The sequence below is a fragment of the Monodelphis domestica genome, chromosome 4 (genome assembly GCF_027887165.1).
Source record: "Monodelphis domestica isolate mMonDom1 chromosome 4, mMonDom1.pri, whole genome shotgun sequence".
Lineage (NCBI taxonomy): Eukaryota > Metazoa > Chordata > Mammalia > Didelphimorphia > Didelphidae > Monodelphis > Monodelphis domestica.
Window position 1 is genome coordinate 379,190,724 of NC_077230.1, and position 70,933 is coordinate 379,261,656.

At 45.2% G+C, this 70,933-nt stretch overlaps 3 protein-coding genes across 3 annotated transcripts; 2 read left to right on the forward strand and 1 right to left on the reverse strand.

Moving 5' to 3' along the window:
- The first annotated feature begins 10,818 nt into the window (after positions 1–10,818).
- Positions 10,819–26,752, forward strand: KDF1 (keratinocyte differentiation factor 1). The gene is made up of 7 exons (XM_056795465.1): positions 10,819–10,951; positions 19,775–19,906; positions 20,203–20,276; positions 21,460–21,678; positions 21,981–23,091; positions 25,079–25,153; positions 25,916–26,752. Exons 5-7 carry the CDS (start codon positions 22,002–22,004, stop codon positions 25,996–25,998), a joined length of 1,248 nt encoding a protein of 415 aa, XP_056651443.1. The 5' UTR covers positions 10,819–10,951; positions 19,775–19,906; positions 20,203–20,276; positions 21,460–21,678; positions 21,981–22,001; the 3' UTR covers positions 25,999–26,752.
- A 725-nt stretch (positions 26,753–27,477) lies between these two features.
- On the reverse strand, positions 27,478–42,189 carry NUDC (nuclear distribution C, dynein complex regulator). Its single transcript, XM_056795466.1, has 9 exons — positions 41,809–42,189; positions 40,308–40,385; positions 29,826–30,029; positions 29,656–29,736; positions 28,826–28,945; positions 28,549–28,743; positions 28,300–28,383; positions 28,075–28,193; positions 27,478–27,783 (listed from the first exon to the last, which is right to left on the reverse strand). The coding sequence occupies exons 1-9, from the start codon at positions 41,887–41,889 to the stop codon at positions 27,732–27,734; spliced, it is 1,014 nt and encodes a 337-aa protein (XP_056651444.1). The 5' UTR covers positions 41,890–42,189; the 3' UTR covers positions 27,478–27,731.
- A 9,745-nt stretch (positions 42,190–51,934) lies between these two features.
- NR0B2 (nuclear receptor subfamily 0 group B member 2) lies at positions 51,935–55,790 on the forward strand. Its single transcript, XM_001370432.5, has 2 exons — positions 51,935–52,712; positions 54,207–55,790. The coding sequence occupies exons 1-2, from the start codon at positions 52,073–52,075 to the stop codon at positions 54,446–54,448; spliced, it is 882 nt and encodes a 293-aa protein (XP_001370469.4). The 5' UTR covers positions 51,935–52,072; the 3' UTR covers positions 54,449–55,790.
- Positions 55,791–70,933: the final 15,143 nt, after the last annotated feature.

Here is a 70,933-nt window from a genome sequence, read left to right on the forward strand (position 1 = left end):
ATAGGCAACCACAATATGACTTTATTGAGTCAAAACCCCAGTTTTAATGCTTAACACACACACACACACACACACACACACACACACACACATCACCTAGGTGGTGCAGTGGATAGAGTGCCTTATGTGACCCTGGGCAAGTGACTTAACCCTGTTTACCTAAATTTCCACATCAGTAAAATGAACCAGAGAAGGCAATGGCAAATCACTTCACTATTTTTGCCAAGAAAACTCCAAATGGTATCATAAGGAATCAAACATGATTGAAATAACTGCATAATAAAATATATATAAGATCACCATTCCAATGACAAAACCTTCCATTGTAATTATACTAAATACAATGAAGCAAAAGACTAAAATCAATAAATTAGACTTGTCTGACAAGGTATATCTTGTTCTGCACGTGTAGTTCATCCCTCTGCCTAGAGGAGAGGGACATATTTCATTATTAGTCCTTTGAAGGCATGACTAGTCATTAGAGTTCTGGGTCTTTCAGTATTCTTTTTCTTTATGTGATTATGGTTATTGTATAAATTGTTCACCAGGTTCTGCTTACTTTGACCTTCATTAATTTATACAAAACGTCCCAGTTTTCTTTGAATTCTTCATAGTCATCATTTCTCATCATTCAGTGATATTCTCCAATAATTTGTTCCACTATTACCTAAAAATAAGCCCCCTACTTTGCTTACCTTTCTTTGGTCCTGTAAAGGTGCTGCCATAAATAGTTTTCTACATATGAGTACTATCTTCAAACTTCTCAGGGGCTTTGCCTAGTAATAGTAAGACTCACTAGGTCTCAAAAGGTTTCTCATGTGGTTTTTTAATTTAAATCTTTTTAATTTTTTTTCCAAATTGTCTCCTTCCCTCTATCCAAAATGTGGATTAGTGTTGCTAGAGTTATAGTTTCAAGAGCTCCTCTAACTTTGGTTTTTAAAAATCTTGGAGATTTGCCACCTGGAAGATGGAGGCGTAGCAGCAGGAGCCTTCTGAGTCTCCTTCCAACTGATCATTACAAAGCATCTCAAAAGGACAGAATTCAAAATCGATCAATTAAAGGGGCTCTCCCACTGGATGCAGCCTTGAAGGTAGGCAGTTGGGGATTCCCACACTATAAGGGGGCAAAACATCACTTATCAAAGTGCAAACTGATCACACCCCACACACACCCCACCTACCTCACCAGAGTCAGAGCAAAGCCAGGGCAATCTCTAAATTCTTGGGGGCTGGCTGAAAGCACCATAGACTTATCCCTGAGGGCAGTACAAGGCCTTGGCAGTGAGACTTGAGACTCAAGGCTGAAGAGCTTGGAGCCTGGGCAGCAACAAGGCTGGCAGCAGGCAAGGCAGTAGGGGCTGGAAAGATAGCACATTACACAAAGAACATCACACATCTACCTGCCCTCACTCAGGCTTCTGACAAGGAAGAGAAGATACTACCAAGTCAAAGCCCTGGGAGACAGAAGCTAAGAAGGTAATCAACATGCAAGAACCCCAATCCACGGCAAAAGGAAGAAGCAGCAGCAAAAAAAGCTCTTGACCCTGGATAATTTCTATGGAGAAAAAGAGCAAAATACAGAAGCAACAGCAGAGAGTGACAAATAAGCAAACACATCCAAACTTTCCCAAAAAATGGAAATTTGTCACAAGCTCTAGAGGAACTCAAAAAAAAGTTCAAGAACCGAGTAAGAAAGAAATAAGAAGAATGGGAAGAAAAGTGGGAAAAAGAAATGAAAGTAATACAAAAAGAAAATAATAGCTTAAAAGACAAAATACACAGTATTGACTCCAAGTCGGAAGGTAAGGGTTTAAAAAAAAAATCTTGAATAGTGAGAGCCAAGCCTAGAGACAGTAGGTCCTGATCTCAGACATGTAATAGCTGTGTGATCCTGGGCAAGTCACTTAACCCCCATTGCCTGGTCCTTACTGCTCTTCTACTTTAGATCTAATACATAATTTTGATTCTAAGACAGCACACCCAACTTCTCAACCTCTCCAGTCACTTTGTCACCCAAAGTCAAAGCCAACCCCAGTGTTGGACTCCCCATTCCCATGGGCCACACTGCCACTCACTGGTCAAGAGCAGCACAGCAGTTAGCCAGGAGAAAGCTATCTCCCTGACTGAGGAGGCAGTTTCCCAACCCAGTTACTGCCACCCCAAGAAGAAAACAACCCAGAAACAGTTCTAGAAGTCATGTCAGGTCCCCTGCTGAGTGGAGTGTCCTCCCCAGATTCCTGAAATGATCATTAGGCAAGATGGAGTCTTCAGCAATCTCTTCCTTTGAACATTAGATGCTGGTGAAACTTTTGCCCTTTCCTGTCAGACATGTCAGTCTACAGAGCCCTGAGAAAGGGAAGTGAAGAAATTTTTAAACCTTAAAACCCAAAATGCCAGAACTGGGAGGGTGTTTAGAACAGAGAATGTCAGAGCTGAGGGACCATAGAACCCAGAATGTCAGAGCTGGGAGGGAACTTAGAACCCAGAATGTCAAAGCTGGGAGGGAACTTAGAACCCAGAATATCAGACACCAAGGATATACCTACAGGTCCATCCCAACACAACAGGGGATTCAACAGGCTTTTGTTGATGTGGGAGACAAACCAGCAACATTTATAGGGTCGTGCCAATGGTTGGTTCTACTGAGGTGCAGCTAGTTCTGAACCATTTGATGGGGATAACTTCAAAAAACTAATTTGTCAGTCAAAGTTCTGAATTAGCTTCTCAAGGAAGGGAAATTGCTGGTCATTTCCATAAGGAAGGAACTCTAATGATAATTGGTGGGGGAGTCTTGGCTCATATGATAGTAGGAATGGCATAGAATGAGATGACCGAGCAGATAAAATACCTTATTCTAGATCCACAATACATGGGAACAGAGGACTGCCAGTCATTTGGGGAAAGGATTGGTGTAGATGAAAGGCTCCAGAATTTTGGGAAAAAGGGTGCCTACTATAATATCTGACTTCCTCAACAACCATAAACTATTTGAATAATCTGAATAGAACCAGTATTTATAACCTTAGAATGCAGACTGTCAAGAGCTGGGAGGGTCCTTTAATTCTTTCAAAAAAGGGGGGAGGCACTACTTTCTCTCTCCCCTACCCAGCACACAATTTCCTTTGTAACAAATATGCATAGCCAAGCAAGACAAATTTCATATTGACCATGTTTCTGCTTCTTGACTTCATCACCACTCATTCAAGAAGGAGGTAGGCAACAATGGACCACTGGATTCCACTGGTTAGAGGTATTAAATCTCTATAAAATTATTGTTATTGTATAAATTTTCTGATTGTGTTTAGTTCTCTCTGCATCTGTTCATGCTAGTCTTCCTAATTTTCTCTGAGACAATCCATTTCATCATTTCTTATTGCATTATGTTATGTAATTAGTCCATTTCATTCATATGCTATAATTTGTTTAGCCATTGCCTAACAGACTAACATCCCTTTAGTTTCCAGGTCTTTGTCATCTCAAAAAGCACTGCTATAAATATTTCCAAACATATAGGTTCTTTTCCTCTTCTGGTCACCAAGTCAAAGATTATGTGTAGTTTAGTGACTGTTGGACATAATTCCAAAATGCCTTCTGGTTGATCATAATAGCTAGCATTTATTCAGTGCTTAAAGGTTTGCAAAACACTTTATAAATATCTTGTTTAATCTTCCAACTCCAGGAGGAGGACACTATTATTATCTCTTTGACAGATGAGGAAACAGACTACCCCAAAGTAATACAGTTAATAAATGCCTGAGGGTGAATTTGAACTCAGATCTTCCTGAATCTAGACCTAAGGCTTTGTCCACCATGCCACTAGCTACCAAAGTTACTGCCCTGCCAACAGTGATTCATATACTTATTTTCTGGAACAGACCTTTTAGAGGTAATCTAGTCAAACCCTCTCATTTTACAGATATGCAAATGTACTCCTTGACCCCTCAGAAATGAGTTGGGGATCCCTCACTTTTTGAGAATATTAGTTGTCACATGAGTGGATATTTTCTATCAGTGAACAATAGAGAAATGATCATAGATAACCATGTTTTCTTTCATCAAGCCTGAGCAACCTAGGGTAACCTGTCTATAGGAGAGAGCCTGGGATGGGAATGGGTATACAAGGAGAGAGAAGGTGGGGGCCCTATCCTGAGACAGTCTGGGATACTCTCTAGGAGAGCTGTGGCCTTGTAAGGGAAAGAGAAATCCTTAGACAAGCCCCTTCTTCCCAATTCTTACATGAACAAAGATCCAATCCCTCGGCCCAAGTTCCTCTTAAAGACAAGTGATTCCTCCAAATTCCCTTCCCTGGGACTCCTCCAAGAAACCTTCCCAGATAAGGCAGACTACAGTTTATTTTCTACAGTTCTCGAATCCCCATTCTGATCCCTCTCTTGCACATAAGAAGAAAAAATAATATTCTCCCCCCAAATTACTCATAACTAGAAAGGGATTCCAGGTGATGACCAGAGACATCCCTGTGGGTCAGCAGAGTTTTGGACCACTCCAGCAGTGGCAGAGTGAGTGGAGAAATCAATCAACTATTGAATATATATTTCTTAGGCACCTACTATATGCTAGGAGCTGGAGATATAAAGATACAAAGTAAAGGACCAGGCCCTGTCCTCAAGATGCTTACATTCTGTCAGGGGCAACAACATTACATATATTTTATATATATTAAAGGAAATTGACAACAGTTCCAACAGAGAGAACTTCCATGTTCCCTGGAGAAGGACATGCCTGTGACTGTGCCAGAAGTGAGCAGGTGTGCTATGAGAGTCTTGAGGCTGGGAAGAATGAAAATACTGCACTTAAAGACAAGAAGCAGAGGCTGAAATCCCAGCTCTACTTTTGGTTACCTGTCTGACCTTGGACAAGTCATTTAACCCCTCTGGGTGTTAGGATCATTCTCTGTAAAAGGAGGAAGTTAGACTAGATAGTCTCTAAGGCTCCTTCTAGCTCTGATGTCCTGTGTTCTTAGGTCCATCCCAGCTCTAACATTCTGGGTTCTAAGGGTCCTCCCAGTTCTGACATTCTCTGTTCAAAGGTCTCTCCCAGTTCTGACCTTCTGGGTTCTAAGGCTCTTCCCACCTATGACATTCTATGTTCTAAGGGTCCTTCTAGCTCTGACATTCTCTGTTCTAAAGACTTTCCCAACTCTGACATTCTACATTCTAAATTCTCTTGTACTGCTGAAATCTGTGTTCTAAAGTTCCTCACACAAATAACATTTGAAGGAGGACTTTGAAAGAAGCTGGTTCTTTTGATAGTTCTGTGTCCTCTCCACTATAGCAAGTACATATTCATTTCATGGGTTCCAAGGTGTTGCACACATTCATTTTTTTTTCCAGTTCATAGAAATTACTTTTCCCTGCTTCAAATGGGCAGCTTTCTAAAATGCATTATTCTGGACCCTGTTATCTCAAGCAGAGGGTGTAATTTATCCTTGCCTGGATTGACTGAAGGTCATCATCAGGATTATTAGATTTCATTTGGGTTTTTCTTTCTTCCATTGTTATCATCTCCCCTGGGGGGTCAATGTGCCCGTTAAGGGTAGAGGGAAATAGGATGGAGAATACCACCTCCTTCCCAATTTATTGCTGATTGGATAACATTGTACACAGAGACAGATATACTGTGGCATAATCAAATGTAATGGACTTCTCTACCAGCAGCAATGCAATGATCCCGGGCAATTTTGAGGGACGTATGAGAAAGAACACTATCTGCATCCAGAGGAAGAACTGTGGGAGTGGAAACACAGAAGAAAAACAACTGCTTGACCATATGGTCAAGGGGATATGACTAGGGAGGTACACTCTAAATGAACATCCTAATGCAAACACCAACAACATGGAAATAGGTTCTGATCAAGGACATATGTAATATCCAATGAAATTGTGCATCGGCTGCGGGAAGAGTGGGTGGAGGGGAGGGAGGGAAATATTGTGATCATTGTAACCAAGGAATAATGTTCTAAATTGACTAAATAAATTAATTTTTAAAAAATAAATAAATAAAATGCACATCCCTTGACCCATGAGGTCATGGCTGAAGGAGAATTCAGTGATTCATATCTCAAGTGGCTCCTTGGGTATTTGAGTGACCATTGACTTCCATAAACCATCACAATCATTTTCTCCTAATGGACAATGTCCTTCAGTCACTTGAAATCAATCAATCAGTGGACAAGCATTTATTAGGGGTTGGGAAGCTAGGTTTCTCAGTAAATTGAGAACCAGGCCTAGAGATAAGAAGTCCTGGGTTCAAATCTGGCCTCAGATACTTCCAAGCTATGTGAATTGCTTGTGCTATGTGAATTTTCCACAGCATATGGCAGTCCCCAGTGGTAGCTGATGAGACGGCTTGAACCAGGTTATCTTGTCCTTTAATTCATTCTAAAGGGTGGCACCAAGTGTCAGGTCCTAGCCTACCTTTTTTTAAACCTTTACTTTCTATCTTAGAAACAGAACTAACATCAGTTCTAAAGCAGAAGAATGTTAAAGACTAAGCAATTGAGGTTAAGTGACTTAGCAAGATTACATAGCTATGGAGTATCTGAGCTCTAATTTGAACTAGGGGCCCCATTCTCTAGGACTGGCATTTTTTTCCCACTGCTCCATCTAGCTGCTTCTACAGCCCATTTTTAGAAGGAGTCATCCAAGAACATGGAACCTGATCTGGAGAATTTGGGGAAGATGGCTGTCATTGGAGCCAGGCCACCAAGCTCCTCAATTGGCATACCCAGTTACTTTACTAACTCTGCAGGCAATTTTGAATCCAGTTTCAAGAGAATGTCTAAATGATCATTCTTCCCCTTGGAGGAAGTTTAGTTTCTAGCCCCCATAGTACAGAAAGCCCAGCACCAGGAAGTGGCAGAAGATGAGAAATGACCAAGCCTATCCTCATTCATCACATGAATGAGAGCAGTATTTCTGGGTAACTGGGTAGGCACAGAGCCAGAGGGTTTAGGTTTGGCCAACCCAGCCTCTGGTTCTACCTTGGTGATAAACAACTTTCCTAACGTTTATTTTTAGAATTATGTGTCAAATAAAAAAACAATAAGCCCTGATTGAGGACCTTCTTGGCTTTGGGTATTCAGAGTTCTTCTCTGTTGTTCCAGCAGAATTATCTTCACTCCAAATGGAGTTTTATTGCATGTGACTGCTCCTGACATGGAGAGAAGAGTGGACATTTAATAGGGTTCCTGAAAGATGGGGGCCTGAAGCTAAGCTTTGAAGAACAAAAAAGGCTTGGTGGCTTGGAGGAGAAGCCAAAGTTCTACATTCTATGTGGGTTGAGTCGCTGATTCAGAGGTCTTTGAGAAACTCCCATTTTCATAGTATTGTTTTACAAAATGTTTTTCTGAAGCAAAGTAAGTATAATGGGGAGGGCACTGGACTTGGACTCAAGAAGAACTGGGTTAAAACTCCATCTTGAACACTAGCCATGTGATCCTGGACAAGCCATTTAACTGCTCTGTGCCTCAGACTCCCCTTTCATAAAATTATGATTTTGGTCTCTATGGCCTCCAAGACCTCCTCTAACTACAATAATAACTATAATAACAGCTAAATTACTTTAGAAGTAGTAAAAATATACAAAATTTTACATATATTATTATATATAAATGTATGTACACACACTTACATATATATATATACATATATATATATATATATATATATATATAAATTTGATTCTCTAAATCCAAGAAAAAAGTATACACCTATTCTTAGCCATCCTCATTTTAGATGGAGGCTCATAGTGAGGAGGTGACTTGCCCATGATCATATAACTCATCGAAATGAATAATGAATGCTGGGCAAACTCATAAACAGATGAGGCTGCCACTGCATCAGAGGCAAGGGGTGATTCAGTCCCTGGAGTGGGCTGTGTAAGTCAGGGGTGGGGTCACTGCTTTGGAAGTGGATGAAGCCAACACTTTTCTTCTGAGGATCAGTTCAATGCAATTCTACAAGCAGAGCAGAAAGTCCGTCCCTGGGGATATAAAGATGAAAGACAGCAGTAAGAAGATTGGGTAGGGCTGCCCTGTCATAAGCTCAAACAGTGATGGAGCTGGAAGAGAAAACAAAATGTCAGAGCTAGGAGGGGCTTTCAAATACAAAAAGTCACAGGGCAGCTAGGTAGCACAGTGGATAGAGTTAGGAGGTCCTGGGTTCAAATGTGACCTCAAACATGTGACCCTGGGGAAGTCACTTGACCCCCATTGCCTAGGCCCTTGCAGCTCTTCTGTCTTAGAACTGATACTAAGACAAATAGGGTGGTTTTGTTCGTTTTAATTAAAAAACACAGAATGTCAGAGCTGGGAGAATACTTATGCCATGAAATGTTAGAAATGGGAGAAATCTTAGAACACAGAATGGCAGTAATTGGTAGATAATACACACACAGAACAAAAGAAAATTAACAATACAAGGTGCCCAGTGCCAATTAATTGAATGGCTAGGAAGCAGAAAAGAGAGTCACATTCTAAAGCTGGAAAAGTTTTTAGATCCCAGAGTGTAAGCACCTTTTGAAGTCTTTTGAAGATAGTTGTCAGGCTAGAAAGGGCTCTTAGAGGTCATCAGGTCCAGCCCCTCTTTATACAGATAAGGAGACTGTGGCCCAGGAAGGGAAGTGACTTGTCCGAGAAAAGTGACCATTGAGAGCTAAGAGAGCTGGGTTTGCAGTCAGAGGACCTGGGCTCAGACATCAATTCCATATAAGATCTTGGGCATTAAGTCATCTCCCCTTTCTGAAAGTTGGATTAAGCATCCTCCAAGTCAAGACTTCTTCCAGTGTTAAACCTATGAGCCTGAGTAGGACACAGGTCGCCCACCCACTCCTGAGTCCTTTCCTCCCCAACCCAGACCAAATAGAATAAATGAAATACTTCCTTAAGTTGAGTGCTTGGATAGCCTTGTTTCTCCAGCCAATCTGGAGCTCCCTTGCTGGGGCTGCTGGGGTTTGCTCACAAAGACCTTCTCTCTGGATTTGGGTTTCTTAATTTTTAAAAAAGGGGATTGGATTTCATGGCCATTTAGCTTTAGATCTCTAAACCTATGGTTTGAGGATAACAAGCAACCCAGGTGAATTCTAAGGGTGCAAAGGAAGGTCAAAAATAGCCCCTACCTTGGTGACACAGTGGATAGAGGGTTGGGCCTGGAGTTAGGAAGATGAATCTTCAGGAGTTCAAATCCAGCCTCAGATATTTACCAAATATTGGACCCTGGGAAGTTATTTAACCTTGTTTGCTTCTGTTTCTTCATTATAAAATGAGCTAGAGGAGGAAATGGAAAACCACTCCTGTACCTTTGCCAAGAAAACCCCAAATGGTGTCATGAAGAGTGAGACTCGACTGAACAACAAATACTCTCAAAGAACTCAAAGCCTAAACTGTAAAATAGACAGATCATCTTGGTTAGACAAGATCATCTTGAGGTCAGCTGTGTAGCCCAGTAAATTGAAAACCAGGCCTAGAGACTGGAGGTCCTGGGTTCAAATATGACCTCAGATATTTCCTAGCCGTGTGACCCTGGGCAAGTCACTTAACCCCCATTGCCTAGCCCTGACCACTCTTCTGCCTTGGAACCAATACACAGTATTGATTCCAAGACAAGGTAAGGGTTTTGTTTTTTGTTTAAATAAGAATAGATCATCTTGAATGTCCCTTCAAATCTTCAATTTATGACCCTAAGACATGAACAAGTTTGACCACATCACTCCCCTACTGAGGAGCTCCTTCAGTTACTTCTAGAAACAAATATAAACTCCTTTGTCTGGCTTTTAAAGCCTTTCATCATCTGGCTACTTCCTACCTTTCCAGGCTTCTTACACCTTACTTCCCTCCACATACTCTCTGCTCCAATGACGTGGGCCAATCTTGTTCCCCTGAGTGCCTCCTTACTCCAAGCATCTTCTCTGGGTGTCCCCTAAGCCTGAAGCTCTCTTCTCACCCCTATCCCCACCTTCTGCCTCCCCTGGCTTCTTTCAAGTCCCTTCTAAAGTCTTGTCTTCTACAGGAAGCCTTTCCTGGTGCCTTCCCTCTATTGTTTGTGGCCAATTGGACCTCATCCATATCTTGTTTTTTGTTTTTTTTTAATCATTTGCATATTCTCTCCCCTATTAGCTTGTGAATTCCTACTAAGCAGAACTGTCATTTACCTCTCTTTGAATGCCAGGGGCTTAGCGCCTGATAAACAGAAGGCTCCTTCTTTCCCTGCCTTCTCTCTCCACCCCTTCATTTTGTAATCAATAGAGTGGTAAGGACTGGGCAATAGGAGTTAAGTGACTTGTCCAGGGTCACACAGCTAGGAAGTATCTGGGGCAACAGTTGAACCCAGGACCTCCCATCTCTAGGCGTGGCTCTCAATCCACTGCCCCTCTGAGTAGGCTTCTTAACAAATACTTGTTGACTATTGACTAATTCCCTTCACTACCTTATAACTATTTTCTATAGATTTCTTTCTGTACATATTGTTGGCTGGGGGGTAGGGGGCAGGGGCAGGGGCTGTTTAATTTTGGTCTTTGGGGAGCTAAAGAAATGCTTGTGGATTGAGGGACTAAACGGGTAAGGAGAACCCAATCCCCTCCCCCTCTCAAAAGTAAATAAACAAATCAAAAAAACCCTCCCAGAGTCCGGCTGCCTGGAGGGATCCCGGCGCAGCTCCTTCCCCCAAGTTTTGGGGTTGGACGCACAGCATTAAGGGTGCACATGGTGCTCTGAACCAGGGTCAGAGCATTACCCGAAGGTGGGACTTGGGGCTAGAAAGGGGTGGGGCTGGGGGGTGCGGCCCGGCTCAGGTCGGGGGATGAGGCAAGGCTTCGCGAAGTTTGGAAGTGTGTCCCTAACGGCCGCCCATACTCAGCGTCCCGCGAGACGTTTACCTGGGCCCCAGGTAAGCTCAGAAGGAGGAGCTGTGCCGAGGCTGCTCACCTGGCGGGACAGGTAAGCGGGGCGCTGGCGGGGGGGCTTCCGGGACCAGCCCGAACTGGACTTACCTTACATGGACCTTACCTGACCGGACCCTCATGTCCCCCACTCACCTATGCCCCTCCCGGCAGCTGGAGCTATACCCGGGCCGCTCCTGGGAGCGCCGCTTCCGGGCCGGCCGGGTACTGGGGCTGAGGAGCGAAGCGGCCTGGGCACCCTGACCCGGCTGAGGACGTCTAGCCTGGCGCTGCCCAAGATCCCCCGAGTGAGGGTGGAGCTGGGACCCCAGGGAGTTCTGTGCTCCCCTGTGCCAGCCCGTGCCCCACCCTGTGCCTCCCCCTCCAGCAACTACAGCCTATGCTTCCCCCCTCCCGCAGCGCGAGTCTACCACGGAGACAGCGTGTGTACACCCCCCCATAGCGGCAAGTAGGTGTGCCTGCCACCCCGCAACTGCAGCCGGTGCACCCCCACCCGCAGCAACTGCCTATGTCCTCCCCACCCCCGCATCCAGCAACTGCCCAGTGGTTCTTCCCCCCACCCCCCACCCCGCACCCATCCATAGCCTGTGCCACCCCACCCAGTGACAACCTGTGTCACCTCGCACCTGCAACCTGTGCCTTTATTCAGCAACAGTGTGTGCCACCCTGCAGCTACGACCTGTGGGGGCGGAGTCCTAATTACAGTCAGTGCCCCTCCCATGAGAGTCTGTGGAGTGTCCCTTCCCCTCCATGCCAGCCTGTGTCTCCCCTAATCTGGCCATATCACAGAAGCCAAACTTTCTAGCTCCTACCCCTGCAGTCTCAGGCTGAACATTCGGTGAAGGGGCTTCCGGAGAAATTTAGAATAGAGACTGGGGATTTGGTGGGAGAGAGCACTAACGGAAGAGTCTGAGCCTCTGGCCTCCCAATGCATTTCAGACTTAGAAGACCAACCCTGGGGCCAAGGAGATGTGAACCGGGCAGCTCATCTGGGCTGGCTTCCTGTCCCTTTCTCTCTAGTTATGATGTTGAACAGGTTCCTGCCTAGCGTTTGTGTGGGTCCAGCTCCAGGGACAAGGGAAGCAGCAAAGAGGGGCCTTCTAGGCCAATAGACTTTAAACTGAGGAGGTTAAGGGGGACCCTTTTAGGTTCATCTAGCCCAGAGTGGGCTCTTGATGTGTGCTGACTGAGTGAGGGACACAAGAATGTCGGGGGTTTTTTTTGTTTTTGTTTTTTTTGATGGACACTGGTGAACTTGGATGAGAGTGGAAAGAAATAGAGCTAATGTTGGGGGAGAGAGGCAATAATGGTGGGGAAGGGGCAGTGAGCCCTCCTTCCTCACCCAGAGAGCTTGGAAATTTAATAATAACTTGCATAGTATTTTTAAATTTGCAAAGTTTTTTCCTCACAAAACCCTGTGAGGTAGGAAGTATAAGTATTATTCCATTTTATTGACTGGCAAACAGTCTTTGGAAGGCAAAGGGATTTGCTGACGATCACAAAATTAGTGTTAAAGGGAGGTGCCAGGTTCAGCAATAGCAAAACACAGTTATTGCCTTCCTCAGGAAGATATCAGGGCACAGTTGGGAAAGAGAGTCCCTGCACAGCAAAGGAAAGAACCTTGGAAATGGGATTCAAGAGATCTGGGTTCTAGCTCTGATGTACCAGTTGTGTGCCTTTGGCCAAATCACAGAATGGGAGAAATCTGTTTCTTTTTATTTCCTTCTTTCTTCCCATTATCCACACCTAAGGAAATAGGAGCTATTATATAGCATTTGGGAAGTACTAATGCCAGCTCTGAAAGGTCTCAACCTGTTTGAAAGGAACCATACCAGTCTAGAGAGTGAAGCACTATGAGGTGGCATACAAAGGGCAGGGACAGGGGCAAGGGAGAGGCCTTCCCAATCAATCAACAATTTTATTTAGCTCCTAGGAATACAAAAGCAAAAGTGAAATAGTTTCTGCCTTGGAGAATTTCACTTTTTATGGGAGAGAGTATGTGTGTCTGTATGGGATGTCCCCAAAGCCTTAGGGCAGTTTTAAGCTTTAATAGGCTTTACAATGATTGTAGGGACTAGCCCTGTCACCATTATGTGAAGGAGGAGCCCCTGGATGCAGAAGTCCTCTCTCTCCGTGAGTCAGGTGCCTTCTCTGCATCTTAGCCCCAAAGCCTCATGTCCCGCAGTCAGTATGTCTCATAGGTGTAAGAAAATTGAAGAAATCGACAGGGCTCGAGTCCAGGGCTAAGACTAGCTCTATCTCCTTTGCAATGATGCCTTTGGTATCTGTAAAACTTATTTTTTTAAAATAGAGGACCCAAAAGTCCAGCAACAAGCCCCAAGATTTTAATGTTAAATTGTGGGCATGAGTTTAAGCTGGGGACAAGGAGAAGTATCAGAAATGACTTTGTGTAAAAGGTGGTACCTAGTCTGAAGGAAACCAGTGATTCCAATAGGTTTCAGTGACAAGAAGTCCATTGTTAGCATTCAGAAGAACCACCACAAAGGCAAGGAACTTCTCTGTTGGTAACTGCAAGAAGGCCAAAAGAACTGGACCAGAGGAGGAGGACAGATGGGAGCCAAAGCAGGGCCTGGGGCTTAGGACCCCAGACAAACCAACATCTCTGCCTCTTTACAGTCGCAGATTTGGGGCAAAGCTGAGATAGCAAACCAGTAAGAAAAGGAAAGTGACCTTTCTTTCAACCAACTAACCATTATTTGTAGAAGCAACTGGTTAGGGAGGGAGAAGATAATGGGAGATGAGGAGATTGCCTAGAGAAGTGGACCCTAGGCTTCTGGTTGGGAGAAGGGGGTTATAGAAATCAGACCATCAATAAATAAGTAAGGTGTCATCTTAGCCTAGAGTTTATCACCTGAGGAGTCTGGGGTTCCTCCCTGGAAGGGAACAAGGACTGTATTTACAGCCAGAGCCCAACTCTCCCCTGTTCTGTGTTTGTAGCCTTGTACTTAGGTTTAGGGGGGGATAAGAAATGGAGGAAGGAAGGAAGGTAATCCCCACCCTAGGATGAAGGCGGAGGTAGAGCCCATGAATTCAGGACCCCCCTCCCAACCTAAGGAAGGCACCTTTAATGTTTAGGGGCACAGATGGCCTCAGGTTATGGTGCATGAAGAATAATAATAGTAGTATTTACATTGCACTTTAAAGTTTGCAAAACTTTTTATAATTATCTTGTTTGATGTTGGGAGAGAAATGCTACTCTTATTGCCATTTATATATGAGAAAACTGAGGCAGACAGCAGTTAAGTGACTTGTGCCTGAAGCTAGATTTGAATTCAGGTATTCCTAACATCAGATCAAACTGCAGCCACCTAAATAAGGTAATCTTTGGGAAGACCCAGCCTATACTGAAGGAATGGGAAAGACAGTTGAAATTCAGTTGCTTTTATGATCATCCCTTGAAAAGGCAGTATGATATAGTGACTATAACACTGGACCTGGAGTTAGGAAGTAGATGTTCTTATTCATTCATTTCAGTTATGTCCAATTCTTTGTGACCCTATTTGGGTTTTTATTGGCAGAAAAAATGGAGTCATTTGCCATTTCTTTCTCCAGTTCATTTGACAAATGAAGAAACTGAGGAAAACAGGATGAAGTGACTTGTCCAGGGTCACATAGCTAAGAAGTGTCTGAATCCAGATTTGAACTCAGGTCTTCCTGATTCTAGTACCAGCAACTCTATCCACTGTGCCATCTGGGAGTTGGGAAGATCTGGATTCAAATTCCTCTTCAGGTTTTTATTAGATGAGTGAACAAGGCAATTAGGTGGGTCAGTGGACAGCGTGATAGACATATAAGGAAGACTTGAGTTAAAATTCTTCCTGACTGAGGCTATTGCAAGGATTTAACAAGAGGCTGTTTCTGAAGTGCTTAGCATATGGTATATGTTTAATAAATGTTTCCTCTCTCTGCAAATTTTTTTATCTATAAAATGGAGATAATACTTAGTATACCTCCCTGAAAGTGTCATTGTGAGGATTAAATGAGATAATACATATGGAGTGCTTTGCAAAGCACCCTGTCTAATGGTCAGGTGATAACAATGGACTCTACTGCCCCAACCCTCCCCCCTCCACCGTCCATGGCTACCCAAGTGTGGTAGGAAAAATAGGTCTGGGCATGGGCTGGATGGGCATCTGCCCTGGAGCCAGGAGTCTGGCATGGTCCTGCTGCCCTGTTCTGAATGAGCCCCAATTTAGTTGATGACTAGCATCTGGGATCTTGTTTGTGTTGTCATTTCACATTGGCTCAGAAGCTGGTGGAGAATAAGACCAAAGACATAAATCATGAGGCTGGATGATGGTCGAGAAGGAGCTGGTGAGCATGAGAGAGTTGACATTGGGAGGCAGCATTTGATTTCGATGTGTAACGGACTCTGTATTTCCCCCAGAACCAAGCACAGAACTCTGTCCCCAGATTTAGAATTGTAAAGGATCTTAAAATGATCATCTAGTCTAGTTGATCAGTTTTATAGAGGAGGAAACTGAGGCCTAGGAAGGTTATCAAGGGACTTGCCTAAAGTGACAGCAGACAATAAATGAAAGATGAGCAGCAAGGTGGAGAAGTCCATATCATCCATAAGTCCATAAAGAAGAGGCATGATTGGGTACATGCCATCCTGTTGGAGGTGTTGGAGGGGAAGGGAACATGGACATAGTAGAGAGCATGCCAGGCTTGGAGTTGTTTTCTCATTTCAGTTGTGTCCATCTCTTCATGACCTTATTTGGGGTTTTCTTGGCAAAGATACTGACGTGGTTTGCCATTTCCTCCTCCAGCTCATTTGACAGATGAGGAGAATAAAACAAGAAGGGTTAAGTGACTTGCCCAGGGTCACACCAGCTAGGAAGCTTCTAAGGTTAGATTTGAATTCATGAAGAGGAGTCTTTCTGACACCAGACCAGCACTGTGTCCACTGAGCCACCTAGCTGCATCCAAGGCAAACATAGGCTAAGCGACTCTCCAGGGTCAAACAGTAGAGATCTGAGGTTGCATTTTGTAATTAAACCTCCCTGTCTCCAGACCCAGCACTCTATCCATGGTGCCACCTGCTTGCCTTATAGATGCTTGTTAATTGACATACAGGGGATGGAAATTAGTCTAGCTGGGCTGGGACATAGATTTCTGGCAGGGAAATAACATGAGATTGGATGAGGAAGTTGGGTAGCACCAGATTAAGGGAGGGCTTTGAATGGTTAGACTAAAGATTTTTAATTTGATTCAGTAGGCAATAGGGAGGAAAGATTTTGATCAGAGGAGGTAACATGATGAGATCCATGTTTAAAGCTGTTTGTTGTTGTTATCCACTTGTTTCTGTCATGCCCCACTCTTCACAATCCCATTTGGAATTCCCTTAGCAAAGATCCTGGAGTGGTTCCTATTCATTTTATAGAGGAGAAAACTGAGGTAAACGGGGTTAAATGACTTGCCCAGGGTCATGTGGCTATTAAGTGTCCGAGGCCAAATTTGAACTCAGATCTTCCTAACACCAGGCCCAGGGCTCTATCCACTGTCCCACCTACCAATCAGCCATGTTCTCTAAGCAAATGTAACTAACTCATACACTTTAACTTAGTAAAATGCTTTCACATCATCCTCTCACTTGATATTCAAGACACTTCTGTGAAGGTCTGGCAGTTGCTGTACATCTATTTATTGTATGTCCATTTTATAGATGAGGGAACCAAAGCCCAGGAGGGAGTGACTTGCTTGGCCTTATTGGGATCACCAATAGTGATCTTAGTCTAAGTGACCTTGGATCCCAAGTCTGGACCATTTGTCCTTTTTTCTACATTTGTTTGAATAAGTGCATTCTCTGCCCCAACCCCTTTCAACCATCCATCTCTACCCACAAATGAAGAAAATCACAAAAGGAGCTGAAGTCCAGGGAATCCCAGTTTGGGGATCTCATCTATCCCACTGGTCAGAACTCTAGGATCCTTTTGTGAGCTAACGTCTCATCAGCTGAAAAGACCCTTAAAAATTAGGACAAGAAGGAACTTCAGAACATGGAAGGTCACCATTGGGAAGGTCTTCAGAACACAGAATTGGAACATGGAATGTCAGAGTTGAGAGCAGCCTCAGCACACCAAATGTTAGACAGGAAAAGATAACGATAATAGACAAGACACAATGATGGCTCACGCTGATACAGCACTTTAAAGTTTCTCCCAACAATACCATGAGCTGGAGGGTAAACATTGTGCTCATCTTAAAATTGAGAAATCAACTCAGAGAGTCTTGTCTCAAGTCACATAGCATGTTTGTGGCAGAGCCAGTAAGGACTCATTTCATGACGGAGGCTACTGCCTCGTTGGTGAATGGTAGATGAGGTTTTCTGGCCTCCTCCCAAAGACACAGCCTTCCTGGCCATTCTTTCCAGCACTGGCTGCCTCTCCACTCATTCCCAACTGGAATACTCCTTGTCTGCCACTGCCACTTCCAGATTCTCCCTCCTACCATCGCTCAGTTACTTCTCCTTTGAATTTCACTCAGTCCATACACCCTCTGTCAAAATTCTTGTAGCTGTTGACTACCAGCCTCCAGGACGTTTCTGTTCTTTATCTACTGAGTTTATTGCCTGGCTTCTCCCCAACTTCTATCCTCATACTTAGAGCACCCCAATATACATATTGACTCTTCTTCAGACATCTTAACTCACATTTCTTCAATTTACTCACATCGCATGATTTTCTCTTCACTCCACATCAGCCATACACAAATCTGGTCAAATCCGTGGGCTCATCATCACTCACAAATATATCACTTCTATATTCACGAACTCTGAAATTCCCTTATTTGACCTTAATCTATTGTTATTCCACTTCTCCGCTCCGCCTTGCAACTCCAAATCCTGTTCTTCCACAGTTACCTGCAATCCCTCAGTCCCTCAGTTCTTCCCAGGCCATCACCCCTGCACTAACGACAGCCTCCTCCCTTCTTCATCTTGACCAACCCCTTGGTAATCCAGTTCAACTCTACACTCTCCTCTTGAGGCCCTTGCTCCCTGTTTTATCACTGATCTTACCCTGTCAAGCCTCCGCTTTGGATCACTCCCAGACTGCTTTGGAACTGTTACTTTGTATTGATTCTAAAACAGAAGGTAAAGTAGGACCATACACATATAGTTATATAGTATATATGCTATATAACAGCAAAGTGACTCCACCTGAGATTATGTATCATAAATTTTTTTTTTAATTCTTTACCTGCATTAACTGTCATCCCATATCTCTTCTCCCTCTGTGACTAACCTTCTTGAGAAAGTCATCTACAATAGGTGCTCCCCCCACCCTTCCTTTCCTTTAATTTTCTCAACTCTGCAATCTGCCTTCCAAACCCACTGCACTGGAACTGCTCTCTCCAAAATGAGCCATTTGTCAGTCGTCCCTTCCAATTTCTCTGCAGCCTTTGACACTGGCGATCGCTGTCTCTTCCTGGATGCTCTACTCTGCGATATTCAGTGTACTATTGTGTATTGTATTCCATGTGTCACACAGATTTGTTCTGAGGATGACTCCTAGCCAGAGTCCTTCGTCACACCCAGTGAACCATTGATGTTAGAGTCCTCAGCCCATCTTCCTTATCCCTCTTCCACCAGGTGATCTCATCGGGTGTCCTGGATTTAATGATCATCTCTATGCAAATGACTTTCAAATCTGCTCATCCAGTGTGCCCTTTCTCCTCTAGTCTCAGATCTCTAGCTGCCTATTGGACATCTCAAACTGGACAGTCTTCTAGACATCTTAAACCCAACATGTCCCAAACAGAGCTCATCTTTCCCCCCACACCCTTCCTTCTAATTTTCCTGTTACTGTTGAAGGTAGCACATCCTCCCAGTCACCCAGGCTTGCAACAAAGGTATCATCCTCAACTCCTGACTCTGCCCCTACATTCCATATTCAGTTTGTTGCCAAAGCCTATTGTTGTTACTTTTGTAACATCTCTTGCAGGGAAGACTTCCTGGAGGAAGTGTGTATCATTAGAGACAGCAAGAGTTTGACAACGGCTCAAAGAAAAGTGGGGAGAGGAAGACCATGCTGGCATAGAGAACAGAGTCAGGAAAGGCACAAGAAAGAGAAAATGCAGGGCAAGTTCATTCTGGAGCCAACAAGGAGTCCAATTTGGCTAGAGTCCAATTCCATGGCAGGGAGTCATTTGAAATACAGATTTTTGAGGGCTTTGAATGCCAAGTAAGGGCTTCTGCTTCTCCAGCAAAGGAGAAACAACAGAAATTTTGAAGCAAAAATCACATAACTATATCTATGCAAAAAGAGGGATTATTCTGGCATGATAAAGGATGGGGTGGGGGCTTGGGGAGGAACAAAGATAAGATGCTCCATTAGGAGGCTTTCAGCAGTCTGGGCAGTTGATAATGGCAAGCTAGGGAGTGTTGTAGCAGTGGCAGAGGCCACAGGGAGTGTGCAGATGTGGCACTGGAATATATTAGCAAGAACCCTGGGCTTGGGGTAAGAAGAGCACCCCAGCTCTGTCTTTTACTAAGTAAAAATCTTAGTCACTTTTCCCCATCTGGGCCTGTGTTTCTTCATCTGTAAAATGCAATCTTGTCCAGGGGGTCATCTGAGTTTTTAATATTCAAGGAGTCTGCTTCTAGTAAGTCCTCAGTAAGATTCTGGTATCCTTCCCAGATCTTCTAAAAGATTTTGGGTCTCTTGTCTAGGTCTCTTGTAGTGTCGCAGGGGTGAACTCCCCGCCTTTCATGGGGAGGAGGAGGAGAAGGTCTATACTTTTCTCTCTAGGTCCATTTGGTCCATAGACCTGTACAATTATATTTTCTGCCAATGACCAGCTCATCTGACCCTTTCACTCCCCCCTCCCAATTCAGGGTGCTGTGGGGGAACCCAAGGAAGCCTTGGGCCAGGATTGTGATCAGAAAACAGAAGGTTGAGAAGCTGGGAGCCAAGTCAAGAGGATGTAGGTCCCACAACAGTGTGAACCTAAAGAAAGAGGCATTGAGGTCAGTCTGGGAAAGTTTCTTGAAGGGGGGTGGAGTCCTCTGTCCCCCAAGGCAGTGTTTGGGTTTGTTTTTTTGTTGGTTTTTTTGCCTCTTTTCTCTCTTAACCCCAGTGTTATTTCCTTGTACGTCCTACTAAGGTAAATGATGCCTAATCTCTGGGGTGTTGTATACCAATCCTGCTCATGGATTGATGGAAAGGAGAGGGAAGGGCAGCCTAGTGAGGGAATGGTTCCAGCAATGGTATAAGTTTGTGATCATAAGCATTTGTTTTGTTGGAATTTGTATGGTGTGTGCAGAAGACAGCAAGGAGCCCAGCCTGGCCATAGCATGAAGAACATAAAGGAGAGCAGAGAAAGATAAGACTGCAAAGGTGGGTTGGGGTCAGATGGTGGAAGGCCTTGGAGGCCAAGCTATGGAGTGGGGGCTCAGAGCTAAAGCCTGAGGGGAATGGCCGTAAGGTCACGAGTGGCAAGGCAGTGATATTGAATGAAAGGTTGTCTTGGCTTGCCTTAGGTGGATGAAGGAGGTCAGGGAACCACTTACAAGGTTCTTTGAGATCATTCAGGAAAGAGAAAAGGAGGAAGAGGGCCTGGGTGAGAGTTGGGGACTAGAGCACTGGAGAAGAAAGGTACCCTAGAAAGAGAGAACCAGAAAGATCTGGCAACCATCTGGGATGTGGGAGGGCAAAAGAGGGCAGGGGGTTAAAGTTGTCTCTGAAGTATCCAGCCCAGGGACCCGGGAGGATGGTCAGAGCCAAGGGGAAAGGCTAGGAAATCTGGAAGATCAGGGTTTGGGGGAGAAAGCACATGAGTTGTTTGAGGTGCTCTCAAAGGGAAGGGGAAAGGAATAGGAATTTATATAGCACCTGCTATGTGCCAAGCACTTTTATAACTAGTATCTCATTTGAAACAGAATTTCATTATCATATAGTTGAGGTATAATATAATAATCAAATGCAATTATAGTTGAAATATAATAAACTAATTAATTTAGGTCAGTGGATAGAGAGCCAGGCCTGGGAGATGGGAGGTTCTAGTTCAAATCTGGCTTCAGATACTTCTAGCTATGTGACCCTGGGCAAGTCACTTAACCCCAATTGACTAGCTCTTGGAACCAATACTGAGTATTGATTCTAAGACTGATGGTGAAGGTTAAAAAAAAAAAGATATGCCCTTTTTTAAAGCAGTTGGAGATACGGTTGGAGCTGTCATTTGGGCAGACCCTGGATTATACAGCTGAAGCCATAGGCATGGAGAGGGGAGGGAGGGAGGGAAGAGGGAGGCTTGGCAGGAGGGACAGGCCGAGCTCTCATGACATGTTCCTGACACCTCAGAAGGGAGTCAGAGCGCGCCAGTGGGAGGGGCAGGCCCTGCCTAGCCTCCGTGACTAGTGAATGCATCATCCCCTTGGGCCTGGGTGGCGGAGCCCTTGGGAGCCTGATTGTGCTTAGGCTGGGAGCTCCCTGGGGGAGCAGGTAGGGTGGGAGGAGGGCAGAGGACGAGGCTCTCCAGGCTGCTTTGAAAATGAGGAATTTGTTGTTGGCTCCTGAGCAGGGTGTGTGTGAGAGAGGCTGCCATGGGCAGGCCCCAGGCTGGGCAGACTTACCAGCCAACCTTTCGGAGCTCCAGAGGAAGAGAAGACTGGGAGGGGAGAGAGTGTGGAGGAAGCTCGACCTCGCTCTCCAGGTGACCACAGGCAGGGTGGTAAGGCCGCTCCTGCCCGGGCCCATCCCTGCTACCACCATTGGTGGCCACAGAAGGAACTGGGCAGAGGTAATAACTCCCAACCCCCCCCCCAGCCCTATTTTCTTGGCCCAATTTGGGGGTCAGGGGAGGCCTAGGCCACTGGCCTGGTTGCTTTTCTGGGTCTCGGGGTCTCCTGACTTTGTGGCCCTTGGGGAAGGAGTTGGGGGAGGTGGGAGGTGGCTGGCTCAGAATTATCTCCAGAGCAAATCCTTGTCCTTCCCACCTCCCAGGACAAGGATTCCCAAGCAGGGGAGGGCACGGGGGGAAGGGCAGGAGTTTGGGGGAGTCACATCAGATTTCCTCCCACTGCCCCCCACCCTCACCCGCAGGCACCTGTAATGCGGTGAGCCATGCCTGGCCGGCGTTCCGGACACCCTCGCCCGCTGTCCTGCCCTCCTCGGCCAGGCCAGGCCGCCCCGTGGGAGCGACCACCGGGCGTCCCTCCCCAAGAGGTTTGCCTTGAGGTGTATAATGCAGCTACGCCCCACGTCAAGCCGAGCCACCGGGGGGGCCAGCCAGCCACCCCCCGATGGGTCCGCCGGCCCAACCCCAAGGACCCCGGGGCCCGAGAGTCGGAGAGCATCACCTTCATCTCAGGCTCAGCCGAGGCGCCCCCGGACGCCACAGCCTGCTGCCTCCCCCGGCCGTGGGTGTGGAACCTGTGCAAGGCTGTGTTCTGTTTCCGGCGCTGCCGGGCCTGCTATCAGCGCTGCGGGGGCTGCGTGCGCAGCTGCGAGGCCTGCCTCCCCTCGCTGGGCCCTCCGGAGAGCTTTCCCGAGGAGGGCTGGAGCAAGGAGCACAACGGCGGCCCGCCCCCCAACAGCCCGGCCGTGGCCCCCCCCAGCCGGCGTGTGGGGGAGAGGCTGAAGCCCACCACCGGCAGCAGCTTCAGCTACCCTGACGTCAAGCTGAAGGGCATCCCCGTGTACAGGTATCGGGGCGGGCCGGCCCCATCCTCCGACGCCGACTCCTGCTACAAGGAGCCGCCGGCCGAGCCGCCGCTCCGGTACAGCCTCCCCGGGACGCTGGGCGGGAGTCCCCGCAGCTCGGAGGAGTATTACTCCTTCCACGAGTCGGACCTCGACCTGCCCGAACTGAGCGGCGGCTCCATGAGCAGCCGGGAGATCGACGTGCTCATCTTCAAGAAGCTGACGGAGCTGTTCAGCATGCACCAGATCGACGAGCTGGCCAAGTGCACCTCGGACACGGTGTTCCTGGAGAAGACCAACAAGATCTCCGACCTCATCAGCAGCATCACCCAGGACTACCACCTAGACGAGCAGGACGCCGAGTGCCGCCTGGTCCGCGGCATCATCCGGATCAGCACTCGCAAGAGCCGCAGCCGGCCGGCCCCCGGGACCTGCGAGAGCCGCCTGAGCCGAGGGCCCGCTCCCGACAGCGGCACCGACACCATGCTGGCCTCGGTCCTCAGCCAGGAAGGTACGCCCTCCCTCCCCACTCCCCGCTTTCTTTCTGTCCGCATTAACTTGGGCCAGTCACTTTCGGAGTGTGTCCTCTACTGTAAGATGAGTCCGGACTCCAGGGCCGCCGCCGTCCCTTGTGGCTGGCTCTCCGGCACTCGAGCACCGTGCTAGAGCGGGGAGAGGTAAGAAAGAGACTCATCTTGCCCTCATGGAGCTCAAGCTCTGGGAAGAGAATCACGCAAACAGATGGGCCTTCGACACACTCTTGTGTCTAGTCCGTCAGGGAGGCGTGAAGCGCTGGGGGGAGGAGGAACAGAGCTCTCCCCCAAGCTGGGCATCTCAGAGGGCTTCCTGAGGGGGTGGAGGTGGCTTTGTGTAACGGGCAGAAAGGAAGAGAGAGCTCCAGGCAGAGGGAGGCCCCGGGCCAGGCTCTAGCCCTGGGTTTGGGGGAGTAGCAAATAGATGGTAGAATTGGGTGGTACCAGACAGGGTGGGCAGCTGGGTCTCCGACACCAGGCCAAAGAGATGCTGGAAATCACCGAGCCCAAGAGGGACGTGGTTTGTCTGTGCAGAAGCATGGACGGAGAAAGGGAAGAGTGAAGGCAGTTACACATACACCTGGCCTCCCCCACGTTTTTTATTTTTAATAAAACCCTTCACTTCTGTCTTAGCTTCAATACTGTGAATAAGTTCCAAGGCAGAAGAGTGGCAAGGGCCAGGCAGTTGGGGTTTAGTGACTTGTCCAAGGTCGCCCAGCGAGGATGTCTGGGGCTGGGTGTGAGCCCCTCCCCACTTCTCAGGTGTCCTAGGCAGTTGGTGCCTTTTCAAGTGAAACAAAGGATTAGAAAGGCGTTAAAAACTGAATAGACTCCCCCTTTCCCTGCCATATATTTAGAGCTAGAAGGACCTCAGAAGCTATCTAGTACAATCTCCTCCCCTCATTAGATAGCAGAGGAAACTGAGGCCTAGATAGCATTTACCCAAGGTTAAAACAGGTAATAGCAGAATCTGGATTTGAACCCAGATCTGTAAAGCCAACTTTCTTCCATTGTCCCTCAAGGGAAGTAGATACAAGAATCCCACCTCCCTTCCCTTCACCCCCCTGTAATTGAGATTCTCCTCTTTAGAGGAGATGTAGGTAAAGAGCATAGGACATCAGAAGCCCTAGATTTAACTTCTGGCTGTACCACAAATCACTTGCCCTTTCCTTGGCTCTTTCCTCTGCTAGAAAATAAGGACATGCGAGCTCCAGAGCTCGTCTTTGGGTTCTCGGGTCTCTTTCAGCTCCGAAAATCTAGGCTTCTTCCCTTCTTTCACTAGTGATAACAATTCCTTAGGCGTGTCTTAGAGCTTACAAAGGCCAATGTTGGACTCTTCTAATAGCCAAAGGCAGGTATTACATTATCCCCATTTGACAGGTGGCCCAAATCAGTTCTTCAAGGCGAACCAGAGTTCTTGACTCTCCAAGCTGTTCTGCCTTGGTATCATTCTGGTGCTGCTCTAGCCTTGGCCCCTCTACTTAATCCCTACTAGCTTGGTCTAGATTAAGTGGAAATGGCCCAGGCTCCTGACTGGCACATCTGGGTGGGACCCCAGGGTCCCCAAATGGGAAGGAACCCCAGAGGCCATTGAGTGCAGTTGGCAGCTACATGAGAATGTCCTTAGCACGCCACAAACTGCCCATTGCACTTTGGGAGAGCCCTGATAATTGGACAGGTTCCTGACATGAAGCCTGAAATGACCTCCTCTGCACCTCCTACTCAAGGGTTCCTGGTTCTGTTCTCAGCAGGTCTAGTCCTTCTTCCCTATTCTAGATACTGGGGTCAGAGAATAAGGAAACTGTTAGCTTTCCCCCAAGGGTAGACTTTTAAGTCAAACATGCCCTGGGACTTTCCTTGTCTGCCTTTAAAGGTAGAAAGGAAGCTGAGGGAAGATTGGGAGGGCACACCCAAGCCTGGTGGAAAGTTCTGGAGATGGAGACGCCCTATCATTCCTTTTCTCAGATATGAATGTGCAGATCTCCCAGGAAACGACATCAGATGCCATCGCCCGGAGACTGAGGCCCTATGGAACTTCAGGTCTGGCTCTCCCAGGGGATTGGTGGGGGGGTCCAGGGGCGCTGACAGGTAGGGAAGAGAGCCCCTAGCGATCGGTCCCTTCAGGCTGGGGCCTGGCAGAGAGCCAGGTCTAAATTCTGAGGTAGGAAAGGCAAGGCACTCCTAGAAGAGGAGAAAGTGTCAGCTTTGGAGTCCAAAGACCAGGGTTTTAATCCCAGTTCTGCTCCCCTACTACCCATCCAGCTTTGTCTAAGCTACGGATGCCCTGAGCCCATTTCCTCATCTATAAAATGAGGGAGTCCAACTAGATGACCTCTTAGATCCTATCGGGTCCTACCATCTTGAGCCCCAGGGATTGGGTGATCTCTTAATGTTCTTCCCATCTTATAAAAGGACTTTTTGCCACATCAATAGCCTTGATCATACCGGCTCAGACTAGGTCCTGTCCATAGGCCAACAGGAAAATTATTTGAAGGGATGGGACATCCAGAGTCTAGTTAGATCCAGCCTTGCCTGCATTCATCCTGAGAGAGGAGCCTGAGACCCCATTAAGTCCTCATGACCATGCCATGAAAGAGGAAGACAGGCATTAGGCTTCCCATTTTGCAGATTGGGAAAATGAACCCCAGGGAGAAGGAGCATTCAGTGGATGAGATCCTAAGAGCTTCTGCTTGCTTTGTCACCTATTTGGTCTGGGGGGAAAATGGGAAGAAAGCCAGGTAGCCATAGGCACTGAGGTCAACTCTGGTGGCTGAATCTCACCCTCCTTCCTTCCCTCCTTAGGTTACCCGCCAAGCCACGACTCCTCCTTCCAGGGAACGGAAACAGACTCCTCAGGAGCACCCTTGCTCCAGGTGTACTGCTAGCCCCTGCCCCAACCCTCTGGGGCCTCCTGGGACTGCAGGCAGGACAGACAGGCCCCATGAACAATTCCCTTTACCCCTTCCAGTGGGCCACCTTCTGAGCAGTTCTGGGGGCAGGGGCTCACACCCTAATGCCAGGCTGCAGGCTCTAAATGGAAATGCCTTTGGGGCACCTCCACCACCCCTCTGTTGGTGTACCTTCTCTATACCCCCTTTCCCAGGCCTAATGTTACTTTCTTAGTGCCCAGTTTCAGGGCTTTCCTCCTGATTACCAAAGGCTTTTCCCACCAGATCTTAAGGGGAGGGGTCTATGGGTCCCCTCCCCCAGATACCTAGGGCCCTGCTGGCTTCAAGGGCTTTATGCCTGGCTTATGGATGGATGGATGGGTGTTTTCTTTCATTTCATCCTCAAGGGCTTCTTATCCTCATAACACATTAGGGTTGACTTGCCTTTATTTACCAAGGGCTTGGGTTTTTGTTTCCCCCCCTACTTTTGACTTCCTGGCTCTCCTTCAATGAAGCAGGAGATGCCTCCTCTAATCCCAGCCCTCCCCAGCCTTTTGGGGTTATGGATTCATTTGGGATTGTGCAGCTATGGCTATTGGACTTTGAGAAGTTGTAGTATACCAGACACCCATTGGTTCCCCTCAACCCTGGCTACCTACTCCAACTGGGTCCTTTTACAACCTAAACCGTAATTGTTTGAGATGCTCATTCGTTTATCAATAAGAATGCTGACTGACTTGTTTCCACCAAACTGGAGTCCTCAGATCTCTGGTTGCGTCCCCCTGGGCTTCAGAGGAAGGAAGATACTTGCTTGTGGTCAGGGCTGCTGTACACCCTGGAGGCTAGGTTAGCCGATTCCCCGGGCCCTGGGGCTTGCTGGGAGACCATCAAGGTTGAACCCCAAGGTGAGAGAGACCTCTGGTGGGGGCTAAGGTCACCTGAAGGAACCACCTGTTCCAGTGTGGCCTTGGGGAAACCTGGCCAGCACTGCCTGACCCACACTGGCACACCTTTCCCTTCAGGCAAAAAAACTCAGGGACTTGGAGCAAGTTAGTAATATGAAATACCCCAACCACCAGCCAAGTAAGGGGGGCCCCTGAGACCTCTGCAAGTGTAGAATGAAGGCTGGGCTAAATGAAAGTGAAGGTCCCTACAGAGAGAGGCTCTTCTAGGCCAGCTCCCACTTCCCCTGGGTGGGTTCCAGCTGGGAGTCCCATAGCCCAGGAATGCTCCTGACCACCAATCTGCAGGCAGGCAGCTGGGGCCTCCCCCTCTGGCTGCCAGGGCATTGGCCTCACATCCCTTGGGCCCAGCCAAAGACCTTGGCTCCCTGTCGGGAAAACAAACAAGAGGCCTCAGAGCTGGACTTTACTCGGGGACTAACAGTGACCAGAGGAGCCCAGGCCAAGGCCTTTCAGCACCTCGGGTCAGCTGGCACCCTGGAAGGACTTCAAGGGAAGAGACAAGTCAAGAGGCAAGGGTACAACATTCCTTTACTTCTGTAACAGGCAGAGTGGGGATTACAAGATTTCTTCCTCCTCCCACCTCGGAGGCTCCAAGAACAGTCCTGGGACTTGCCTTTGGGGCTGAAGGCCCACCCTGGGGCCAGGGTCCCATACCTGTCCCTGCATACAATCCTTTTTCCAGGGAAGAAGGTGTCCAAAGAGGTCAGGCAAGGGGGAGGAAGTGCATAAGACCCCAAGGGAATAAAGATTGGGGGTGCCAGGATGCTAGTTAAATTTGGCTTTGGAAAAGTCCATTTCTGGATGCTGCTCCATAAACCTAGGAAGAGAGCGCAAGTAAGAGCCAGGAGATGAGGGTGAAACACTGGGCCTCCCTCCCTGATGCCCTGGAAACAGCCTCAAGAGGTTGGAAACCAAGGTGCCAACACCAGCACCCTTTTCTCAAGGGTGGGGCGATGACTGCTAGTTACCCCAGGATTGACCTTGCCCTGCAGATGCCCCCGTGGGTGTGGTGGTGCTATAAAAGCATAAAGATGGCAGCCGTGGCAGCTGCCTTGGACTGGGGCCAGCACGGCCCTCCCCATAGGGGGAGGGCCCTAGCCATACTCACTTTTTCAGAATCTCCTGCTTCTTCTGTTCCTCTGAGGTTGGCAGGCCCATGGATTTCTGCCGCTGATCATACATCATCTTTTCCACCATACTCCGAGTTTCACTGTCAAGGTCAGACAGCTGGCATGGGAAGCAGGCAAGGAGGAGGATAAGTGAGTGCCGCCCTGCTCTGAGCTACCCCCAAGGCCAAAGCCAGCCCCCCCAGGTGCCCGGCTGCCTTGCTCACCTTAGAATTCTCTGGGTTGATCTTCTTGGTGTTAATCTCGGGGTCGCTGGACACCAAGCGACTCCACCACTCCATCTTGTTTATCTGAGGGAGGGGTTGTACACAGGAAGCAAGTCTTAGGCCTAGCTCTGAAGGATGGGTGAGATTCTGCTCCAATCCTTATCCTCCTCATCCTTTGGACCTCCCCAGCACCCCTCCTCAGTCTCTCTAACCACCCCACCCAGGGTGACATAGCCACTGGACTCCCACCTTTTCCAGGTGCACTGTCACCACTCTGCCATCTTCGATGAGCCAGGAGCTCTCTTCCACCTTGATCTCATTGTAGAGGTCCCCAGCAATGAGTGGGGGCTGCCCTTTCAGGCCCACCTGCAGATGCCGCCGCTGAATGTCCACAACCACATCCTTGCCCTTCAGCCGGAAGTTCACGGAGAAGGGCACTGCCAGCTGGGGAGGGGATGTGAGAGATGGTGAGAGGCCTTTGCTGCAAGGGGCCTTCCTCCTCATACCCTTCTCCCCAACCACTCACATCCAATTCAGAAAGAGTCTGGGTCCACCGGTAGTGAGGGAGGTCAGCTCCATTGCCTGCGTTAGGTTTCAGTTTTCCTTTGTCCTTTTCATCTTCCTCCTCCTCCTCTTCATCAGCCTCCTGCTCAGAACCAGAGGTCAGGCTTCCAGCTCCCCTGTCTGCCTCCCCTTTATACCCCCCCCCCAATCCCCTGGGGAATCACAAGGTTTCCTGGAGGCAGTAGAGCTCAAAGATGGCTCCCCTGACTGCATCCAGCACACGGAGGTGATGAGGGTCTGAGAAGGGCCCCAGCCAACTCAACATGATACGGAGGCTTATTTCCTGGAGGGCAGCCCACCTTCATCCAGGGAAGGCCTACTGTGATACAATAACCTTCTGTTGGTTCACTGATAGAGAAAGTTCTGGGGAAGGACACTTTCTCTACCAATGCCAGTCAACTTGCCTAGAACACTGAGGTGCACCTGGGACCATGCCCAGCAGGGGTCAGAGGTGGGACTTGGAACCTAGCTGTGATGCCAGCTGCCTCCCACGTGGTACTTTTTAGTTTTAAATGTTCCCTTATATATCCTATATTCATGTTTCTGACAGACCTGGGAAACAGTAGGAATTACCTCCATTTTTACAGATAAGAAAAGTAATGCCTTAAGACAGAGGAAGTGACTTGCCTACTTTGCTGCTGGCAGGGTAGAACTAGAAATGGATCTCCTAGAACAGCCATGGTCTGGCTGTTTCCATTCTCAGGAGAGGCCATGGAGCCAGGGGGAACCATGAGAGAACTGTGAGAATTTGGGGGTGAAGACAAATGCCCCACCCTGACTCTGACTCTTCACCTGTTTCACAGATGAGTTAGAGGTGTTGTTCAAAGACTTGGTTGGTCCATCCTTCTTCTGGTTGTTTTCCTCATCCTTCCTCTATGGAAAAAAAAACAAGCACAATATGCCCAGGTGCCCTGGCTTGACTGGCCACACTAAGTCAGAAGGCCCCTGGACTCCAGCCTCACCTGATCAATCTCCAGCTGGAGCCTCTCAGCCTCTTCATCGGTCAGCTCCTTGATCTGAGGCCCAGAGGCTTCCTTCTGGGTCTCTCTGGCCAGTCGAGCAGTACGCTCAGCTTTCTCTCGACGCTCAGCTTCCTGTCTTGCTTGCTTCTCTCGCCGTCCCTTCTGAGCCAACTGGTTGTGGTGTCGAAATGTCTCGTTGATTAGCTAAAAGAGAAAGGACAGAGGTGATGCCTGAAAACAGTCGTGAGTCGAGCTTTCCCACCTCCTCTGCTGGATCTTGCATCCTTGCCCTGGTACTTAGGGAAGAGTGCATCCAGTCTACCTTTGGAGGCTTACCCCAAATCCCAGCCCCAGCCACTTCATACTGGAGTCTAACATACAATGCACCCCTCAGAACTTTAGAACAGAGTGCCATTGCTGGCAAGGGCCTTAAAATGGAGAATGTCAGAACCTGGTGGGCCCATAAACACAGAATGTCAGAGCTTAGGAGATCCTGGGAACACAATGTCAGTACTCAATTATTGTTTTACAAATGAAGTGATTTGTCCCAGAATTAATGGTAAAGTTGGGGTCCAAAGAGTGTCTTCCCACCACCTTTTTTTCTTCCTTTCCCTTTTAATGTAGGAAAAGTTTCAACAACCCTATTATTCCACAGAAGAAACCTTGGCTTGCTATCTAATAACTTGACAAAGGCACCGTTCTCTTCCACAGGAACAATGAGAAAAAATTTTAAGGAACAGGCTGTCCCCAATCAGATTGAATATCAGGAGCTCCTGGTCCCCAGGCTCTTAGACCCGAATCCCATGACACACTTCCCCTGTGGGGCTTGAGAATTGCCATCCAATTCTAATGGTTTCTGAAGATGGATAATCTCATACCTTATGGGGAAGCTGTTGAGAAGGGTTCTTGTGTAGGAAACAAAGTGACCCTAGGTGACCCCTAAGGGTGAGGATCAACCTCCTACAGTCCAAGTCTAGGGCACTGCCAGATCATAACCTCAATACCAGCAAACCACATGGGTTTTCTTTCAACCTTCCCTGAGACAGTTAGGTGGTGTGATCTGTGATCAATAGGACACTGGACTTGGAATCAGGATGATTCATCTTCAGGAGTTCAAATCCAGCCTCATACACTTAACTGGTTATGTGACCCAGGGCAAGTCACTTACCCCTGTTTGGCTCAGTTAAAATAATAAAGAAAATGAAACACACACAGACACACACACACCCTAGTTGTGTGACCTTGGACAAGTCACTTAGTTCTCATTACCTAGCCCCCTTGTTGCCTTGGAACCATTATTTAAAATAATTTTAAAAAAAAACACCCTTCCTTCTCTGGCTAAAAAAAGAGTGCAAGGACAATTCCTCCTCTACTTCTAAGATTCCTGGTTGAGATCCATTCCAGATAGTAAAGGGGACTGCCCGTTCTTTCACCATACTAGAAATGGTGAGACTAAAAGGCTCATCCTTCCTCCAATCACTACTTGATGTGATGAGATGGGGAAGAGGAGCAAGAATGATAAACATAAAAATGATCACAGATGAGAAGTGAGGGGGCTCAATCCCAGGCCTTGGCCTCCAACTCTTTCCCCTATACTGAGGGGCCTGAGTTCTAATTAAGTTCCCTTCCAGCCTGTCATTCTGTGCATCTAGAGCTGGGGCCCAAGTGGGGATGGTCACATCCTCTCTGCCATTTGTCAGGGCTGATCTCAGAGGGTCCCACTCAGACTTCAGCTCCTTGCCTGCGCAGCTCTCCTGGGCTTTCTCTAGGGAACAAAGTTCACCTACTAGGAGTCTGGGGTTTCCAGGTTTGATGGCAGGGGATGACAGTAACCTCCCAAGGAACAGTCCAGTGTATGAATCCTCAGCTACAAGAGCAAGCTAGGGGAGGGAGAAAGGGAGAGAGCCCGTGTGCCTGAAAGAGGACATTCAATCAGAGGTTACTGCTGCTAGGGGCCACTTTTCCCCAGTCATCTGGCCCCAGAAGTCCCTTCCACAGATCTCCCACCCCAGAGTAGAGAACTTCTATCCTTAACCGAGGCCAACAAATGATGCGATGACGATGATAGTGTTTACATAGCGCCCCCATGTTCTTGACATTGTGCTGAGCATTTTATAATACTCATACCATTAAACGGGGGTCCCCAAACCCCTGAGGCCATGTATCCAGCCCCCATCGCTCTTCCAGCAGGGGCACCTCTTTCACTGGTGGTCAGTGAGAGGAGCACTGTATGTGGTGGTGCCTCAAAGCACAGCATCTCTCACGTACAGTACTACTTCCAGTGACATAATCCTTTGTGTGGTGCCTTAGAACAAGGTGTCAAGCAAAGAATTATGTAGCTGCACAATGGAAGATGTCAGCCTGGTGAGTGGCGATCTGGGGGAGGGAATTCCACACTGTGTATACTGCTGCCCAGTTAGGGTTAGGTTTTTATAGTCTGGCTCTCCAACGGTCTGAGGGACAGTGAACTGGCCCCCTGTGTAAAAAGTTTGGGGACCTCTGCCATTAAATCTTCATGACTCCAGGAGGTAGGAGCTTTTATTAGCCCAATTCTACAAGTGAGAAAACTGCTATTCAGCTAGCAAATGTGGCCTAATCCTCCAGGCCCAGCTTCCACTCCATGACCATCACTGAGATCAAGGGCTCAGTGTGGGAGAGGCCAGGAGCTAAGCTACGAGTTCAAGGTCTCCGAGTTCTTTGCCAAGAATTCTGTGCTCAGGCCAATCAAATCCCCCTTCTGCAATCTCATATACCCCTTCTACCATCTGATGCTATAGCCTCACCCCCCGAATGGGACAAAGGGCACCAGCGTAACAGAAGAGGATGAAACTGGGCAGAGTAGTAGGGGGAGGAGGGGAAAGGGCAGGCACTACCACCCCTGTAAACCCAGGGAGGAAAAGGAACCAAAAGAAAAACATCACTGCATATTGGGTCAGCAGGGAGAGATTGCTCCATGGGAACCTTGGTCCTAAGGCATAAATTACCAAGACCTTGACCGCAAGCCATTGGCCAATACCAATGACCAGAATGAAGCAGGGATCACCACAGCCACTCTTTACCCGGCTCCAGATTGTCCTAGAGAGTCATGTCCCTTCCCTAAGGGCCCCAGGGTTTAGTAAAGGGTCAGGGTGAAAGACCTGGGAAGGAACAGGACACAGGGACAATGCCTTACCCTCTTGACCTCCCCAGCAGTTGGACCAACAGGAACATCTGCAAACAGCCATTAGGCATTACCTGGATGGCCCTCTCCAGCCAAGCCTGGAGCTCCCTGATTCAGGCTCATACCAGAGACCTGATGGTGGCAGGGCAGACAGATGGAACAGAGCCAAGTTTCCTTTTTGCTGACAAGTTTGAAATCTGGCCCCCAGATGAGGAAAAGGGATGTCAAGAGGGCTCTTATTCTCTGACACCCACACAGCAGCCTGGGAAATATGGGTGGTGGGAGGTGTGGCTCCTAGGTTTGGCTTTGGGCTCTGCCTGGAACAACTTAGCCCCAGGGCTGCAGTGAAAGTAAGGAATACTTCCAAGCATCCTTGTGGCTCTTATCTGCTCTAGTCCTGAGGCACTCCCAGGGAGGGCAGCAACTCAGGAGGCATCCAGTGGCCTACAATGGAGAAGAGGGCCTAGGACAAAGCTGGACTGAGAAACCTGATGTCTGAGAAGAGGAATGGAGATGGGCAGGGAAGGGGGAACCTTGAGGAAAAAACAACAACAAAGGAAATTAATTAGGAAAAAAGCTCCATGGCATCCAACTACTCCAGAAAAGGGCAATTCGCACCATTATCACAGGTTCTTGATAAAGGACCTAAAAACCATCCCATCCTGGAGCAAGGCTCTCCTCTAACACACTCAAGCAGTGACCATCCACCCTTTCCTGAGGGCCTCCTATAGAAAAAAGGGATCACTTCCAAACCCCAAATAGACAAGTCTCTTCTGATCATGTCTCTGTAGTTTTTCTTCCATTCAGACACCTAAGGCTCCCTCTTCTGGCCTGCCTCTCTCACACTCCAAGATGTATTTTCTGGGCTGATCATCCCTAGTTCCCTCCCCTGATCTAGCTTATCAGGGAGGACCTGAAGATGTGGTTTGATCAGGGTAGAAATCAGTGCTCTCACCTCCCTGGGCCTAGCTTCTAGATGCTTCTAATGTGACCTTTTCTGACTGCCTTCTACTATTAACAACTCACACTAAACTAGCAGGCTATTAAAGCCTTCCAGATCTTTCTTCGGATGGATTGATGTCTAGTCATGCCTCCCCTGGGCTTAAGAAGTTAATTTTCTGCACTAGTCTAAGACTTGACATTCATTCCAATTATATTTGATCTCATCTGATTTGAACTGCTAGAGGGGAGAATGTTTGGGCTTTGACTTGTCCCCCAGCTAGAGGTGTGCCAGCCCTCCCACCCCAACCTGGATTTGGGTCATTTGTTAATGTGTTAAATACCCCTCTAGACCTCTATTCAACTAGTGAACAGAACTGTTCCAAGCTGCACAGTGCCAAATGCAGGGATGGGAGGACTCCTAGTAGGGAACTCCCTCCAAACTGACATCACAATACTCCTTAATGCTTACTCTTGGAAGCAGATGTTTTCAGCCTTCCTGTAGAGGCCAGGCCAGTCCAAGAGATGTTCTGTGAACATTTGGGTCAGAGCTGAAGCATCCCCCAATTTGTCAGAAACAGGAAGAAGGAGGAAATCCATCTTCTATGGCCAAGATTTGAAGAAGCTGAATTGCCTCTTTCTCTTTATAGTGTCCTCCCAACACATACCTCCCATCCACATACCTCTTCAGGAACATGCTCTATAACAGTAATGGCAAACCTTTTAGAGAGAGAGAGTGCTGGGCCCCACCTGAACCCCATCCCTGAACTGAGTGCCAGACACCCCTGGCTCCACCCGAACCCCACACAAGGTAGGAAAGCAGCACTCCCCCTGGGCAGCTGCTGGGCAGAGGGGTGGGGGAATGTGAAAAAAGGTCATCAGGCATAGTGGAGAGGGGAGAGGGGAGCAATCCCCCTGACTTTCAAGTTATGAATTTTGGAGGGGAGGGCACAGCCAAATGCCCAGAGAGGTCTCTGTGTGCCATCTTTGGCACCCATGCCATAAGTTCACCATCACAGCTCTAGAATTTTGCCAGCAGTCAGTCAATCCCACTGGCCAAACGATACTCTATTCCCTTTCATTTTCAAAATCAGAACCCATTCCCATCTCTTGTCCAGGGCCCATCTCTATTATGATGGCCAACAGCAAAACATGTTGAAAGCTCCAAACTTACTTCTGCCCTATCTACAATACTCTGGCCTGGCTATTTATTGTTTCTCCAGTATTTTGGCCACAAATCAGGATGAACTAACCCCCGTTATTCATCAGATAAATGAAGAAAGTGGAAGAAACTTAAGCAGCCAGGTCCATAACCTGGCCAAAATGCAAAGTGGCAAAGCCAGGCATGAAAGCCAGACTTTTGTGGGTCAAATCTATCTCCTCTAATACCGGTGGCCTCCACATATAATGGTGTAGACCCATGATGGCGAACCTATGTATGACACGTATAGCCATTTTCAATGACACGCAGCGAGGAAGTATGGAGCCACATAGCGAGAACTACGTTTTTTTTCTCGAAGTGACACACCACCCAAGTTATGCTCGGTTTTTTGGCAAATTTTGACACAGCAAGATCAAAAGGTTGCCCATCACTAGTAGACTAAGAGGCCATCTACTCTGCCAAAACCTCCCCTTGAAAGCCCTACTTCTGGTGGACACAACTCTGGCTCAGCATCCAGGCTCCAGTCATTGACTTTCCAGAGAACTCTGGGCTGTGGAGTGGCAGTGGCAACTTAGAACAAGGACCCTAGGAAAGGCCCACCTCAGGACATAACTTTTTAACAAGGAGGGCCATGGTTCCCTTTACCTCATCAGCTTAACCTGTCCAACATCACTGGTGAAGAACAGGGCTATTTCTCAGTCTTACAAGGTGAGCAGGGGGCAAGACCCAACCAAAAAATTAAAAACAAAAACAAAACAGTGCCATGATGAAATGGCCAGTGACCCCAGCCACCTGTTGATTAGAACTCCAAAGACTCAAAATGGCAATGCTCAATGTCTATCTGCTATTTTTCCTCTATTATCTTATCTCACATTTGAACTTTACAACCCCAGGAGATGGACACGACTACTATCATCCCCATCTTAGAGAGGAGGAAATGGGGGCTCAGGCTTGGGATGTGGCCAACACTCCACTCTGAGAGGGCAGCAAATTCATTGCTCAAAATCACACTAAAGGTGAGGACAAAATAAAAATACACAAATGTTCCAACCTGACGAAATGCTTCCAACAAAGTTGAAATCCACAAGTTTTTGATGTGGCTTGAAAGAAGCAGATAGAAATGTAGCCAGGCTCACTGGAGGCATGTTCGCAAGCCACATTTCAGATAGTCATCAATTAGAGCACTGGAAGCAATGATGAACACAAGAAATCTGAAGAAATTCTGAAGGGAAGATCTGTATGACTTGATGCACACTGAAGTTAGCAGAAACCACAAGAAGAGACACAAAGTGGCGTAACCCAAGAGGGTGGGATGGAGAACTGCAAAGAGTCCATCACAGATGGACAGGCTGCCAAGGCCAAGATAAATAAGGAAATTCTGTCAAGGAAACCAATGGAATAGAACCTAAGGACCTGGAAGCAAACTGAGACTCTTCTAGACTGTTTTTAGGAACAAGTACCCCAAAGCTTTTGTGTCTAAGCTACAACTGAACCCAGGGAGAACAGACTATATTCATGATGCCAGAGCTAAAGGTGTCAAACCAAGCCCACCCAGGAAGGGCTTTAGAGTTACTCAAGTCCAGCCCCCTCATCTCACAAAGAAGCCCAGAAGAAAGGTGATTTGTCCAAGGTCACCCAGCTAAGAGGCAAAACTGGAAAGAACCTCAGGTCCTTCCCAGGAAAACCCATGGCCCACTAGCCTGGACACAGTGAAGTGAGCTATGCGATCTTAGCTATTGCTGTAGGAGGCTAGAAGTGATGTGGATGCAGAGAATCCAACATGGGAAAGGCAAGAATTTCTAATGCTGCTCAGAATGTTCAACAGAAGGGCTGAGAGAGTCAGGCCAAGTGTCTTTCTTCTCTTGAACCAATTCCATCCTCTCCTTGGGGGGGTCCTGTCACTAGTGGCTCAGTTATCACAGCATCTGCCATGTGACCTGGCCCAGTATTTCAGTACACAGGCTGAACCCTTACTCCAGAGCCACTCCTCAGACCCTGAGATGCTTTTGGCACATTTCAGACAGGATCCCAGGACCCCAGAAATCATGCTGGAAGAGAATTTAGAGGTCATCAGCTCCAACCCTTGTATTTCGCAGATTTTTGAGGAAATTCAGGCTCAGGGAGAAGAGGCTTGTCTGATTCTAAAGCCAAGACTCTTCTGGCCAGGTAAGAAAAAACTGGCCTCTGATGGAGAGAAGGAGTGTCAAGAATTAAGATCAAGGGACCAGAGATTAGGCAGAATCAGCAACGCAAGCTTTAAATAATTGTAGAAATGAAGTAGTTAGGAAAAGTAATTCTTTACCTTATGGCTGTTTTGGAGCCAAGTACTAATAAGCATTATCTTCCTATAATATAATGGAAAAATTGAGGCTATTTGCTGAGAACTCCCTTTTATCCCTTACTCCTCTCACATCAGTCACCCACCTTTTGCACACTATCTTCCTTCACCAAGGCAAAGCCCCCTCTGTATACAAGTGATCCCATTCATTCCTGCCTTCTCCAACAGACTTCCTTCTGCCATCATGCCCACTCTCCACTAATCTCTGATCTCTTTCCATATTACCAGCTGCTTCTTTCCTGCCTAAAAATACACCCATGTCTTCTCATCCTCAAAAAAGCCTGGTTTCAACCATTCATTCTTGTTGTCATTCCTCCCTTTTGTGGCTAAGCTTGAGATGTCCATTTATAATCTGTGTTCCCCTAGGTCCATTTGTCTCACTCTCTTAAATTCTATGGCCAGGTTCTAATCTCTCCATTCTACCAAAATCACCCACAAGTTTCCAATGATCTCTTACTTGCCAAATCCAAAGGCCTCTCCTCAATCTCCATCCCTCCTGACTTCTCTTCAGTTTCTGAAATTGCTGATCAGCCTCCTCTCCTCAGCAATCTTTCTAGGTTTTGGGGACACTGCTCTTTCCTAGTTCTCCTCCTACCTGTGTACCCCTCCTTAATCTTCTTTGGTGTGTCTTCAACTAGGATAAGCCTATGAACCTCGACAAAAACCCTCAGGGTTTTGCAAGGAGTCTTCTTTGATTCTCCTTCCATACTATATCACTTGGTAATTGCAATCAGATGTCATGCATTTAATTATCATTTCTATGCTAATGATTCTCAAATCTATTTAAGCAGCTTTGACCTTTCTGTTGACCTTGTCTTTCTAATGCTCTCTAGCTGCCCATTGGACATTTCAAATTGGCACTCCCTAGATAGCTTAAATTCAACATATCTAACATTGATTGAACTCATTACTTCTCCAAAGTCTTCTCTTCTAACTTTCCTGTCATGGTGAAGAGTCCCACCACCAATTTATAGCCAAGATCTGTCAATTCAACATTCATAAGATCTCTAAGAGGCATCTACATAACACAGTGAATGAGCACCTGGCCTGGAATCAGGACCTGGGTTCAAATCTAATCTCTTAGCTTAGACACTTCCTAGCTGTGTGAGTGACTGGTCAAGTCACTTAACCCCAATTGCTTAGCCCTTGCCACTCTTCTGTCTTAGAATTGATACTAAGACAGAAGGTAAAGGTTAAAAAAAAAAAAAGATCTCTGAAATACATCCTCTTTCCGAGAGTCATCACCTTGGTGCAGAACTTAATAGTCCACCTATACATGTGGACTATTGCAATAGCCTCTTTCAATGGTTTTCTCCCAATTATCCTCTCTCCCCCAACTCCCCGCTTCAGTCAACTCCAGTGGCTCCCTATTACTTTCAAGATCAAATATAAAACTCTCTGTTGATAATCAAAGCCCTTCCTAACCTGCCCCCTCCCCAACTTTCCAATCTTTTTACAAACATTGCTTCCCCCCACCATCCATAGTCTGGGACCCAGTGACATACACCTCTTTGCTGCTTCTCCTGAGAAGCTCCATCTCCTAACTCCGGGCAATTTCACTGTCTGACCTCTATGTCTGGAATGCTCTCCTTTCTCTTCTGCTTCCTTTTAGTGTAAACTAAAATACCACCTTTTATAAGCACCATGGGTGTACTTTCTGTTGATTATCATCAATTTATCCTGTGCCACAGTTGTTGGCATGCTGCCTCTCTGAGTTCCATAGAAGGCAGGGCCTGGGTTTCACCTTTCTTTGTATCCCCAACTGAGCAGAGTGCCCAGCACACAGTTGGCACTTGACTAATATGAGATGACAATTACTTGAAACCAGATTCTATCCAGGTAAACACCTATCCTATACAAACGGCAGGGCAACAAGAACAAGATGGCTTGAGGAGAAATAGACCTCTTTAGGAAGCATGTATAACCTACTGGTATAGACCTGTTGGAATATCCTTAGACCTGGCCCATATTCTTCCACCTTCACACTTTTGCTTAATGTTTCTCTAACCCTAGAAGATCCAACTAGCATTCTTTCTCATCCCATCTGACACAGCCTTTTGTGGATGAAAATTAATCATACTGGTACTCCAGCCACCCCTCCCTGACCAGGACTATCTCTAGGCAGTATAACACTAGGTTTTATCTAAACAGGCAGGCATCTTTCCAAGAGTCCAGGACAACACAACACAGTGCTCTTTGCTCCCTTGGGTGACTAGACAATTCCTTTTTTCCTCCCCAGGTCTCAGCTTCCTCATCTGTAAAATGAAAAGGCTGGCCTAAATGGTACCTAAGATCCCTTCCTTAGAAATCTTTTCCTTAAGCCTAGTGGAGGGAACCCTGGCTATAGAGCCAGAGAGTTGGGATTGACTACCAGCTCTGTTACTTCCAAGGCAGGATGGTATACACTTCAGCACGTTCAGGCCTTGCACATTGATCCAGAGAAAATACTAGCCCTGCCATATACAACCTCTTTGGGCCTTGGTTTCCTCATTTATAAAATAGGGGAGTTAGAATAGATGATCTCTAAGGGATCTTCCAGGTCTAGTTCTACAATGTTAGGAAAGCTCATTCTAAAATTACAAAAGGCAAAATAAATGAAATGTAAATTATTTGCCACCATTGGTTGTCCTTTGGTCTCTGCAGACCTTGACTGTTACTGCTTTGCATTATGTGGTCCTGGACAAAGTTCCCATTGTATGAGCTGTCAGTCACTTGGGTTCTGGACAGAAACAGAGCTGGCTATGCCTCCCTAAATGTTTCCCTAAACCCTCACAGCAACAGAAAGATTTTTAAAAAGGAAAAACTTCCCAAACAAAAGGAAAGTCAAGGTGGATTATTTCTCTGAGTCCCACAAAAGGAGTCAAAGCCTCAGTGGCATCTCACCTTCTCTGCCATCCCCTCTTCACCACCAATGAAGAAATCTGTTTTGCGCCTCAGGAAGCTGAAGAAGGTGTTGACAAGCTGTAAGACAGAGAGAACCCTAAGGATACAGGCAAAATAGCTAATATTCTTCTCAATTTTCTTTTACTTTTAGTCTGATAATGAACTTGTTCAATTTGCCCTGGGAAGTCAAGAGTCCAGTGACCTATCTTGGACATGATCTTCCTCTTTCTTCCCCTCCTTCAAATCCCTACTCAAGTTGACCTCCCCATGGAAGCCTCTTTCCAGGGCTAAATTCAGCTATAGAAACTCAGGAATTCCACAATCAACCTCCTCCTATATAATAAGCTCTATAGAGGCAGACAGTATGTTTCCAAATGTTGTTTGTATATTCTCTCCAATGGTTATGAAAGCAGGTTCCCCTGATGAGAGGGGACCATACCTTCCCCCACCCCAAAATATGCACAAAAACTGAACTGTTGCCATTGCCTAGTTGTCTAGGAAAGGGTGGGTGTGAAGGATGCAGGAATAACAAGATTTGCTGAATGAAAGCAATTGGAGAACAAAGGGGACTTGACACAGTAGCTGGGATGGGGGGGAGGATTTAGGGGAAGAAAAAGGAAGGGAGAATTAAGGAAAATTTATGGAGGGGAGGAGGCAGGTAGGAATAAGAGACCTGGGGAACAAAGCTTGGAAGAATGAAATAAGGAGGGGCAATGATGGAGAAATGAAGGGACAGGAGGGAAAGAATGGAGGGAAATCCAAAGACAGGATTTCAGGTAGTTGAGTCTCAGCATGGAGGAGAGAACTAGAGCAGTTACATGAGAGATGGAGGAGAGATCTAGAAGGGAGTCAGATTGGTTGGGAAAGACCTAGAGAAGATTAAAATGGGGAGAAGAAGAAATGGGGGGGGGGGGGGAGACGGATTGAGACCTGGAGATCTGAATGAGGGAGGCTGAGACACAGGGTTTAGGGAAGGGGGGAGAGACCTGGAGATCAGAATGGAGAAACCTGGGAAAGATCATGATGGGAAGTGTAGAGAAGTGAAAATGAAGATCAGGATAGTGAAAGGGAGTGGGAATGAAAAGGATGAGGGAAATATTTAGTCCAAGAAAGGGAGAGAAGAAAAGAGATCTGGAAATCAGGATATGGGGAATTAGGAAGATCTGGAGACCAGGATAGAAGGTAGAAGATCTGGATACCAGGATATAAGGCGAGATCTAGAGATCTGTAGATCGGGTGGAGAGGAGAGAGAATATGAAAACCAGGATGAGGAGAATGGGTTGGAGGGAGACCTAAAGACCAGAATGTAGGGAGGAGACAGATCTGGAGACCAGGATGAATCGAGGGAGGGACCGGGATGGATAGATTGGGCCTAGTGGGGCGGAGCAAGAACGGGGAGGAAGATCGGAGGCGGGTCACAGCTAGAGGCGCTGACCGCCTCGAGCAGTTCTGGCACGTGGGGGGAGGCCGGTCCCACTCTCTCCCGCCGCGGCCCCGTTACCTCCTGCACGCCGCCCTCGTGCTGCTGGGCCATGGCCAGCAACATGCCGTCAAAACGCTCCTCGTCCTGCTCCCCACCCATCTCGCCGGCCCCAAGGCTCAGCCACTCGTACTAATACTGATCCCGGTCCCGGTCCCACTCCCACTGCCGGACCGCTCCAACGGTTCCTGCGACCACCTCCTCCTCTGCCTTCCTTCCTCAGTCGAACCGGAAACGCGCTGCTCACCGCGCAGCCTCAGATTTTCTGAGCTGGTGTTTCCCCAACCCGCCTCGTTGCCCTTAACCAATGCCTGCGCGAGAGACTCGCTGCTGCGCCCGAGGATTGGCTGTACGCGGGACCAATCGACGAGAACATCCGGGGGCGGGGGGAGGAGCTGAAATAGACCGGTTGTTTGGCGTGTGTTGCTACGGTTACCAGGCGCCCTCGAGCTTTCCAGAAAACTCTAGGCCTAATTCGAGGCATGGGCGGGGGAAAGTGGGAGTGACGTCACTGGTTAGAAAATAAAAGGGTTGTACTTTCCTTCTACTCTGCCAGCAGCCCCAGCCTGTGTGTGAGGTCTCAAGCTCCTAAAATTAAGGACTCTGTGGTTAGAGAAATTCAGATCTGGTTTCTGTGTTATTTTGTCACTATCCCCCAACAGTAAGCCTTTCATAATTCAGGCAGTCAATCATTCATTCATTCATTCATAAGCAGTATGAAGCAGCAGACAGAACATGGGCCTGCAGTCATGAGAAATCTAGGTTTGAATCCTGCCTTAGACACTTTTAAAAAATGTTCACTAGCATTTTATTGTTTTTTTAACCCTTCTCTTACATCTTAGAATCAATACTAAGTATTGGTGCCAACGCATAAGCACAGTAAGAGCTAGGCAATTAGGTGTAGTGACTTTCCCAGAGTCACACAGCTAGGAAGTATCAGAGGCCAAATTTGAACCCAGGATCCTCCTGTCAGTAGACCTGACTCTCAATCCACTGAACCACCTGCCTGCCCCCTCATCATTTATTAAAGGCTATCTTTCAGAAGCCATTTGCAACCACTGGACCTGATTGCAATGGAAATGACTATGGAAGTGCAAACCACTAAAAAGGAAATAGTCCCTGCCCTCCAGAAATTTACAATCCCCAAGGGGGAAAACAGTACAGATAAGAAAATAAAAATGTATACAGAAATCATAAAGTAAAACTGTACCCAAAAAAAAGACAAGCAAAGTACTAACAAATGCTTTAAATATTCCTACATTCTGTTGTCAACAAAGACCCACATAGAATGACTCTGGGAAGGAGAGAGGAAGTGCAGCTAAAATCAAGATTCTATTCTGACACCAAATGCCCTTTGTGGATATCTCACTTATTTTGTCCCCCATTACCAAGGGCTCCTCACAATATTATCAATAGAGGACCTTGCCTCCTACTTTTCTGAGAAAACAAAGGCATCTGTCATTAGTTCCCCTTTATCTCAAAAATCTTTTACATCACCTCATTCCCTATTCCTTTGTTCCATGATGAAATGGCCTATTTTTCTTCAACTTGTCCTCTTATTCCATTTCCTCAGGGATCTTGCCCCTTAAAATCATACTCTCCCCATCTTTAATCTCTAATCTCTATGTATCTATAGGCTTCTTTTCTGATACCTATAAACATACTTTAAGGAGAGTCCCTTGAAGGGCAGATAAGTAGCACAGTGGCTACAGAGTGCCAGACCTGGAGTCAGGAGGACCTGAGTCCCAATTTGGCCTCAAAAACTTCCTAGCTATTTGACCTTGGGCAAGGCACTTAACCCTAAAAATGGGAAGGATGAGGACCTAGTAGTACGAGATCTTAAACTGTACTACAAAGCAGTCATCATCAAAACAATATTGTACTGGGGGACAACTGGGTGGCTCAGTGGATTGAGAGTCAGGCCAAGAGATGGAAGGTCCTGGGTTCAAATTTAGCCCCAGACACTTCCCAGCTGTGTGACCCTTGGCAAGTCATTTAACCCCCATTGCCTAGCCCTTACTGCTCTTCTGCCTTGGAGCTAATACACAGTATTGACTCCAAGACAGAAGGTAAGGGTTTAAAAATAAACAAATAAATAAATAAAATTTTAAAATAAAAAAAACAATATGGTACTGGCTAAGAGATAGAATGATGGATCAATGGAATAAACTTGGGGCAAATGACCTCAGGAAGCTAGTGTTTGATAAACCCAAAGATTCCAACTTTGGGGACAAGAACTCACTATTTGACAAAAACTGCTGGGAAAATTGGAAAACATTATGGGAAAAATTAGGTTTACATCAACATGTTACACCATATACCAAGATAAAAGTCACTTAACCCTGATGGCCTAGCTGAAGCAGAAGTATATTATCAAGAGTTCCTGCTAAAGGGGGAGCTAGGTGACTCTCTGAATAGAGAACCAGGCCTGAGATGGGAGATCCTGTGTTCAAATCTAGCCTCAGATTCTTCCTAGCTGTGTGACCCTAGGCAAGTCACTTAACTCCAAGTGTTTTGCCCTTACTGTCCTTATGTTTTAGAATCAATGCTTAGTATCCATTCTAAGACAGAAGATAAGGGGAAAAGGAAGAGAATGGGAAAGAGAGAGAGAGAGAGAGAGAGAGAGAGAGAGAGAGAGAGAGAGAGAGAGAGAAAATGAGAGAGAGAAAGAGAGAGAGAGAAAGAGAGAGGAGGGGAGGGAGAGAGGGAGAGAGGGAGAGAGGGAGAGAGGGAGAGAGGGAAGGACGGAAGGAGAGGAGGAAAGAGGGAAGGAAGAAAGGAGGGAAAGAAAGTAAGAAGGTATAAAATGCTTATAAAAGTAGGGGGCGGCTGGGTAGCTCAGTGAATTGAGAGCTAGCCCTAGAGATGGGAGGTCCTAGGTTCAAATCTGGCCTCAGACACTTCCCAGCTGTGTGACCCTGGGCAAGTCACTTGACCCCCATTGCCTACCCTTACCACTCTTCTGCCTTGGAGCCAATACACAGTATTGACTCCAAGACGGAAGGTAAGGGTTTAAAAAAAATAAATAAATAAATAAAAGTAGAGAGCAGGGGGCAGCTGGGTGGCTCAGTGAATTGAGAGCCAGGCCTAGCTGTGTGACCCTAGGCAAGTCACCTGACCCCCATTGCCCCCTCAAAAAAGCGGAGAGCAACCAGGCTTCTGAGCAGTACAGCACAAGCTGGGACATCTGCTTAATATGGTGGTTTTTCCTGGGTATCTACATTTGAATCTTCTCCTCTGGGGTTCCCTATCATTCTTTGCTTCCAAAATTCTCTATTCCAGGGTGGCAGTTAGGTAGTACAAAAGACAGAGCACCAAGTCTGGAGTTGGGAGGACCTGGATTCAAATCTGAACTCAGTCACTTTCTAACTGTGTGACCCTGGGCAAGTCACTTAACCCCAACTGCCAAACCTTTACTCTTCCTCTGCCTTGGAACCCATATTTACATGGATTCTGAAAAAGAAGGTTAAGGTTTAAAAAAAAATTCTCATTTCCACAATCACTAAAGAGAGTCAAATCTAACATCAGTCCCAAAGCCTGGGCTAGCCTGTGTCTGCTTTTATAAACCTGCAGGCAACTTCACGGGGGGAAAGAGATGGGATTCCTTCTTTAGAGCTAAGCACAAACATGACTGACTTTCTGGGGGTCCAGTTTGAATGCCCTACCTTGCTGATTGTGGTAACAGACTGACAGAGATGAAAGACTCCTAGAGGCCATCTCATTGAAAGTGTTCATTCATTCAACATATGCTTTATTAAACACCTGTTATGTTTTAAGCACTGGAGCTGAGGGGAAGGGACCAAGATAGGCTTCTGCCCTCAAGGAAATCAAAACCTAGGAGGGAAGATTAGAAAGGTACACAAATATAATAAAAATTAAAATTTGATAAGTACATAGCAGGAGTACAAAGTGCCAAGAGATTAGATGAAGGCTCAGATGGGGACTCTTTTGATATAAAATCAGGGACCTTTTGATGTAAATGTTGCCACACAAGCCTTTGAAAGAGCATTTGGACCAATAGAAAAAAACAAAACAAAACAGGAGAAAACAGGAAAGGAAATGTCCAATATGGAGGAGAGAATGAGTCCCAGCCAGCCAACAGGAGAACCATGATATTCCCAAATACTCTGTAGATAACCTCCTAATCTTTTGTGTGGTTTCACAAATTGACTTCCCTACTAGGAAAGGATATTTCCTCACTATAAATGATTAAACAGCCTTTCTGATTCCCTGTGTGGGAGCTGGGGCAGCATAAGCCAAAGCCTGATGATCTCTCTCCCATTTCAGCAGCTAAGATGATTGAAGACAATCCTGATCTTCCATGTTGGGGGATGAAGGCCTGGAGTAATTACAGTAACCATGCAGTTACCTAAAAGCCATTTGTGCTTCAACCTACTCTCCCCACAATTATATGCCATGGAATCAAAAAATCATATCATTTCAGTGTTCACTTAATACATTTTTATTTCTTTGGTTATTAAGTATTCATTAATATGAGACATTGTTATTTCATAATTAATCATTAATTTCTATGGGTCAAATACTGGGCTAGTTGCTGGGAATAAAAGAACAAAAAAATGGAAACATCTCTTGCCCTCAGGGAGGTTACATTCTCTTGAGAAAAGGCAATATGAAAGCAGATAAATACCAAATATATACAAAGAGAGGCCAGTCAGGTTGCATGGTGGTGGAACTCTAGGAAAGAGTTCCTGGGCAAGTCACATACCCTGTTTACCTCAGTTTTCTTATCTGTCAAATGAACTGGGGAAAGAAATGGCAAACCACTCTAGTTTCTCTGCCAGGAAAACCCCAAATAGGGTCACCATGAATTGGATGTGACTGAAATGACAAAATATACAAAGGAAATACTAAGAAAGGGAACATATTTCAAGCATGGAAGAAACTGGAGATGGAAAGTAGTATCCAGGGAATAACAAGAAGGCCCATTTGACTGAACTGTGGAGTTCATTCATATGAATGACTCACTACAAGAAGGTAACATTCTTGATAATAATGATTAACATTTATCTAGAACTATGTGCTTAGTGCTCTGCACTTATTATCTTATTGGTACTGTTATTATCCCCATTTTACAGATGATAAAACTAAGGCAAACAGAGGTTAAGTGGCTTGCCCAGGGTCACACAACTAGTCAGCATCTAAGGCTAGATTTCAACTTAGTTCTTTCAGATTCCAGGACCAGCACGCTATTCACAGAGCCACTAGCTATTGATTCTATCCTGGATAAATAAATGGAAATGGAAAACAGAAATGTAAATGTTCAATGAGTCAAATTAGTGAGATCAGAGACTCCATGCTCCAGATTTTAGATTAAAAGGAGGTTGTCCTGAATTCATATCTGACCTCAGACACTCACTAGGCTCTGTGACCCTGAGCAAGTCACTTCTGAACAAGAATGGCCAAGAGAGTATCAAGATTAAAGAGGAAGGAAAAGTCTAGACTAAGGGGCAGAAGGACTTTGTGGGGAATAGTGTTGAGGAGTTTTCATCTTATGGGGTTTTTTGTATTTGTTTTTTTTAAACCCTCACCTTCCATCTTGAAATCAATACTAGGTATTGATTCCAAGGCAGAAGAATGGTAAGGGCTAGGCAATGGGGGTGAAGTGACTTGCCCAGGGTCACACCGATGGGAAATGTCTGAGGTCAGATTTGAACCTAGGACCTCCCCTCTCTAGGCCTGACTCTCAATTCACTGAGCTACTCAGCTACCCCCCATCTTATGTTTTTTTTCATTTTAGTTCTAAAAAAAGAGAGGTATCAGGCAGATGGTGTATTTTAAACAGATCAGAGGCAGAGGGACCAATGACATGACACCATGGCTAGAGCACCAGATTCAGAGTCAAGAAGATATAAATTCAAATCTGGCCTAAGACACTTATTAGCTATATGACCTTGGACAAGTCATTTTGCCTCTGTCTCAGTTTCCTTATCTATAAAATGAGAATAATAATAGTATCTTCCTCCTAAGGCTGTAATGAGAATCAAATGAGATAATATTTGTAAAGCACTTAGCACAGTGCTTTGGCACACAGAATGCTCTAACTATAGTTATTATTATTGTTGTTGTTGTTATTATTATTACTGCAAAATGACAAGTGAGAGTTGATGAGGACCTGAATTAGATCCCATGTTTCTTATAAACAAAGGGGAAAAGATAAATGGGAGCGAGATTGTGGAGGTATAATCAATAAGACTTGACAACTAATTGGATTGGAAAGTAAGGGAGAGTAATGAGTCAAAGACAACTTCAAGGCAACAGACTTGAATGAACGAAAGAAAGGTATTTCCCTTAACAGAAATCAGGAAGGGGGTGGGTTTGGGAGAAAAAAAAAGATGATGAGTTCTGTTTTGGAAATAATTGATTTCGAGATGTCTAGAAGACATCCAGTCGGAAATGTCCGATAGGTAATAGGGGATAAGGGATTCCATCTCAGGAGATGGACTAAGGTTTGCTATATAGAGAACTGATAATATTGGAGAAGATAAAATAGAGATGATTGAACTTCTTCAGTGAGCGAGTATGTGAGGATTCAAGAGAAGCAAACCCAGTACAAAGCCTGGAGGTATATCCACAGATAGAAGAGGAACATGGGATGATGATGATGATAGAGCAAAGGAGATTGGGAAGAAGTTGCCAGCCAAGCAGGAAGAAAACCAAGAGAAAGCAGTATCTCAAAAATGCAAAGAGGAGCAAATATGCAAGAAGAAAGTGTGGTCAATGGTGTCAAATGGTAAAAAGAGGCCAAGAAGGAGGAGGATTAACATTTTAAAAGTCTTTTAATTTGGTCATTAGAAAAGCCCTACTAACTTTGGAGAGAGCAGATTCAACTGAATTATTAAGCTAGAAATCAGAATGCCAGGGGCTGACAAATGAGTCAGAAGAGGAGAGGCATCAAATACAGGCAGCTTTTTCTAGGAGTTTTGACTGTGAAAAAAAAAAAAAGGATTGGTACAGGAGATTGCTTGAGGAGATAACTGGGTCAAATAACTGGGATTTTTGGATTAGAAGAGATCTGAGCATCTTCTAAGTGGTAGGGAAGAAATTAATGGATAAGGAAAGATAGATTAGAGGGGGGTGATCATGAGGACAATTTGCTGGAAGAGTTGGGAGCAGAGGGGACTCAGGGTACAAGTCCAGGGGGTGGTCATGGTGAGGAGAATGGCCACCTTTTCTTTAGAGAATGGAGTAAAAGAGAAGAGAATAGAAGGAAAGAGGGAGTTCAGAAATAGGGAAGTTGGTAAGAATAGGTTTGGGGAGGAAAAATGAATTCTGTTTCAGTCATGTGGAGGTCAAGTGCTCATGGGGCTTCCAGTTTTAAACTGTTTAATAGGCAATTGGCAATAGAGAACTTGAGCTAAAGAGAATGACTATAACCAGCTTTTTAGATCAAGTTGTCATATATTAAGATGATAATTGAAACTATAGGATTTGATGGGCTCACCAAGGATGGAGGATGGAGATGAAAATGGGACATTGATGAAAATCCAGCAAAGACTTAGGAGTCAGACAAATAGGAAGAGAACCAAGAGAGGGGGAGAACATCATCCAGGAGGGGGTGGCCCAAAGGGACCTCAGAGTGTCTTCCTTTATGATTCCCTTTATCTACTGAGAATATATTTTGTAGGTATATAGGCTTCCCATCTCTAGGCCTGGCTCTCAGTTGACTGAGCTTCCTAGCTGCCCCTGATTAGATAAAATCTGGAGCCTCCTTCCAGGTAGAAACCAAGGCTTCTCTGCTGTTTATCTCCAGGAAGCTTTACATGATTTCTGCTCTCTTCATATTGTTCTTTTTAGTATACTCATTGCTAAAGCCCATAAGGGAGATGTCAGATGGTGAGAGACAATATGGTGGGAGGTAAAGATGATACTTCCTAGCTATGTGACCTTGGGCAACTAATTTAATCTCTGTATTACTAGAAGGCAGCTAAATGGCTCAGTGGATTGAGTGCTGGGCCTGGATTTATGAAGACCAGAGTGCAGACACTTACCAGCTGTGTGATCCTGGGCAAGTCACTTCACTCCGTTGGCTTCAGTTTCCTCATCTGTAAAATGAACTGGAAAATGGCAAATTACTTCAGAATCTCTGCCAAGAAAACATGACTGAAACAACTCAACCACAATTTAAATATTACAGAGCACTTTACGAATGTCATTGCATTTAATTTTATTCTCATTTCACAAATGAGGAAATTAAGGCTGAGAAGTTAAGTAAATACTCAGGGTCATGTGGCTAGAAAAGATGGGAGGCAGAATTTGAGCCCAGGTCTTCCTGACTCCGAGTTCAATAACTCTAATCACAGCACTAACTACCCCCGTGAATGGAGCAGAACAGTCATAGGTCACTGAACAAGGGAACTGGCTCCAAGGCAAGCTGGTGCTTGGTTGAATGACCAAGGACAGAGAATAGGGAACATTGGCATTTTTTAATTAAAGTTCCTTCTCTCTGGCTGCAAGGGACTCTTTCCAAAGAGGCAGAAGATTGGGCTGAGCCCTGAAGAGATGTAGAGGATCCCCTGCCTAGAAAGAGCTCTACATTTTGAGAGGAAGTGTCCCCCAATGGATAGAGAGCTGCCTGGAGTCACATGGTTAAAAACAAACACTCAAAGCCTGACTTCAGCTTTAGGCAACAGGAGAAACCTTAATCTGCTCAGCTAATTGGGAGTCTCCCAGAATTTCCCCAAACCCTAGCTCCAGGCTAGGGTAAGAGAAAAGGTAATTCAGGGAACCCGATGTGGGAGGGACCTTAGCACTCTGAAAGTCAGACCTTGGGGGGGGGGAGCTCTTAGAATAGAAATTGTCATAGCTGAGAGGGGCCTTAGAACACAGAATGTCAGATCTGGGAGAGAGCTTAGAACAGAGAATGTCAGATCTGGGAGAGAGCTTAGAACAGAGAATGTCAGATCTGGGAGAGAGCTTAGAACAGAGAATGTCAGAGCTGGGAGAGACCTTAGAACAGAGAATGTCAGAGCTGGGAGAGACCTTAGAACAGAGAATGTCAGAGCTGGGAGAGAGCTTAGAACAGGGAATGTCAGAGCTGGGAGAAAGCTTAGAACGGAGAATGTCAGAACTGGGAAAGACCTTAAACATAAAATGTTAGATCAAAAAGGGGTCTTAGGACACAGATGTCAGAGTGGGGCAAGGCCTGAGAAACTACACTGTCAGATGAATGTAGAAGCTTGTTTTGCTTGAAGATGCATAAGTATTATAAAAGCTTTGACGGTTTTTTCCCCCATTTGGGGCAGAAGAGGTGATAGGAAGAAAAAAATGGATCTTTATTTTTTAAAAAATAGAAAATTGGGGGCAGCTGGGTAGCTCAGTGGATTGAGAGCCAGGCCTAGAGACAGGGGGAGGTCTTGGGTTCAAATGTGACCTCAGACATTTTCCCAGCTGTGTGACCCTGGGCAAGTCACTTATCCCCCATTGCCTAGCCCTTACTGCTCTTCTGCCTTGGAACCAATACACAGTATTGATTCCAAGACGGAAGGGAAGGGTTTAAATAAAAAATAGAAAATTGCATTATGAAAAAAACCCCAGAATCTCAATGCTGGAAATGCCCTTAGAACCCACAGGGACAGAGCTGGCACCACCTTTAGAACATGAAGTGCCAGACCCAGAAAAACCTTAGAATGCCTCTGATCTAAGCCTTTTCGTTTTACATAAGTATGAGCCAGGTGGTCTATTATTATCCCCATTTTTTGATAAGGCAAGTGAGGCACAGGGGCCCAGATAAGCAGCCTCTGGGCTCGAAGATCCTGTGTACCCAGAAGCCAGCGCCCCAGAAACCTCCGGTGCAGGGCCCCAAGGTTAAACAAACAGTGGCTGATAAGGTGACTTCCAGGTTGCGCTGTCCAAGGTTGGCCCGCTTCGGGCTGTTCCCCCCCCCCACCCCCGGGCGGCCCCCGGGGCAGACAAGGGCCGTGTGTATGTGTGCACCGACAGCCGCCGTGTCCGGGTACACCTGGAGCCTTGGTGCCCTGGTACCAGCCGGGTTAATGGCCCTGTTTATCATGCCTGAGTCATCCCGATAAAGCAGGCTGCCCGCTGACCCCAGCTGGCCCTTCCATTGACTAAGGCCCTATCAGCAGTGCCACATGGAGCGCTCTCCTGCCCTCCCCCTCCCCGCCTGCCACTTCCCCAGCCAGCCGTGCCAGGGTCATCTTGTTTTTCAATGAACAGGACTTCCCCGGTAGAGTCAAGGTTGTTGGGGCCTGTTCCCCGCCCGCTCGCTCCGCGGTTATAAATAGAATCAGAAGCCAGTCCGGGGATGGTGCGCCAAGCAGGCAGAGTAGCTGCTCGGGCCTGGAGGGAGGGAGGGAACCGTCTTGGACTGGCAACGGCCGGAGGGAGTCGCCTTTCTTTCTCGCCCAGCTTTCCAGCCCCAGCCATGAGCGTGGGTGGGCCGGCTGCAGGCTCCAGAGCCTGCCAGTGCCAAGGTGGAGAGAGCCAACACGCCATTCTGTATTCCTTGCTGAGCAGATCCCGGGGCCCCTCACCTCCCGCGCACTGCCTCTGTGCCCGGAGCCGCACGGTGTGCCTCCGGGCTCCCCAGCACACCTGCCTCGCAGCGGCAGGTGTGCTGGCCAAAACAGTTGCTTTCCTGCGGAACCTGCCCTCCTTTGGCCTGCTGCCGCCGGGGGACCAGAGGCTACTACTGGCCAACTGCTGGGCCCCCCTCTTCCTCCTAGGACTGGCCCAGGATGCAGTCACCTTTGAGGTGACCGAGATGCCAGCCCCCAGTATGCTCAAGAAGATTCTGCTGGAGGAGAGGAGCCCAGAACCCCAAAGACCCCAGCCCACCCTGGCAGGGGTACATCGACTCCAGTGCTGCCTCCATACCTTCTGGAGTATGGATCTGAGTCCCAAGGAGTATGCCTACCTCAAGGGGGCTATCCTCTTTAACCCTGGTGAGTGTGCGCCCCCTGCCTCTCCCCTATCCCCCACCCTTTCAGCCAATATCCTCAAAACCGGAGCCCCTTCTTGCCTGACCTTCACCCAGCCAAAGCTCCTGTGGGGCAGAAGCCCTGAAGTCTAGAGAGCATAAGATTCCAAAGTGCCAGGAACCCCCCCACAATCCCACACACACACACACACACACAGCCACCCCTCCACCTTGGGAAAGGAAGCCCCTTTGGGAAGAGGGAAGGACAAAGTTGCATCGCTATTGCATCTAGTGTCTCAGACAAGATGATCAGCTCCCCAGGCTGAGAGTTCCTCTTATCAAAGCCCTAGCCTGGCTTTGAGAGTGCAAGTATATATGGTGTTGTGAAAAGAGAACTGGATTTGGAGCCAGAGGACTTGAGTTCGAATGGTCCTTCTGTGACTTATTGGTTGTATGAAATTGGGGAAATCCCTTCAACTCTCTGGGCCTCGATTTGTTCATCTAGAGAATGGAGAGGTTTGATGAGATGTCCTCCAAGGCCCCCTGCTACCCCAGCACTAGCTCCTGTGTCCTATGATGAGGAGTCAGAATGCACACATTCACGGGGCCCTAGATCTTAATAATACAGATTAGACCCACATGGGAAAGCCAGAATTTACAACAGGCCAGTTCCAGTTCCTGGAAAACACAAAGTGCTGGACAGAGCAGAGCATATTAGCTTGACTAGAAGTTCTGAAAAGGGATCTCTAAAGCAATTTTGATGCAGTGAAGAGAGTCCTTAGAACACAGACTGCTGGCCTGGAAGTGACCCATTAGATTGTGAGCTCCTTGAAGGAAGGCACTGGCTTTTGCCTCTTTTTGTATTCCCAATACTTAGCACAGTTTCTGGCACATAGTAGGGGCTTAATAAATCTTTATGGATTGTCCTCAGAACCCAGGATGTCAGAACTAGAAGGAACCTTAGAACACAGAATATCAGACCAACCATAATTCCAGGCAACTGATAATGAAGCAAACATGCTACTCACCTCCAGAGAGAGACAAAGACAGAGGTGATGACTCGGGGTAGACTGAGACATCTGTTTTTGGACATATCCAGCGAAGAAATTTGTTTTGCTGGACTATGTATACTTGTTATAAGGGTTATTTTAAAATGAATAGTAGAGGAGAGGAGAGAAAACAAACTTTCATTTAAAAAAATCATCTTCCCCCCCCCAAAAAAAAAACCCTACCATACAGAGAATTTCAGAACTAGAGGGGACCTTAGAACATAGAATGTCAGAGCTAGGAGGGGCATAACAGATCATCAGTGAATACAAGCATCCCATTTCCCAAATGGAAATGCAGAATTCCAGAGACAAGGGAGAAGTGACTTGGCCAAAGCCACCCAGAGAGCTAATGGTGAAGGCAGAAATAGGAACCAAGACCTCCAGATTCCTAAACCAGCATTTTACCCATCCCACCATGCTGCTTCTCAGAAGAAAGTAAGTTTACCTGGCTCTCCTTCCTTTCACTACAGACACACCTGGCCTCCAGACCGTTTCCTACATTAAAGGCTTGCATCAGGAGGCAGAGCAGGCCCTCCAGGAGGCTTTGGCACTCCATCACCCTGTGGACCGGGGCTGCTTTGCCAGAATCCTACTTGTGACATCCACTCTTAAGTCCATCCCTCCTGCCCTGCTCAGCTCTCTCTTTTTCCATCCAATGTTTGGGGATGCTGACATCACCAGCTTCATTGTGGACAAGTTGTTCTTGACTTAACCTCGAGGAGGGTGCCCCTTCTCACTTCCAAATGCATTCAGGACCCAGAGGCACCTCGCCTCGTTTACAACACTGCAGAGACTCGGTTTTGAGCTTGTCAAAGAACTTGCTCTGAGGACTGTGCCTCTGAGGATAGAATCTGGACTGGCTCAGGACAGGACTCACCCACTGTGCTCAGTCCTGAGCATTCCTCAGATCCAGCCTCTGTACCCCTCTTTAATAGGTGCCAAACCCACGTGGGATGGGGATGCTTATTAGCTCAGCTCCAATGGTGGACTCTCAAAGACTCACAGCTGGAAAGGATCTCTGAAGGCATTTATTATTTGAATAGGAATTCCCTCTGCATCCTACTTCTTGACTCATAATCTTAAAGGCTTCTCAAGATGGCGAATTCAGACCCTCCAATCTACTGGTTTTGAGGGATTGGGAATCAGTCAATAGGAAAATAATGGAGAGAGAGCGGCCTATATTTATTAAATTCTACAAACATTTATTAAGTAGCTGCTGTGTGCCAGATGCTATATTAGGTGCTGATGATACAAAAGCAAAAAGGAAACACATCCCTTGTTTCTTGTGGAATGCCCATGTGCTAAGAGTATTCCACATCTTAGAAATTCCCCTTTTCCTCTCTGCATCCTCTTCCTATACTTTATAATCCAAGGGTTTTTAACTCTTTTTGTGCCATGGATTATTTTGGCAATCTAGTGTAGTCTACGGACCCTTTTGCAGAATAAGAACTTTTTTAAAAAATCACAATTGGAGGAAATGTACAATCTCAATTAGAAGTTAGTAAGCATAAAGATGCAATTTTTTTCTCATTCAAGTTCATGGGTCTCCTGAAGTCTATTTCTCACAAGGAGTTGAAGTTCAAATTAAAGACCCCTGTTCTAAATCTTTCCTGGGATTGACCAGTCAGATGCAAGTCTGTGCAACACTCTCCCAAAATGGGTGAAATTACACTCAAAAATGGCCCCAAGGGGACAAAAATTTGAAACAGCTTACTTTCATCAAGAATTTTCCCATCACCCACTAGGTCTCTAGAAATATGAGTAGCCCAGCACTGACACATAGGCTATTTGGGGTCACCACCTTCCTACTGTCTAGGGGGAGGGTATCTCAGTTTCTTTGAACCATCTCCCTAGTTTTTTCCCACAGGCACCAAAGGAAAAAAGTTATCTATCCATTTTGAGCCTGGAGTGTGGTCAGTGTACCATTCATTCCCTCTCCCACCTGATGACTGTGAATTTGGACTCTTCATAAGCTAAGGCACTCTGAAACTTGTACAGAACTAATTTAAGTTATTGGTTTTTTAATAAAAGATTTTCATATCCTTGGAACTCAATCTTAGGTGTCTCTGTGTGTGTGGGGGGGAAGATATTACACTGTTACTGGTCTTGATCTGCCACCATTAGAGAGAATCTAATAAGAGGAGATCCCCAAAGTTCCCAATCATTGGACAGCAGAGAACTTGTGTTATTAGGTTTAAGAACTCGGTATTGTATTATGGCAGGGATATGGTATAATGGATACAAAACTAGCCTCAGAGTCAGGAATTCAAGTCCTGCCTCTGATATAAATTGACTTCTGCCACCCAGGGCAAGTCACTTAATTACTTGGTGCCTTGGGAAATTCCTTAGTGCTCTAAATAACAGATTTATAATCCCTATTAATAGCATGAATTTAAACATTGGGAATTGCTATATTGATGGAATTCGTGAATTATGAAATCATGAATAATGAAATAATCATGAAAATTAATTAGTTCAATACAAAAAGTCATCAATTTGGATTTTAATACAGAGGCTATTAAAACATCAAATATCTATTCTAGAAAGGATCTTCCAGAAAACACACACTGTTAGAGCTGGAAAGGATCTTTGAACACAGATTATGGGGGCCTGGGAGGGTCCTTACAGGTGATCTAATGGAGCCTTCTTATTTATAGCTGAGGAAAATGAGGCCCACAAAGGAGAGCTACTTTGCTTAAGGTCACCTAATTAGTTAGTGATAGGTCTGGGACTCAGTCCTACATCCCCTGACTTCCAGTCCAGTTTTCTCCACACTCCATCATGCCTTGGTATAACTGGGAGTGGGCAGCACACGTAATAAGTGCTCTGACCAAAATTGAAAGTGCATACTTAGGGGATAGCTAGGTGGTACAGGAACTAGAACACCAGACCTGAAGACAGGAGAACCTGAAAAATGGCCTCAGACACATCCGAGCTGTGTGACGCTGGGCAACAGTGATTGCCTAGCCCTTGCTGCTCTTCTATCTTAGAACTGATACTTAGTATACTTAGTTATTAGTTAGCGTTCTTTTTTTAAGTGCATACTGTGCAATCTTGTAACTTAAAATAAAAAACTGTATCTTTGCCTGTTTCTTTGTATGTCTATTGTATTTGTCTGTATTTTGTGAGCCCGTATTAGACATCTGAGTCTGTAGTATGTGTTTGTATCGGTATGGCCATACGTATGTGTTTGTATGTGTCTATGTCTGGGAAACCGGAGGTCCTCCAGGTAATACTCTCTGCCAAAGTGACTGATAGCGACAGTTTTTGGCCCAAGTTGAGCCATGAAGCTTATGGTGGCCCCTAGAGGTGGGGGAAGGACAATCTCCCAAGGGAATTGGCCCAATGACTATGTGAATAACCTCACAGTGAATGACCTTTCCCAAGAGAATGATTAACAAAGCCCTGACTGAGAAGACCCTAAGTCTTCCTGGCAGTGGGTGGGTCAGAGCATTGCCCTGGCCTGGGTGGATGCATGAAAGGAAAAAAGAGATGCCTACAGAGGAAGACGCAGGCAGACCCAGGGAAGAGCATGTCACAGGTAAGGATGAATGACAGTCCCCTGCAAAATCAGAAGACAGGATGTTCAGAGATCTAAGACTGGACAGCTCCTCCATGCTCCCTCCCACCCTGCTTCCTGAGAAAGAAAGAACTGAGCAAACTATTCCCTAAGTCATCTTCTTGGGTTTTTGGTCCATTGTCAGAACATTTGTCCCCCACAAGCAGGATTAAGACAATTCTCCATGGCCAGTGATGGAGAGAACAGAGAATTGAAAACTGTAGAGAATAACCAGGCATGAATAATTTTTAAATGTAAGATAACTCTCCCTCAAACTATCCTTCCTATCTGTTTGGTTTTCAAAACATAATATGTTTATATTGTGAAGGATGAGGGAAGAGGGTGGCAAGGAAGGAGGGGTAATTGATTCATTTTCCTAATTCTGCTTGGCCCTGAATAATATAAGAATATGAAAATAGGGGCAGATAGGTGGCTCAGTGGAGAGAGAGCCAGACCTATAGATGGAAGGTCTTGAGTTCAATATGACCTGACACTTCTTAGCTGTGTGACCCTGGGCAAGTCACTTAATCCCAACTGCCTAGCCCTTACTACCCTTCTGCCTTGGAAGTGATACTGTATTGATTATAAGACAGAAGGGAAGGTTTTAGGGGGCAGTTGGGTGGCTCAGTGGATTGAGAGCCAGGCCTAGAGACAGGAAGTCCTAAGTTCAAATGTGACCTCAGACACTTCCCAGCTGTGTGACCCTGGGCAAGTCACTTAACCCCCATTGCCTAGCCCTTACCACTCTTCTGCCTTGGAACCAATACACAGTATTGATTACGAAATGGAAGGGAAGGGTTTAAAAAAAAAAAGAAGGGAAGGGTTTAAAAAAAGAAAAGGATATTAATATATTCCCAAAGGAGCTACTGGGCAGAGAAGAGGAAGGGTACCAGGCATAATTGGAAGGCATAGACTGGAGAAGCCAACCTAGAGGTCCACCAGACCTGGGCCACCAGGAGAATTCTTCCCCTGAACCCTCCCTCATCTCCGTAAGAAAGCTGCCTGTGGAGTGAGAATAATGTCAACTAGAACTCCTTTCTAGATCCAGGCCAAGGAGGACTGTGGAGAGAAAGTCCACCCTCAGTGCCTTCTTCTCCTAGATTATCCTCGACTGAACCCTTATACACCCAAGAGCCTTCATCAGGGCCTCAGGCTTCTCGTTTCCAATTTGGGAATGGATTAACACAGTGATATGATGGAACTCACTAGAAAAACTGGGGCTCTATAGGAAGACCTAAGCATCTTCTGCAACAACAAAAAAAAATTGTTAAATCTGTGGGAACCAATCCTGGGTCCCATTGAGAGAGACATAGAGAAGGGGAAGAAAGAAGAAAATAAGGATTTATTAAGTGCCTTCTATATGAAAACCAATATGCTGAATACTTTCTAAATAATGTCTTATTTAATCTTCGCAATAACCTTGGGAAGTAGGTATTATTCTGATTTATATTTTACAGATTAGGAAACTGCATCAAACAGAGGTTAAGTGACTTACCCAAAGTCATACTGGTCTAAGGCCAAACTTGAACTCAAGCTTTCCTAGGAACAGGCCCAATGCTCTATCCAATGTGTCATCTAGTTGCCTGCATAGCATTCAAGATTAAGGAGGTGACAGTTCCATTATACTTTGCACTGGTCAGATGTTATTTAGATTATTTTTTTAAACCCTTACTTTCTGTCTTAGTAAAAACTCTAAGACAAAAGAGTAGTAAGGACTACTTACAAAAGGGGTTAAGTGACTTGCCCAGGGTCACAAGTCTGATGTCAAATTTGAACCCAGAACCTCCCAACTCCAGGCCTAGACCTCTATCCACTGAGCCATCTAGCTACCCTTGTCACTTAGATTTTTGAGCTCAGTGCTGGATGCCATATATTCTTGGAATCCATGATCCATTGTCCTCTGAAGACCCTGGACCTAAACTGTGAGGGGGGTTAAATATTATCAAATGAGAAAATATTTGGAAAAGTACTTAACACAGTGCCTCGTGCATAGTAGGCACTTCGTAAATGTTTGTTCCCTTTCCTTCCCCTCTTTGGCTCATTGCCCTGCCTGAAGTTACTCAACTCAAATATTCAAGTGGATTGGCAATTTTATCAATCTGGCAGTTCCCCTAACAGTACAAACCACAACACATCCATGTTTGCTCAGCTTGTGTTTATGTTCTCCCATAAGTTCTCTGCTAGGATTGTATATTCTCTATCTCCTTCGGTCAAATGCAGAATGAGAAAGACATGACACCACTGTGTGATATTTTTATGTGGATCATCTCTTCATAGTTCAAGGCGTCCTCAATGAAGTTGTCATGTAGGGTGTAAGCACACAGTGGTGTCATGTCTTTCTCATTCTGCATTTGACCGAAGGAGATAGAGAATATACAATCCTAGCAGAGAACTTATGGGAGAACATAAACACAGGCTGAGCAAACATGGATGTGTTGTGGTTTGTACTGTTAGGGGAACTGCCAGATTGATAAAATTGCCAATCCACTTGAATATTTGAGTTGAGTAACTTCAGGCAGGGCAATGAGCCAAAGAGGGGAAGGAAAGGGAACAAACATTTACGAAGTGCCTACTATGCACATCTATTCGTCATAAATATTTTCTCAGTTGCTCTTGGGGCATTCTTAAAGTTCAAGATTCTTTCCACATCTTTGGTGTCTCCTCCTCAAGAAACCTTCCTGACTGATCCCTTGACACCCTCATAATGGCATCTCCTCCAGCACAGATCTCTGTATATACTTGATCCAATCCAGCTGCTTTTCCTACCTGTTCACTTGTTCCATTTCCCCTGTAAGAACATCTTGGACTGTGATGTCAGAGTCTAAAAGTGTGGTAGTCTCACTGTTCTTGATGGTGAAAACAGTTTATTATTATAACATTTAAAGACATTTTCCATGTTTCTTCTATTTGCTGTCCTTTTTCTATTTTCATCCTTAAATGTCCTTGGGATGACTAAAGAACATTTTCCAAAATAAAGCTTAAGTATATATAGCTCATGAGTAGATTTGCCCAAATGTGAGGAATAGGGTCACCAGCTCCCATAGAGACACCCATGGTAGCGATGCATTTGGGTGAAAACAGCCTTTATTTTACCCCATAGAAAAGGCAGAAAATGCAAAGGATTTGAAAGAGTTCATAAAACAGACACATTCCTTTTGAGTATCTTAGATAGATAGATAGATAGATAGATAGATAGATAGATAGATAGATAGATAGATAGATAGATAGATAGATAGATAGATAGATAGGATACTGAAAAGGAATTACAGGAACCCCCAAACAGAGAAACACATAACGCATTCAGGTAAACTCCTCCAAGAAGGCAACCAAACCTTGCAAGTGCTGAATAAGCAATAGCCTTTCCAATCAGACCCTAATTACTGCCACTGCAAAGGTTCATCGGAAGAGACCAATGTGGATACATAAGGAGCTCATGGAACAATTTAGATTTGAATAAGAAATGTACAGGAGACGACTAGGTGACCGTGGATAGAGCATCAGGCCTGGAGTCAGGGGACCTAGGTTCCAATCTGGCCTCAGACCTGTGTGATCCTGGCAAGTCACAACTCCATTGCCTAGCATTTGCCCTTCTATCTTAGAGCTGTTACTAAGGCAGAAAGTAAGAGTTCAAAATTAAATAAACAAATAAATATATAAGAAATGTACAGAAAATTTAATCAATGCAGATAACAGGAGATGAGTACCCAAACACAGCTCAGTTTTGTCAAAATAACATCTGGAATGCCAAAGTTCAAAATGAGATTTTTGTGAAGGGAAGATAATGACAACAAAAGGACATTATTTTTCTCTTGCTATATTGGAAGAAAAAGGATCAAAAAAGGAATAGGATCTTTGGGATAGATGGGGCAATGACAACTTCCAACAAACAGGAGACAGAAGGACTCAACTCTTTTCATTTTATCTGCAAAGGAAAATGACCTTTACACAGAAAAATGACAGAACAAAAATGACTAACAAGGAGCTGATATTCAAGACCCATGATAAGTAAAGGGACAAGAAGAGTACACTTAGCTGCCTTTGATAAATTTAAGTCACCTGGTCCAGATAAATTTCTGTCCTTGGTTCCTGAGAGAACTAGAAAATGTGATTGCTGATTGTGATTGCCACTATTTGAAAAATTATGGAAAACGGGAGAAGAGTCACAAGATTAGAGAAGAACAAGTGTTCCAATTTTACAAAAAGGGAAAAGAACAGAATTGGTGAGCTATAAGCCAATGAGCTTTCCTTCAATTACTGGAAGAATTCTAGGATGGATCATCAAAGATACTGTTGCTAAAGAAAAAGAAAGGGAAACATGGCTTCAAAGAACCAGTATGGCTTCATTAACAACAGGTCATGCCAGACTAACCCAATTGTCCTTTTGACAGGGTAGAGTGCCAGGCATAGAGCCAAGAAGAACTTGAGTTCAAATCTGGCCTCAGATACTGATTAACTGTTTGATACTGGTCAAGTCACTTAACCCTGTTGGCCTCAGTTTCCTCATCTGTCAAATGAGTTGGAGAAGGAAATAGCAACCCATTCTAGTATCTTAACTTTTACCTTCTGGCTTAGTATCAATTCTATAAGATTGGCAAAGGCTAGGCAAGTCATCAGGGGATTAGGTGACTTGCCCAGAGTCACAAAGCTAGGTAGTATCTGAAGTCAAATTTTAACTCAGATCCTCCCAATTCAAGGTCTGGCACTCTTTTCACTGTGCTACCAAGCTAAACTTCAGTATCTTTGCCAAGAAAACCTCAAATGGGGTCACAAAGAGTTAGATGCAACTGAAATGACTGAACAACAATAATAACAAAAATTAACCAGTAGATGATGGCATTGTTGTAGATATAATATATATACTGTGTGTTTGTGTATGTGTGTATATAAGCTTTTATCTTCTGTCTTAGAATCAATACTGTGTATTTATTCCAAGGTAGAAAAATGGTAAGGGCTAGGCAATGAGAGGTAAGTGATTTGCATAGGGTTACACAGCTAGGAAGTAACTGAGGCAAGATTTGAACTCAGGATCTCCCATCAAGCCTGGTTCTCAATCCATTAAGCCACTTAGCTGTCCCTACTTAATTTATATTTTAGCAAAGTTTTTAATAAAGTGTCTTGAATGCAGACTAAAACATACTATATTTCATTTTCTTCCTTTTTTTTTACTTGAGAACTCTTACACAAAACGACTACTATGGGAAAATGTTTTACATGATTGAACATGTAAAAATCTATATCAGATTGCTTACCATCTCAGAGAGAAGGGAAGGAAGGGAGGCAAGGAGGAAAGGAGGATCCGAAGAAGGGAGAGAATTTGGAAGTCAAAACTTTTTTAAAAAATGAATATTTTAAAAATTATTTTACATGAAATAGGGGGGGAAATAAGATAAAGTATCTTGTGCTCTTCTTGATGAGAAGATGGAGAGATATGGATTATCAGAAACATTCCTAATTTACTGGATGGATGGGTAGAGTCAAAGAATAGTTATTAATGATTCATTGTCAACATAGCAAGGGCGAAGTCTCTCAGTAATCTGTTTGGTCCTGTGGGTTGTTTAATATATCTTTTTAAGCCCTTACCTTCCATCTTAGAATCAATACTATACATTGGTTCCAAGGCAGAAGAATAGTGAAAGCTAGGTAATGGGAGGTAAGTGACTTGCCCAGGGTCCCACAGCTGGGAAGTGTCTGAGGTCAAATTTGAGCCTCCTGATAAAAGAATGTCTACCCTTTGATCCAGCCATAGCACTTCTGGGTCTGTACCCCAAAGCGATAATGGACAAAAAGACTTGTACAAAAATATTCATAGCTGCGCTCTTTGTGGTGGCCAAAAATTGGAAAACGAGGGGATGCCCTTCAATTGGGGAATGGCTGAACAAATTGTGGTATATGTTGGTGATGGAATATTATTGTGCAAAAAGGAATAATAAAGTGGAGGAATTCCATGGAGACTGGAACAATCTCCAGGAAGTGATGCAGAGCGAGAGGAGCAAAACCAGGAGAACATTGTACACAGAGACTAATACACTGTGGTATAATCGAACATAATGGACTCCATTAGTGGCGGTGTAATGTCCCTGAACAATCTTCAGGGATCTAGGAGAAAAAACACTATCCATAAGCAGAGGACAAACTGTGGGAGTAGAAACACCAAGGAAAAGCAACTGCCTGACTACAGCGGTTGAGGGGACATGACAGAGGAGAGACTCTAAACGAACACTCTAATGCAAATATTAACAACATGGCAATGGGTTCGAATCAAGAACACATGTGATACCCAGTGGAATCACACGTCGGCTACGGGGGGTGGGGGGAGGAAAAGAAAATGATCTTTGTCTTTAATGAATAATGCATGGAAATGATCAAATAAAATACTATAAAATTAAAAAAAAAATTGAGCCTCCTGTCTCTAGGCCTGGCTCTCAACCCACTGAGCCATTTTAACATTTTTTTCTCAATCACTTAGAAAAAGGCATAAATGATATACTCATTAAATTTGCAGACAACAAAATTAAGAGAGGTGAGTAACCCAGAGGAAAGATCTTGAGAGGCTAGAATATGAATGAATGAATGGATGAATGGATGAATGAATAGAATAAATAGAAAATAAAATGAAATTCAATAGAGGAAAATGTAAATTCTTTCACTTAGACACATAGCAGGACTTCCAACCAAATCTGAGGTGCTTTGTCCAAGGAGGGACATGGGATTCCTATTGCTGAAAGAATTTGGAAGCAACCCTACATACCTGTGTAAGGGGTGAAGTCTGGGACAGAGTTTTTTATGGAAAGAAATAATGTGTAGTTCCAGAAGCTTTTTGAGAGAGAATCATAGCAAAAGAAAGGTGGTGAAAGCTGGAGATATACAGGGGAAGCTAGGTATCCAGTTTGCCCCTTAAGATACTTTAGAGACTTTCTTTTGGGTGAGATCAGGCCCTCACTCTTGGTTTGAGCTGAGATCTCATCCTTCTTCCACCTAAAGAGCTCATTCTTCATTGTTTATTCTTTGATCTAATCTCCTCTGTATGACATCTCTGATTTCTTTACTGCTTGAATAAATTGGCTTATGTGCTATTTCTTACTATGATGGTTCTTGTGATTACCATCTGTTGGGAAGGAGCTAAGCTAGTGGAGGGCTTCACCCCTTCATCAGAGCAACCAAGGAAAGTTTTTGACTAGGATCTATTGTACTCCTAAATGAGAAATATGTGTTAGAAGCAGAGAGCTCTTTTAATATGACACCACTGTCATATTAAAAAAAGAGGGCAGCTGGGTGGCTCAGTGGATTGAGAGTCAGGCTTAGAGACAGGAGGTCCTAGGTTCAAATCTAACCTCAGACACTTCCTAGTTATGAAACTGGAAAAAAGAATGCCCAACTTCAGGATGCTCCTGGAGCCTGCTAGCCCATCTCCACCCAACTAGACTGCTGATAATACAGATATCATAACCTGTCCTGGGTCAAATTCCAGAGATATACATCCATGCTGCCTGAGCCGTCTCTGTCCATTTAGACAACCCATGTGGACATATATATCTTATGTAAGCATATATGTATCTCAAAGGTAAAAAAATAAATCAGTATCTCAAATATAAGATGTATGAGGCAATGCTAACAGAAGCTGATCTGGAAAAGAAAAAAAAAGCTTGAGAAGGATTAGTGGATGGCAAACTCAATATATTGCGGTAGGGGAAAAATGCCAAGGCAATCTTGGGCTAAATTAAGAGGGGCATTGCTTCCAGGAATGGAGAATTAGTACAGTAATCCCACTATACTTGATCCTTCTCCAAACTCATCTGGGTTCAGTTCTGGACACCATAGTTTAAGAAGGATATTGACAAATGTTCATTCTTCTGCAGTATTTAGAGGAAGCAACGAGGAGGGTAACAGAACTGGGTATCTTGAACCTGGATAAGAGAAGACTTAGTGAGAACATAATAGCCGTCTTCAAGTATGAGATAGTGGAAAAGTCAAGGACTCCCACATGGAAGTGGGATTAGACTTATTCTGATTAGACCCAAAGAACATAAAGAGAAATAAAGGGTAGAAGTGGAAAGTGGCAACTGTAGGGCTGATATAAAATGGTCTGCCATTTTACTAAAAGTATTTTCTCAATTCATTTTTTGGTTTCGTTCTACAGTTTTCCTTAAATAAACCATCTCATCTAAAAAGAGACAATTTCACCTCCTCTTGGTCTTTTCTTACTCGTTTTCCTTTTCTTACTTATTGCCCTAGCTAGAATTTCAAGCACTGTATCAAATAATAGTGAATATATTAGGCAATCTTGTTTTGCCTCTGGTGTTATTGAGAAACCTTATAGTATTTCTCCATTACAAATGCCAATTCTTGGTTTCATTTAGATTTTCTTAAGAATACTGTGTGAATTTTTTTTAAAACCCTTACCTTCCATCTTGGAATCAATACTGTGTATTGGTTCCAAGGCAGAAGAGTGGTAATGGCTAGGCAATGGGGGTGAAGTGACTTGCCCAGGGTCACACAGCTACAAAGTGTCTGAGGCCAGATTTGAACCTAGAGCTTCCCATCTCTAGACCTGACTCTCAATCCACTGAGCTACCCAGCTGCCCCCACTGTGTGAATTTATTATAAATTGTGCTCCCTTATTCCATTTGAAACCCCACTTTGAGCAGTAACAGCCCCACCCTTTGACTACTTGGCATCCTGACCTATGGAAGGGACTGTTGGGAAGTCCCCATCCAAATGGGGGCATGTCTGGAAGTGAGGACTCAGATCTATATAATCTGTACAATCAAAGAGTCCCAGGAAGAGTGGCAAAAGAGACTGCTCTTTCTCACTGGACACTCATAGCTCACTCTCCCTTTTTAACTTTTTAATTAAACCCTTACCTTCTGTTTTAGAATCAGTACTACTGTATATGGGTTCTAAGGCAAAAGAGCAGTAAGAGCTAGACAATAGGGGTTAAGTGACTTGCCTAGGGTCACACAACTAGTCTGAATTCAGATTTGAACCAAGAACCTCCCATCTCTAGGCCTGGCTCTCAATCCACGGAAGCCATCTGGCTGCCCCTCCCTTTTTAACTTTTGGCATGCACTGGTTTATTTCACAGCCACTTGGGATGAGCCAAGGTAACTTGGTGAACAGCTAGGAATTAGGGCAGCCATGTGATATCTCTCTCTCTCTCTCTCTCTCTCTCTCTCTCTCTCTCTCTCTCTCTCTCTCACCCCTTTATTGAGAATTACAAATTAACATACAGCCTCCAGAGAATTTTAATCATAACAATATTAGGGAGAGATTTTTCTTAGTTCTGTGCTTTTTAATGTTTTGATATAATTGTATTTTGCCAAACATTTTCTGCCTTTACTTAATATTACCATGGGATTTTCATTATTTTTGTCATTGATGTTATCATCATTCTGGGCCCTGATCTCCAGCCTCCCTCAGGAAGTAAAAAAATGCCATTCCATTCAATGCCAAATTCCTCCCTTCCAGGAAAGAAAAGAAAGGCCATTCCATCATTTGACCTAGTCTCTTGCCTTGGGAGGAGAGTAACACCATATTCCTTCAGTCCCAACAGTCATCTCTCCTGAACTGCTTAAGGACATGACAGAACTACATTCCGAGGTCGAACTCCTTTGGATAATGAAAACTTACCTGAATTCACTCCTTAGTGATTAACAAACTCTAACCTAATCAAACCCCACCTCCAATCCTAGTGATTCCGAACCTCTTGCTGTTATCATTCAAACCCTATTCTGTCCCACGCTGCCCAATCCCTTATTCCCATTCCTCTTCTAGATGCCACAATAATATAACCCACTCCTTCACTGTGCCCTCAGGAATGTTTGTTCCATACATAACAAACATGTTTGCATTAAACTCTTTTTTTTCCCTTCCATCTTTTTTTCTTTCCACTCTTTCTATCATCTGGCTCTCACTGAGACTTGGTACCCTCCTAATGACACAGGGTCCTTGGCCTCCCTTTCTAGTACTGTCTGTACTTTTACTCATTTTCCCCAATTTGCTGGTCAAAATGAGCACTCTAATTCCTTTTCTCTCAATTCTCACCTCTCTTGCAATCTGGCTTCTGACTTCATCACTCAATTAAAACCACTTTTTCCAAAGTTATTAATGATCTCTTAATTGCCAAATAAAATGGCTTTTTCTTACTCCTTATCTTTCTTGACTTCTCCACAGTCTTTAGCAATGTCAATAACCCTCTTTTCCCTGATACTCTCTTCTCTATGGATTTTCATGACACTCTCCTCATTTTCTTCTCACCTGTCTGACAGTTTATTCATCTCTTTGCCTATATCCCCATCCAGGTCAAGCCTGGTAACCTTGAGTGTTCCACAAGGTACTGTCTTATACCCTCTTTTCTTCCTCCAAAAGATTTATCTTGATGATTTCATCAACTTTCATGAGTTCAATTATTATCTCTATGCTAATGCTTCTCAAATCCACATATCCAGCCCTAACTTTGACATTATCTACTGGTTGCTCATCTTCAACTGCCCATTGGACAGAACTGAATGTCCCTAAGCATCTTAAATTCCACACACATCCAAAAGTAAACTCATCATCTTTTCCCTCGAACCCTCTCTTCCTCCTAAATCCCCTATTACTATTGAGGATGCCACTATCTTCCCAGTTACCTAGGCTTTCAATCTAGCTATCACTCTCAATTCCTCACTATCTCTAACCTCTTATATATCCAATTTGTTGCCAAGGCCTATTGATTTATGCCTTCATAATATCTCTCACGTATGTCCCCTTTTGTCTTCTGACATTGCCACCACTCAGACATGTGCCACCCCATCATCCCCTCCTGCCGGGAATTTTGCAATAGCCTCTTGGGTTCTCCCTGCCAAAAAGTCTTTCTTCATGACAGTCTATCCTCCAGTCAGTTGTCAAAATGAACTTCCTAAAACACTGGCCCACGTATAGTACTCCTCCCCCCACTTGGAAAGTTCTAGTGTTTCTTCATCACATTCAAGGTCAAACACTAATTCTCCATTTGGGTTTTAAAGCCCTCCATCTCCTGGCCCCACCCACCACCATGGCCGCCTTACTGGTGTTCTTATATCTTATAGTTCATCATATGCTTTATTAGCCAGTGATGGCCTCTGCCATTCCTCAAACAAAACATTCTATCTCCTAATTCCATACATTTTTGGTGACTGTCCGCCATGGCTAGAATATTCTCCCTCATATGTACCTCCTGGCTTCTCTAGCTAAAATCTCACCATCTACCTGAAGACTTTCCAGATCCCCTTTAATTCAATGCATTTTCTCTGCTGATTATTTCCAATTTATGCTTTATACAACTTGTTTGTATGTATTAGGCTTTAAGCTAATTAAGAGTAGGGACTGTCTTTTGCCTTTCTTTGAATCCCTAGCAGTTAGCACAGTGTTTAGCATATAGTAGAGGCTTATTATGTGTTTATTGACTTGATTGATGAACTATTCTTTCAATTCTGACATAAATCTAACCCACTAACAATGAATAATTTTTTCAAATGCATTACTATAGAGATAGGAAATTCTATGTTCAAACCTGCCCTAGACTTCCTAACTGTGACCCTAAGCAAGTCACTTAATCCCCATTGCCTAGTTCTTATTGCTCTTCCACCTTGGAACCAATTTACAGTATTGATTCTAAGATGGAAGAGAAGGGTTTTTAGAGGGGGAATACATTGCTGTAGTATCTTTCCTAACATTTATTTAACACCTTAATATCAATATTCATTAGAGATATTAGTCCATAAATGAAAATATGAAACACACACATATATATATATTATAATTTTCATTCTCTGACTTGTCTCTTCCTGTTTGAGGTTAAGAGTTTGGTGGGGTGCTTTCTCTACTATCTTATACTGTTGGGGAATCTCTTCTAATTTATCCTCCCCACTGTACTGCCATCTTCTGGTCTGAACTGATCTTTCCTCTGTTGGTTCACTGAAATTCAGCTGCTCTGAGGCCTTTCCTCTTTTAGATCATAATGCTAGCATCTTTTTTAGCTCTTTGATATTTGAAATACACAATAATAGTCACTCTGTTAACCAAAAAAGTCTTCAGGCACTAAGGCTGCCTTTCTTTTTCTTTTCTTTTTTTGAAAAATCCATACCTTCCATCTGCAGATGTGAATCTTGAAACTACTCAGACTCTACTTTAGAAGATTTGATTAAGCTATTTCCCATTTTTAACAATGGAGGTACTTGATCAGGAATGTATTGAGAAGTTTTAAAATTACTCCACCCTACTCAGACAGTGCCTTAGGGGAAGATAAAGTTGCAAACTCCTGATTGAACAATGAAAAGTCCCTAACTCATAATTATAGTAAAGCTAGAACCTTAAGCTAGGTCTATTTTTAGATCTAATACAAAAGGGTGCTAAGTACCTATAAAGGTTAAATTAGTACCTAAAAGGTCAAGCAACTTACAAAAGGCAAGCTTAACAAAAGAGGTGTGAAGTAGTCCGAGGATTTAATCTAACCAAAGAAGGTGAGAACCAAAGAAGATGAGAACTAAGAATGGGCAGTTCTGGGAAAAAGCGTCTACTGTGATTGATAGATGTGAAAATTTAGGGGTGACATAAGAGAAAATTTCTTTAAAAGGAAGAGGTAAAAGGTAATTTGGTTGGTTGGAGTTCGGAGTTGAAGTGAGGGAGATTTTGAATGGAGTTCTAGATTGAATTCAGTTTGAAGAAGATTTCAGTTCGGAGGGAAAGAACCCAGCTTGGAGATGATCTTGTGGTGAGTGATAAAGACTGATTCTCTCTCCCTTAGGCTCAGGCCTAGGCCATTTTGGTCTAGGCCCTTTTCTACTGCTTGGCTATTCTCTCTCTCTCTCTCTCTCTCTCTCTCTCTCTCTCTCTCTCTCTCTCTCTCTCTCTCTCTCTCTCTCTCTCTCCCCTTCCCGTAATTCCTTCATTTATATTAATTAAAACCTCCATAAATCCCCAGCTGAGTTGGGTATTTTTCATATTTGGGAATTTCCCATGGCGACCACTTATTTAGATTTTAAGTCAAAACACTAAAATTATTTTTCCAATTTGGCCAAAAGCTTTACAGTGTTTGGCCTTTACAGTTTTTAAACCTTTACACAGAAGAGCAGTAAAGGTTAGGCAATTGGGGTTCAAGTGACTTCTCCAGGGTCACACAGCTAACAAGTGTCTGAGGCTAGATTTGAACCTAGGACCTCCCATCTGTAAGTCTGGCTCCCCATCCATCGAGCCACTAAGTTTGTCTTTCTAACTGCCTTTCTTCTCCTTCAGACACTACTCTTTGAATTTAGTCTACTCTTTGAATTAGTGAAGGAAAATCCTTTCAATTCCCCACAATTCCCCTTGACCAATCCAAGGGAATCATCCTTGGGGAATTTATTCAGCAAGAATAGAAGGCAAGGGTATCTAGCAGCTTTTGTTCCACCCACCTACAAGTCCCAAACATGTGGCTCTTCCTGAAATTGAATGAGCCCTTCTTATTTACAGGCTATTTCTCTACATTGCATTCCTTCCTTTCTCAAATCTACTTAATACCTCTTCTGTCCTCTTGGAGTCTTCTCTGACTAATCTTACAAAGTTTTCTTTATTCCTCTACCTTCCCAATTTATACTCCATTACCTCAACACTGATGAGTATAGCTCTAATCACCTTGAGTGT

Bases quoted from the DNA above. Each gene is read 5' to 3' on its own strand.
- KDF1 (XM_056795465.1), top strand. From the start codon at position 22,002: ATGCCTGGCCGGCGTTCCGGACACCCTCGCCCGCTGTCCTGCCCTCCT. The intron at 23,092-25,078 runs GTACGCCCTCCC...TCCTTTTCTCAG, and splicing joins CTCGGTCCTCAGCCAGGAAG to ATATGAATGTGCAGATCTCC. The intron at 25,154-25,915 runs GTCTGGCTCTCC...TTCCCTCCTTAG, and splicing joins GAGGCCCTATGGAACTTCAG to GTTACCCGCCAAGCCACGAC.
- NUDC (XM_056795466.1), bottom strand. From the start codon at position 41,889: ATGGGTGGGGAGCAGGACGAGGAGCGTTTTGACGGCATGTTGCTGGCC. The intron at 30,030-40,307 runs GTGAGATGCCAC...TTTCTCTTTTAG, and splicing joins AAGAGGGGATGGCAGAGAAG to CTAATCAACGAGACATTTCG. The intron at 28,194-28,299 runs GTGAGCAAGGCA...TTCCCATGCCAG, and splicing joins TCAACCCAGAGAATTCTAAG to CTGTCTGACCTTGACAGTGA.
- NR0B2 (XM_001370432.5), top strand. From the start codon at position 52,073: ATGGTGCGCCAAGCAGGCAGAGTAGCTGCTCGGGCCTGGAGGGAGGGA. The intron at 52,713-54,206 runs GTGAGTGTGCGC...CTTTCACTACAG, and splicing joins GGCTATCCTCTTTAACCCTG to ACACACCTGGCCTCCAGACC.